Raw genomic sequence first — 72,089 nt, 5'->3', positions numbered from 1 at the left:
AAAAATCCTCAACAAAATACTAACAAATCAAATACAACAATACATTAAAAAGATCATACACCACCATCTAGTGGGATTTATTCCAGGGATGCAGGGATGGTTCAACATCCACCAATCAATCAACATGATACACCATATTAACAAAATGAAGAATAAAATTCACATGATCATTTCAATAGATGCAGAGAAAGCATTTGACAATATACAGCATCCATTTACTATAAAAACTTTGAATAAAACAGGTATAGAAAGAACGTACCTCAATATAATAAAGACCATATATGACAAACCCAAAGCTAAGATTATTCTCAATGAAGGAAAACTTAAAGCTATTCCTATTTTAAGAACAGGATCCAGACAAAGATGCCCACTTTCACCATTCTTATTTAACATAGTTTGCAAGGCCTAGCCAGAGCAATCAGGCAAGAAAAAGAAAGAAAAGGCAGCCAAATTGGAAAGGAAGACATGAAACTGTCACTATTTGCAGATGACATTTGCAATAATAAATGAATACGGCAAAGTTGGATACAAAATCAACAGACAAAAATCAGTTGTTTTTCTATGCACTAACAATGAAGTAGCAGAAAGAAAAATTATGAATACCATCCCATTTACAATTGCAACAAAAAGAATAAAATGTCTAGGAATAAACTTAAAGAAGTGAAAGATCTGTACGCTGAAAACTATAAAACATTGTTGAAAGAAATAAAAGAAGATACAAAGAAATGGAAAGATATTCCATGCTCTTGGATTGGAAGAATTAACTTGGTTAAAATGTCCATACTTCCGGGGCCGGCCCCGTTGCGGAGTGGTTAAGTTCACGCGCGCCGCTGCAGGTGGCCCAGTGTTTCGTTGGTTCAAATCCTGGGCGTGGACATGGCACTGCTCATCAGACCACGCTGAGGCAGCGTCCCACATGCCACAACTAGAAGGACCCACAACGAAAATATACAACTATGTACTAGGGGGCTTTGGGGAGAAAAAGGAAAAAAATAAAATCTTAAAATGTCCATACTTCCTAAAGCAATCTACAGATTCAATACAATCCCTATTAAAGTTCCCACAACATTTTCTACAGAAACAGAACAAAGAATCCTAAAATTTATATGGAACAACTAAAGAACCCGAATAGCCAAAGAAATCCTGAGAAAAAAGAACAAAGCTGGAGGTATCACACTCCCCGATTTCAAAATATATTACAAAGCTATAGTAACCAAAACAGCATCATACTGGCACAAACATGCAGATCAATGGAACAAAATCGAGAGCCCAGAAATAAACCCACACATCTGTGGACAGCTAATTTTTGACAAGGGAGCCAGGAACATACAACAGAGAAAGGAAAGTCTTCAATAAATGGTGTTGGGAAAACTGGACAGCCACATGCAAAAGAATGAAAGTAGAACATTATCTTACACCATGCACAAAAATTAACTCAAAATGGATTAAAGACTTGAATGTAAGGCCTGAAACCACGAAACATCTGGAAGAAGACATAGGCAGCATGGTCTTCAACATCAGTCTTAGCAGCATATTTTCAAGTACCATGTCTACACAGAAATCGAAATACGATGTACACCTGAAATTTATATGTTATAGACCAATGTTACCTCAATAAAATAAAGAGTAATAAAATAAAAGTGTTGCAAATCCAAATATAGGGACATTCTGCAAAACAATTTGCCTAGACTCTTCAAAATAGTTGATGTTAGAAAAGGCACAAAAAAAGGCTGTGGAACTTTACTAGATTAGAGACTAAGTGAAATGACAACTAAATGCAATTTGTGACATTCGAGTAGATTTTAGATAGAGTTTAAAACACCTCTAAAGGACATTATTACAATAATGGGAGAAATTTGAATATGGATTATAAAGTAGATAATAGCATTATAACAAACAGTGTTAAAATGTCTTTAGTGTGATCGTTGTACTGTGGTTATGTAGAAGAATGCCTTTGCCCTAGGAAATACACTCTTAAGTATTCAGGGATTAAGTGCAATTTACTCTCAAATGATTCAGAAAAAAATAATGTATATTTACACATAGAGAGATAAGGCAAATGTGGCAACATGCTAATAATTAATAAAGGGTGTATAAGTATTTAATGTACTATTCATGCTACTTAATATTTCAAATGTTTTGAAATAAAAAATTAGGGGGGAAAACCATGTTGCAAAGAACATTCTTGCACATATCTTCTTGGACAAATGAAACGCTGGGTTATATACTTAGAAGTAGAATTTCTGAGTCATAAAACAGGAGCATCTTTAGCTTTACTAGATATTGCTAAATTACTCTCCAAAGTGGTTGGACCAGTTTATACTTCCACTACATTTCACCACACCTTGACATAACACTGTTGATTCTTGTTTCTGTCAACCTGATGGGTGTAAGATAGTATCTCATTTTTGCTTTTTCCCCAATATTTTATTATGAAAAAAATTTAAACATATAGTAAAGTTTAAAAGACTATGCTATAAATTCAGGTGATGGCTACATGAGCATTTTGTCTGATTTGCTTTGTCATATATCTATCCATTCTTCCACCCGTAATTCCATTCATCATATTTTGCTATGTATTTCAAAGTAAGTTGAAAAGATCTTTATATTTCACCCTCAAACGCATCAGCATGAGTATCATTAACTAGAGTTTGACATTTGCTTACAGAATTTTAAGGTAAAATTTACACAGAGTGGAATGCCGAAACCATAAGTATATATGCACTGAGTTCTAACAAATGCATACACACCTGTGTAACCCAAACCTCCATCAAAATATAGAACAATACCATCATCACCACCAGAAAGTTCCCTAATTCTGCTCCAAGTCAATCCCTGGTCCCACAAGCTAACCACTCTTCTGGGGTTTTTGTCCATGATAGATTAGTTTTGTGGAAAATTCCTTTCACTCAGCATAATGTTTTTGAGACTCACTCGGGTGATTGCCTTTATCACTGATTTGCTCCTTTTTATTGCTTAGTAGAATTCTATTATATGACTATGGCATAGTTGGTTTATCCATTTTTCTGGCAATGGACACTTGGTCTCATTTCAGTTTGGGGCTATTATGACCAAAGCTGCTACGAACATTCTTGTCAAGTCTTTTTGTGGACATATGTTTTCATCTCTCTTGGGTTCTTATTATTTTAATCTGCATGTCTCTGATTACTAGTCAAATTGAACACATTTTCATATTAACCATATTTCATTTTATATATTATCCACTTGTATCTTTTGTTCATTTTCCTGTTGAACTGTTTGTCTTTAATCCTTTTTTAAGTAAGAAGAAGAAACTCTTTATTTGGACGCTAATCATGTATCTCTTACACATTGCAAATATCTTCTCTTTACATTTTGTATATGGTATCTATTCTTATGCAGAAGTTTTAAATCTTAATATAGTCAAATTTACTAATTTTTTCCTTTACAATTTGTACTTTATGCATCTTGTCTAGGACAGTGATCTTTGGTCTAGGGTACACATTCCCTAGGGGTATGTGAAGACTTTCTAACATGTTTAAGAGTACAGATGGTTTTGAAGGAGTTGATTTCCAGATCCTCAACTTCCATATATATTCTTTCCTAAAACTGAAATATTTCAGAATGCCTGTGTGGTGGCCTCATTCTGGGACTCCCTTTCAACATTTCCTTTCACAAATGTCTGTATCCCTTTTCCCCAACCTTCACCCTAGTATCGTTCATTGCCCCAAGTATAAAACCTCTGTTGAGCCAAAAGGGGAAAATCAAAATATTGGTGTTAAAAGTGTACATACTGTGTTTATATGAAATTATAGGACAGGGAAAATGAACGCACAGTGAAAACAATCAGAACAATCGTTGCTTCTAGTGGGAATGAAGACTGACTACCTCAAACAAAAAACACAAGAGCAGATAATATGCATGTTGCAGTATGAAGGAGTGAAGTGTACTAATTCTGAAACTTACTTTGAAATGCATATAAACATAACATGATGGATAGAGGGATGAGTAGATGGAAAGATGGGTAATAAAGTAAATATAGCAAAATGATAATTGTAGGATGTAGGTGCTGAGGATATGGACATTTGTGTACAATTCTATCAACTTCTCTATTTGTTTTTAATTTTCCATAATAACATGTTAGGGCAGAAAGGACAAAAACTACTGATGCTGAGGAAGCCTCCTATACTCAAACTCTTGCATCTTTCTCTGCTCCTGAGAGACAGCTCCATGAGAAGAAAGCAATGAGAGCTTTGGTAAGAAATATTGAAGATGGCAGTGCCTTATTTCATCCAGGCAACAAACTCATGGCAAGACTCTCTGCCTCAGCTATCTTAGAATTAGAATTCAGAGATGAGATAGTTGTTACATGAAATGCATTAACATGTTTTTGTTTGAATTGAAAAACAAAGTCAGACTTTTTAAAACAAAAGTCTCATTTGTCTTTTGTTTGTGTGTGTGTGAGGAAGATTGGCCCTGAACTAACATCTGTTGGCAATCTTCCTATTTTTGCTTGAGGACGATTGTTGCTGAGGTAACATCTGTGCCAGTCTTCCTCTATTTTGTATGTGGGATGCTGCCACAGCATGGCTTGATGAGCAGTGTGTAGGTCCATGCCGGGGATCTGAACCAGTGAACCCTGTGCTGCCCAAGTGGAGCGTGTGAACTTAACCACTACACCACTGGGCTGGCCCCTGACCTTATTTTGTTTTGTTTTTGTTTTTTGGTGAATAGGACTGACTCTGCCAATTAGATTATATGGTGGGTATTTTCCATAAACTGAATAAACTTAAATCAGCAGCTTCAAAAAGTTTTGATGAAAGTATAGTTAAAGCACAAGATAAACAGAAGCATTTTATCTTAAAATAGTATATTGGTGAACATTCATTCAAATTAACAATATTTTGTTATTTTTCCAACCCTTTATGAGTATATCAGGTTAAATAAGTTACCTCTAAGTGAAAAAGTAAACAGGCATAGTTACTAGTCATCTAAAAAGTCTTTTTGGTATAGTTCCTAGAAACTGAGAAAGTGAATGACTCTACGGATGAGTAACAAATCCTTTTGCAAGTCAGATGGTTTCCAATCCTTTGCTTTCGACAAATTTGAAGGAAAATCTAATTAGGTAGTCAGACAGTAGATCATAAAAAGACATTTCTGATAGGTCACTATGTAGTTTTTGGCAAACAACTCAGAAAGAGTTCAAATAATTAAATTACATTGCTATTGCAATACTATTTATATTCCCATATTCTTATACGTTTGAACAAGTTTCTCGGTATGTATATCTATAAAAATAAAAACAAATAAAATTGATACTGAACTCTCATTCTACCAATAAGTAGCATTCGTCTATTCATACATGGGAGGGGAAAAAATCCAACTCATTCAAGCATGCATTTCCAATAAAATTGGACTTTTTATGTTTTGCATTCATTTATCAAAATGTACAAAATATTTATGTTTTGAGCAATTTTATACCAATAATAATGGTTACAATAATTCACTCCAGAGAAATGTTTAATAGCAAAAAACTTACATTTACGAGACATTAGTTAAAAATTTATTGTATATTCACAATTTTGCTGCAAATAAATATGATAGGGTGATCAATAAAAGACTTTTAAGCATAAAAATATGTCACATTAAGATAAAATTCTGGGGCCAGCCCGGTGGTGTAGTCATTAAGTTTGCACGCTCCATTTTGGCAGTCTGGGGTTTGAGGATTTGGATCCTGGGTGCAGACCTAGCACTGCTCATCAAGCCACACTGTGGCGACAACCCACATAAAATAGAGGAAGACTGGCACAGATATTAGCTCAGTGACACTCTTCCTCAAACAAAAAAAAGAAAGGAAGATTGGCAACAGAAGTCAGCTCAGGGCCAATCTTCCTCACCAAAAAAACAGATACATTTATATGGAGGAAGTGGAATGGAAAAATGAGTTAAAGACAAAAATATATATAAATTTTCTGGCTGTTAAAAAAGAGCTTATTCGTTTAATTTTCAAATGGATGACAGTGGGTATCAAAATCACTATGTTTTTAGATTTCACGTAAAATAATGATGAGAAACACTGTCGATGCAAATAATCCATAACCAATCTAGAAATGAAAATTTGGGTGAGTTTATTCTGAGCCAAAATGTGAGGACCATAGCCCGGGGTCCAAGGACGGAAGGGCACCAAAGAAGTGGGGTGTACACCCTCAAACAGCATGTTTCACATAGGATTGAAATGTCCCATTTACAATAGTCACGAGACTGCTCTGTTGGCACAGTGATTGATGGACACAGCAGTAGTAGGTTTGCTGTCTCAGTGGACATAGCAGGGTGACAGGTCTGCTGTCTCGAGCTGGGTGGTCACAGGTGAGAGCTGGGTGGTCACAGGTGAGTGCAACAATCAGTTCCTAGCCTAGGGAAAGATGTTTATCCTTAAGGAAATGCCAATGTGGGGGAAGTTGCACCTTTATCTTAAGGCCCTTTGTTCTTGTCTCTGGGACAGAGCAAATGCTTAAAGCAGATCTACAATGCATGCTCAACAGCCAGTCAGGCCCTTATGGAAAAACAAAGTCAGGCCGAATTAGGTTTCTACCAAATGGCTTCCTCGTATACTCCAATATATCCTATTTCTTGCCATTTATTTGTTAACACTAACAATAAAAAAAAGATGGATTCGAGTTTTATACCAACATTTACAATAGATCGGAAATTACATTTTTTGTAATCATTTTAACTTATAATGAAAACATTATTATGTCATATTAAACATGTGAAAGAGGATCCATAATTTTTCAAAATTCTTTTAGGGATATGAGAGCAAAAAACATGAAAGCCACTAGTGTAAGAAATCTTTTTCTACTCTATGATGAAATTATATTCTCTTATATTTTCTTTAAAAATTTACAAGTTTTGCCTTTTACATTTCTATCTCTAATCAACCTGGAATTAATTTTTATAGAGTGTCAAGTAGAGAAATATATTTTTCCCCAAAACATGGCCCAGATAGACACAGCACCGTTTCTCAACCAGCCCATCCATTCTTTCCTCACTAACTTGTAATGCCATCCTGGTCATACATCAAGTTTCCATATGGAAACCTGTGGGTCTATTTCGGGCATTACTTTCTGTTTCATTGGCCTCTGCTTATGTGTGGCCCACATCACATTGTCTAAATCACTATGGCCTTTACATTTTCCCAAAACATAGCCCAGATTTACTGACTCTGAATCATGCAAAGGGGAGTGTTCAGGAATTAGTAGTTTCTAAAAGCTCTTCAGGTGATTTCGACTCACCGGTGACCAGATTCGGGAACCACTGACTTATGTGATGGAGGCCAAATTATTTAATGTGCTGTGCAAGGTGTTATGGACTGAACTGTGTTCCCCCAAAGTTCATATGTTGAAGTTCTAATGCCTGGTATCTCAGAACGTGAGTGTATTTGGAGATGGGGCCTTTGAAGAGCTAATTAAGTTAAAATGAGACTGCTGGGGTGTGCCGTAATCTAATGTGACTGATGTCTTCATAAAACGAAGACATTAGGATACAGGCACACTAAGAGGGACAAACACGTGAAGACATAGGAAGAAGACAGTCATCCACAAACCAAGAGGAGATACCTCAGAAGAAACTGAACCTGCCAACATCTTGATCTCAGACTTCTAGCCTCTAAAACTGTGAGAAATAATTTTCTGTTGTGTAAGCCACCCAGTCCATGGTATTTTGTTATGACAGTCCGAGCGGACTAATATATGAGGATTTTATCTGGGTCGTGACTACCTCTCTAGAACCTCAGCTCTCTCTCAGGCTCCATGCATCCCCCATCAGCGGCCACTCACACCTCCACCACTTACTAGCTTTGAGACCTTGGGCATCCTAACCTCTGTCTCCAGTTTTCTTATCTGTAAAACAGGGATAATAATATTACCTCCCTAGGGTCATGTCATGATTAAATGTGATCACCTATGTAATGCATTTAACACAGTGTGAACATAAAAAACATTCAATAAATGTTAGCAGCTACACTCCGGCCATAAGGCATTAACTGCTATCCCCCAAATCATGCTGTTTTGTTCCACTTCCACGAGTTAGCAGACGCTAACATGGCTGCCTAGCACGCCTTTCTCCCACTGCTTCACCTAGCTAGCTCTTGGTTGTCCTTCAAGACTGAAGTCCTCGTGGAACAAGCTCTGATCCACCCTTCTCCCAGTCTGGAGCCCTCCTCTGGCTCCCCCAGCACCCTGTGCTCGCCTGAACAAAGTCAGAAGTCATTGCAGGGTTTTAGGTGGAGGAGTGACCTGATCTGGCTACTATATGACAGGTGCCATTCTAGGTTATGAGTCAAGACAAGAATAAAAAGAACACTTAGCTCATAGGTTACTGAGAGGATTACGAGAGATAAAGTGTGTCAAGCACTTAAGATAGTGCCCGGCGTATGGTAAACACTCAGTAAATGCTAACTATTATTATCTATCTATATTCAGGACACTCCCTCACATCCATTGACGTCCGTGGCCTTTGGTTTATAGTCTTCCTCTCTAAACACAAATCTCACTACCATCCTGGGTGATGACCCTTCCAACATGCTAGCCTCTCTCCTGGACTTTGACTCCAGTAGCTTTCACCTCCACCCTACTCCAGACACACCATGACAACACCCTGACCTTGACATTGTTGTTGGATTATTGCATTTTTGCAGACTGAATAGGTTGTGTATAACCATAGGAAGAGATTAGTAGACAGAAAGTCCAGATGGGATTTTCCATTAGCTTGAGAGGAGAGTGTGCTCTTCTGTCCCTACTCTAAACAAGAACAACTCTCTTCTGTATGATTGGGTCCCTGGAAGATAAAGGCAGAGAAGGGAAGAGGGAGGGCTGGCCGAGCCCCTTGTGTTTTGTGGGCACAAGATAAGGGCAGGCATCTCATGACCGCTCAAAGAGGGGAAATTACAGTTGCAGTCTTTCTGGCCGCAAGGAGGGAGTGGGCGTTAGCGATCAAGACATCCGAGCAGAAGTCCAGAGACTGAGGGGCAGGCGCAGCCGATAGACTCTGTTCAATATGAGTGATCTTCACAAAGGCTATTCTCTGACAACGAATTAAGAGTAATCCTGTGCAGATGTGCACCCCTTCCTGCCAGAAGAAGGTACATAAAACTGAATGCTCGAAGGGCAAGGCCTGGAAGTCAGAGCTCACCCCACCTTCCTTCACTCAAAACAACTCTGCTCTTTTTTTTTTATTTGGTGGCAATAACATTGACTACTATTTATTGAGCAGTTATAAAGTATCAAGACTCTTTTAAGTACTTTACATGGTCCATTTAACTGAATCATCATAACCACATGAGTGTGGTGCCATCAGGATCCCCACTGTCCAGATGAAGATGCTGAGGTTCAGGGAGGCGATGAGATTCACGCAGCCTGGATTTTCACCTCTGACTCTAGAGTCCCAGCTCTTTTAGTTACAACAACTCCTTCAAAAAATTCTCAACCCTTTCCCTTTCCCAACTTCCCTCCTTCTCATCCAAAAGGGGGAGAGGCTAGGTCCCTAGTCCTAACCCACTCATTCCTGGGAGCCCAAGGGTTGTTGGGGGGAGCTTCGCTCCTCACCTCAGATACCCTCTCCAGCAACCACGGCCCTCTCAGAAGCCTCTGCCTCTTTTTAAGTTTTATTGAGAGGTATAATTGGCATACAATAAGCTGCACATATTTAAAGTGCACACTTTGATATAAAACAACTCTGCTCTGTATCTATTTTATTTATTTGGGCTTTCACTTTTAACTACTTTTGCAAAAAGTGTTCTAGTGCTAAACCTTTGCTGTTTCCCTCTGCAGATAACTACACATTTTACTTTTCATACAATCCAGCTGCCATTGAGGTGTGGTGACCACCCTCAAAATTCTTATTTATCTACATCTCATGCCCTGTAGCCTCTAAGGATGTGTCCTTTTTCCTGTTCTAGGCTAATGCCACTACTCTTGCTTGATCCCATCTCTTTCTCATTTACTCCGAGTCTTTGTGCCATCAATTTTCCTTCCTTCTATTAGGGTGAACCATATCAAATTGCTGTTTGGGATATTTGGCAATAGCGGAACACTGGCAATTTCACATGGTTCAAGCTAATATATCTTTGTTCTTTTTCTCTCTAAATGTTCCTTCTCCTCAATCAAAAACAATTACAATAAAATATCATTGTACAGGTAAGAGTAACCTCTCCATAGATTGTGATTTTCTAACTTCACATCTCTATGTGCCCCTGCATATAAAACCTAGACATCATACCCTAGATATATCTGCCTTTGCTATTCACATCTCCAACTTACAGTCCATCCAACAAGTATTTACCAAGGGTCTGACATGTTTATGAAATTTTTATTCACTCATTCAACAAATATCTTCTGAGTACCTACACTCTGCCCGACACTGTTCTATGCATTTGGAATAGATCAATGAACAAAACAAAGATTCCTGTCCTCTTGGAGCTTATATTCTAGCAGGGGTGGGAGGGAGGAGATAAAGAATAAGTAAACAAAATAAATAAGAGAACCATATAGTATGTTAGGAAGTAATAGAGACCATGCAAAAAGGAAAAAGGAGAGCAGGGAAGGAAGATTGGGAGTACTAGGAGGAAAAGTTGTAATTTTAAATGTGGTGGTCATAGTAGGCTTTATTAAGAAGGTGAAAATTAAGCAGGCTTTGAAGGAGGTGAAGGCCAAGCTATGGAGATATCTGGGGGAAGTGTGCCAGGGAGAGTGAACAGCAAGTGCAAAGGCCCTGAGGCAGCAAAGCTAAAGGAACAAGGCGAAAGGCTAGTAGGAGATGAGGACATAAAGATAAGAAGGATCCTTGGGCCAGCCCCATGGCAGAGTGGTTAAGTACATGTGCTCCTCTGCAGCAGCCCAAGGTTTTGCCAGTTTGGATCCCAGGCACGGACATGGCACCACTCATCAAGCCATGCTGAGGCGGCATCCCACATGCCACAACTAGAAGGACCCACAACTAAAAATATACAACTATGTACCAGGGGGCTTCAGGGAGAAAAAGGAAAAATAAAATCTTTAAAAATAAAAAAATATAAAAAAATAAGAAGGACCCTGATCATGTAGGACTTTTGTCTTAGTTATCTATTGCTGGGTAACAAATTGCCCTAGAATTTAGTTGTTCAAAACGACAATATACAGGAATTCCAGAGTGGCTTGGCTGGGTAGTTCTGGCTCTGGACCTTAAGAGGTTACAGTTATCTGAAATCTGGGCCTCAAGAGTCCTCTTTCAAGGAGGCTCACTCACATGGTTGACAAGTTGGTGTTGGTAGTGGGCGACGAAGGAGGAGATGTGGAGAAGGGGAGGACTCAGTTTTTCCCCGTGTGGGCCTCTCTACACGCTGTCTGAGTACCCTCATGACATGACAGCTGGCTTCCCCCAGAGCAACCAATCCAAGAGACAGCAAGGCTCACAATGCCTTTTATGACCTAGCCTTTTAAGTCACATGCCATAGCTTCCTCCATATTCTATTGGTTACACAGGTCAGCCCTGGCTCATTGTGGAGGAGAGCTACCCAAGGACATGAAGAGCAAGAAGTAAAGATCATTGGAGATCATCTTGCTGGCTACAACAGCTTTTGTAGGCCCTTATAAATCTGTTGCTTTTACTTTGAGTGAAATGGGGAGCCACTGAAGGGCTTTGAGCAGATAAATGACAATGATCTGACTTATTAGGATAACTCTGGCTGCTGTGTGAAGAGACTGGAGAGGGGCAAGGATGTAAGCTGTGAGACCAGTGAAAAAACTTTTATGTCCAAGAGAGAGATGGACCAGGGTCATAGCAGTGTTGATGAGAATTGGTGATATTCTGCATGTATTCTGAAAATTGAGATGACAGGATTTGCTGATGGATTGGATGTGGGAAAGGAGAGAGGGGAATTAAGGGTGACTCCAAGCGTTTTGGGGGAATTACAAAGATAAGTTAGACATAAGTCTTGCTATAAATGGACTTACAACATAGACAAGATAGGGCACGTACACAAGTAACTATAGTACATGGCAGAAAGCACTGTGCTCCATAACATAAGCACAGATTTAAGTGCCAAATAAGATGGCAAAGTTCTGGAGACGGATGGTGAATGTACATAATGCCACTGAACTGTACACTTAAAAATGGCTATAATACCAGATTTTATGTTATATACATTTAACCACAATTTTTAAAAGATGCTAACAAAACCAAAAACAAAAATTCAAGTGCCAAGAGAGTTCAGAGGAGGAAGAGATGACCTTTGGCTAAGGGAATCAGTGAAGGCTTTCAGTAGGGGCAGTCTCCTCACCTCACAGAGGGAGCAGATTGAGCAAATTAATGGAAGGCAGGAAAGCTGGGGATGGGGACGGGCAAGGGCACAGTGAGTAGTTCCATTTTGTTAGAAGATAGGTGAGTGAACATGAAGCCAAGCAGTGTGAATATTATTCTGGAGGCAGTGCTGAAGGGTTAGCTCAGATGGACTGGTCAAGGTTGGATTGCAGGGATAGAGAGGCGTTAGGAGACTGGGTGATGGTCAGCTCCACCTGTAACCAGACAGATCTAGGTTTGAATCGTGTTCCAGCTGCCACACATACAAGGGCTGTGACTTTGGGCAAGCCACCTAAACTCTCTAAACCTCCATGTCTTTCTCTGTAACATGGGGTCATGACAGTTACATATTTTACGATTGCTGTGAGAATTAAATGAGATAAATATTTGCTTGCAGTTATTATTATTGCAATGTCAGATGTGAGATTCTCAGAGCTGTAACAGTTGGAGAGGATCAAAGGGGAAAATATCTTAGCAAACGCCTAAGAACCAAAAAGAAGACTTTCCTCTCCTCCCTCCAAGTTCCCTTTTCATGAAGGACAGCATCATTTGAGGATGCAGGTGATACTTACGATCCTCCCCTTGAAATGAAACATTCTTGTTCAGAAACTCTCATCTCACACTAGCCTGTAAGGGAGCCCAAGCTTCTGAAACAAAATTCATCTCTGTCCGACAATCGTACAGCATATTTGAAATAAATCCAGGATATGATCAGCATTTTATGTACATGGATTTCCTTTCTTTCCTTCTGCTTTCTTTCTTCCTTATTCATTTTCCCTTCATCTCCCAAAAGCCTTTGCCCCCACTGAGCGTCCTCGTTTCATCCTTCCCTCCTTGGACATGGATCATACTGTAGTCTCAGTTCCCTCGTTTATCAGCTGAGAGTTACTGGGGCTTCAGTTTCCACCGTAAAATGGGTTTAATAAGAGAGAGCCTACCTTATAGGGCTGTCAAGATTACAACAAAGAACACGTTATATGCCTACCACAGTGCCTGGTCTATAGGAAGAATTCAATACTTTCGCCCTCTTTATCTTTTCATCCTTTTACCTCTAGTATTCCCCTATTCCTCAACGCTAGAGCCCAGCAGCTAAAAACCGTGGGAACGAAACACCTCGAGGCTGAAGGAGGAAACGCAGGAGCTGGAGGCGGAGACTCCCAAGCGCCCGCTGCGCATGCGCGTCCGCGCCAGCAGGTTCTGGTTTCCAGCGCGGGGAGGGGGCGGGGGAAGAAGAGGCGCCCGTCCGGCCCGCTGCCCCCTTCCGGCCCGGGAAGCGGCCGGACCTTGGCGGCGCCCGGGGCGGCCTGAGCACTAATCGAGGGACGTCCGGGCCCGGAGGGTAAGTTGGAAAATGGCGGAGGAGGAAGGAGGGGCTTTGCGGGGCGGGAGGCTGGCCTCCTGGCGGGGACACTGGGAATGAAACCGCGGGGGCCCAGTGGCGCGGCCGGGGCCGGACTGCGCCCAGTGTCGCTTCGAGGCCCTGCGTGAACGCACTTTGGGCCCCGAGCTGGGGCTCCTCCGGGGAATGGGCGGGCTGTTGGGTGCGAGTGAGGGGGACGAAGCGACTTCCGTTTCCTTCTAGGCGGGGGCCCGGCCGCCGAGCGGAGGTGGCATTTCCAGATTGGGGCTCGGGCCGCCCCTCCTCCAGGACCCTCCCCTCGGGACAGCGAAGGGCGCCGCGAGCGATCGGGACCGGCTCTCCTGGCGCAGTGGGTACGGCCCGGATGGGCTTCCTCCTGCCCTCCCCTTCCCTCCTCATTTCCCCCCGGTCCCCGCGTGGCGGGGGAGGGCGAGAAGGCCGCCCCTGCCCGGCGGGGGTGGCCCGAGCGGGGCACCTTGCCCAGGTTCCCCAGACTGCTGAAGGAAGGCGTGGGTGGGTGGCATCAGGCCGGCCGGGTTCCCCCCTAAACGCCGTGGCCCCTAAGATAAATCGAGTCAAAGAACTTTTTTTTTAATGATCAAAGAGACCGCCCCCCCACCCCCACCCCCATCTGATGCCTGTGGCACACACGGAGCTGGGTGGAGTGTGTCTGGCGAGGGCGTGTGAAGCAGAAAGAATAAGAGCCAAAGAGCTTCCGGAAGAGGAAATTAGCTAGTACATAATTCTTTCCAACCTTTGCTGCCCTAGTCACCTCCCCAGCATATTCTGTGAGTAAAACAAAATTCAATCTAACTTTCAGTTTCGTTATTTTAACTCTTTAATACACTTAATTGTTTTCTTCTCTGAGGAGGGGAAGTAGTTATTCCTGAAACTAAGCAACAGTCCTCTCCCCCTCCAAAGAAAGAAATACATCAATCAAAGCTTTGTAAAAACCTATCAGATTTTAATAATCTACTACTTTGCTTTCAAATATAATTGTGTCACTAGTTCTGTCACAACTATGCCTTAATAGTTAATGACGCATAGAAATTTACTTTTATAAGACGGGGGGGTTGCTATAGTCTATTCCTTCTATTTTTTTTTTTTGCTTAACATTTGTTACAGCCAGTTCAAGAGAGAACTATTACAGACGGCCATCTTAGAATTACACATTTTAGAGTTGGAAGGGATTTTAGTCCAACCCTGTTACTTTACAAAAGCAGAAACTAAGGCACAGGAAGATTCATGGCTTGCCCAAGGCTACTGACTATTTAGATTAGAACCCAGTTTGCCTGGCTCCTTGCTCACCACTCTTTCTGCGAAACTGCTCTACATAGCCTCCAAGCAAGAAAATTAAATGTATTCAATTTAGCGCACATTTCTGAAGCATATACCGCTTTGTGCCATACAACTGCGCTACTTACTTTCAGTGTATTTAACATGCTTATGAAGCCAGTGCCTGAGAGATTTTTCCCCATCATTCAAGAAGTGGCAGCAGGTCACGGTAAAAAGATTTATCCGCAGGCACACATGTATACAGTCCTTGTATCTGCGCAGATAATTTGAAGGATACACAAGACAATTGTTAACAGTGGTTGCTTGTAGGGGCTGGAGAGATCCAGGAGGCTTTTGACTTTGCCCTTCACATGTGGCCTGATGTACTGTTTGAATTTCTTACCGTAAACGAGTATTGGTTTTATAAGTAAAAATAAGTTTTAAAGTTTACACACATGTATGTATATCAATATAAATAAGGATATATCAATGGTATGTATATATTTTTTATGTATGTATATATGTATTTATGTCCTAGTGGTTTGTTTTGTGAAATTTAGTGTGGTTCATGTCAGCCCAACTGGCAAAGCAGGCCGATTATTGGCTGCTCACGTTTCTTCTTTGGTTTTCTCCTATTAGTCCTAATGTAAGATGGTAAAAATAATATACATTACTAGTCTTTATATATTTTTAGAAATTGTGCTAAGCTTTTGATTATCTAATAATGTAGCAATCTGTAACATTCAGCCTCTCAAATTGACACAGTGGAAAAATGTGAATGTAGATGCTTTGTGGATAAGAATAATTTTAAAAAATTAAGACTGGAAAGGTCCCTGGTGATTAGTAGTTCAGCTCTTTTGTTTTTATTAATGGGTTAATTAGGACTCAAGAAAAAATGAATTGCCCAAGATTAGATGTGTGATTATTAACAGAGCTTGGACTAGTGCCTGGATCCTAGCCCAGCGCCCCTTGTGCTCTAACTTGCCCCTTGTACAGCTGTAATTTTATTGCTTTCTAGTGCATTTGATGACTCCCAACTAGGTGGACAAAGTGATGTTGACTAAAGGTTAGTCAGGCCCATTTCAGAAAACAAGAATTATTGTAATTAATATACCAGTTAATTTGTATAGCGCTTGAAATACTTTAGTAATGTAAATGTTCCCCTTACATTTGGTGTAAATGTTAATTTGTTTAGTAAATCCTTTGTTTATATTATAAATGCTTAGAGACCCCAAATGTGAAATAATGATATTTCACTGTTTTTGTTTGGTCTCATATTTAAGTCTGGTAGCTGGTGCTAACAGGAAAAAAAAGCTATTGTTGACTATTTAAAAAACATTTATTGAGCACCTACTGTGTGCCAGACATTCTACTATGTGGTAAAGTTCCAAAGACGAGTATGGCAAAATAGATGCCCTTGTTCATTTAAGGCTGGGAGATTATCTTGAGCTGTCCGCCCTGAGCTTTATCTCTGTGGTCTAATCTGGTAATAGTATTATAAAATGTAGTGGGAACCTCTGAGGGCATTGTGTGAGTAGATTTGAGGAGACGAAAACGGTAGTGGTAAATAAGTTGATATTGAATTGAACAAATATTATTTTTGTATCTTAGAGCTCATGGGGTACAGTGGAAAGACCCTGGATTGGATACCTGGGTTCTCGTCTTGGCTTTTTTTCCGTTTAACTGTGGGATTGTGAGCAAGTCAATAAACCTCTTGGTGTGTCCATATTTCTTTTTTCTTTTTCATAACATTTTTTTTTCTTTTTCATAACATTTTTGATATATTTATTCCATCTAATTTAAAACACAAGACTATTTGGAATATTATATATATAAAAGAAATATCTTTATTATAGGAAGTTTATGAAATGCAGAGTAATATAAAGACAATAAGTGTAACCCATATTCCTTTATATTTACTTTTTTTCACAAGATCATATTGTATATAGATTGTTTTAATCTTTTTTCTCTCATTCAACATTCTGTATTAAACATTTCCTATCTCATGAAAAGTCTTTCAAAATATAGTTTTTGTTTATCCGGCATATTATTCTGTGCCCAGTTTCTTCATCTGTAGAGTAACAGGTTTGAGCTAATTGATTACAAAGATTCAAAACCCATTATAATATTTTTTTAAACTGATTATCTCAGATTTTATCAAGGAAAATACTCACGGAAAATCCCAAATCTGTTTGGAATAAATATCTCAAATAGAGGGACAAGAAATCGAGACAAGGTGGAGATACAAACCTTAGTAATTTATGGTTTATACTTTATTTATTTTAAAATTTCATGTAACACCTTGAATTTTAATTTGTTGGAGGTTCAAGTGATACATGTATCATTAGTGTTAAGAGCTGGCCTATTTAGTTTTATTTTGTCAGGTGGGTATAGAATAGGTTGGAAAGGGAGAGACTGGGCTTCTGAGTTTGATATTCTGAGATTATCATAGCACGGAGGAGAGAAAATTTGTGGAAGCTCACAAGGGTTTAATAACATCCCCAAGGTCCAAATAACTATTAAGTTGCATAGTTAGGATTTGAATCTGGATTTCTCTGATTCCAGTACTCATGTCTGTCTTCCCTTGCGTGCTGTATCTCAAAAGATGAAGATCTCGTAAACATTTCTTGATGTTATTGCTTTGATCAAAATTGACCACCTTGGTATCTTTGAATAAATTGAGGACCTAAGGTGAGAAATGTTGAGATAGTACTTAGGAATGGTTTTCCGGCTGAGATAACCCAACTAACACAGCTTGAGCAGCTTCTACTTTGAGCTGAGCTCTAACATCAATATATTGACAGTGGCTGGCACGTAGTAAGTAGGTGCCTGGTCAAAAATTGTTGACCAAGTGCCTCTGCTTGTACAAAGGAATGTATCAGATGAAAAAGGAAAAATTAAAACTTCCAAAGTCTTCTATCTAGATAATCCAGCAGAAAGGCTTTCTTGTGTTCTGAGTAATTAAGCAAAGCAGTTGTTCATTAGCTATTCTATCTACCATAAGAGTTGTATGTTTTATCTGCCCTGTGTATACTTAACAGTAGGTTGTCTTTTGTGTGATAAAAGCATATTCATGTTTATTTTGTAGGACTCGGCATGGAATTGTACTATTTTTAATTATGGTATAGTTGTAGCTCTGCTGTTTGATATATTTTGGCATTTGATTTTGGCATGATTGGTACCCAATCTTTGTTAAGGATATGTGTGATTCACTTATGATACGCTTTTATAATGTATTTTCAAGGATATTGGTCGTGGTGAAAAGTGAGGTTTTTGTATAGACTAGGAGTAGCTTGAACTCAGATGGTTGGACAGAGGTTGAACTAACTAACAAGGCTGATTTCCTAAACTGGGCAAAACTGGTGCCACTGTGCGTTCCCTGGTATATCTAAATATTTATATATGGTTTGAACTTTTACACTTATTCCTCTAATAATTTTCTTGACCTCAGAACACAGGCCTCTCAGCATGTGCTGCTGTGTGATTTACCTTTCTATGGCTCCAGCTAATTTTTCAAGCCTTGAAAGGGCAAGGAGCCTAACAGTTTCTGCTGTCTCACTGGACTACGCTTCCTGGCAATAATAATAATCCTTACAGTAATTTCCTTGGAACTATATTGGTCATAGTCACTGGGTTTGATTTTTGACTGTCATTTACTGGCCACATGATGTTTGATGAGTAACAAGCAGTCAGAAAACCAGTTTCCCCATATTTCAAATAGAGGCTATGATATGTTGTATAGGTTAAGTTAGTACATGTGAAAACATTCTAAATTATAACGCCCATTACATATTTTAGTTATTATCGGAGGTGGCATGGTGAAAAAAAAGAGGATGGGCTGTGCAATCATACAAGCTCATGCTTACGTTTTGATCTTGTGTTGAAACAAATAGGATTTGAAATTTTTGGTTTCAATTTAGGATATTTTAGTAGATTAGAGAAAATATTTAAATGTAGCTAAAATGATAGGATGGAGGGAAAGGAAAATAAGTTTGTAGATAGAGTTTAGAACATGTGGGCACACGTTAAATGTGATGTATTGTTTTAATTGGGCTTGTGGTCACTTCTTGTGGCACAGTGTCTTTGTGTTGTTGTTTTATTCAAACCCAGACGGAAGACAAACCTACTAAACGTTTGCATGTAGGCAGCATAGTAGCTTTCGGATAGAAGTAAATATTTTTACTGAGGAGAAAGAAAAGATGTTGGCTTTTATCAAGAACTTGTTTCAGCACTTGCTTGAGATCCCAACATGATCCTGGAAGAGAATACTTAATTCTGAGAAATATCTAGGATAGGTATTACCTATTCATTCATTACCAGGTCATCCATTAAAGTAACCCCAGCATGGCACTTGGGGAACCATTTGATGTGGTTTTTTTTTTTTTGAGGAAGATTAGCCCTGAGCTAACATCTGCCACCAATCCTCTTTTTTTGCTTAGGAAGACTGGCCCTGAGCTAACATCCATACCCATCTTCCTCTATTTTATGTGGGGTGCCTGCCACCACATAATTTGACAAGTGGTGCATAGGTGCATACCTGGGATCTGAACCAGCAAACCTCAGGCCACCGAAGCAGAGCACACAAACTTAACCACTGTGCCACCAGGCCAGTCCCACCGTCTGATTTTTTTTTTTTTTGCTTTCTATTAAGATTATGATAGTTTACAACCTTGTGAAATTTCAGTTGTACATTATTGTCAGTCATATTGTAGGTGCATCACTTCACCTTTTGTACCCATCCCCACCCCCCCTTTCCCCTGGTAACCACCAATCAGTTCTCTTTGTCTACATGTTTAACTTTCACCTATGAGTGGAGTCATACAGAGTTTGTGAAATAAGTAGCTTATTTCACTTAACATAATACCCTGAAGGTCCATCCATGTTGTTGTGAATGGGGCAATTTTATCCTTTTTATGGCTGAGTAATATTCCATTGTGTGTGTGTGTGTGTGTGTGTGTGTGTGTGTATATATACATACCATATGTTCTTTATCCAGTCATCGGTTGATGGGCACTTAGGTTGCTTCCACGTCTTAGCTATTGTAAATAACACTGCGATGAACATAGCAGTGCATGGGTCTTTTTGAATTGCTGATTTCAAGTTCTTTGGATAGGTACCCAGTAGTAGGATGGCTGGGTCATAGGGTATTTCTATTTTTAATTTTTCAAGAAGTCTCCATACTGTTTTCTATAGTGGCCGCACCAGTTTGCAGTCCCACCAACAGTGTATGAGGGTTCCTTTTTCTCCACAGCCTCTCCAACATTTGTCACTCTTGGTTTTGGAAATTTTTGCCATTCTAACAGGTGTAAGGTGATATCTTAGTGTAGTTTTGATTTACATGTCCCTGATGATCAGTGATCCCACCATCTGATTTTTAATTACTGCATCCTAATCACTCTGTCAAGATACGTTATGTGGGCATGTATCAAATAGAATAAGTTCCAGTTCTCTGCCACTAATCAGCTCTATGGCCTTAGTCAAATCATTTAAATTCCTAATGCTTTAGTTTCCTTATCTTTAAAGTGAAAGAGTGATTTCTATTATCCTGTTCAGCACAAACATAGTCAGTTATGGTGAACAAGTTTTGTTTGTGGGTGTCTACAAAATACAGCGATTTTACTGTTCAGTTTACTTGATTCTGAGCTGCCCTCTTGTAAAAAATATTTTAGGGAAATTTTTGGCTAAGGATCGGGGAGACTCTTTTCTTCTTCCCAGGCCCTGAATTAATTGATTATTTTTATGAGGCAGTGAGTGAACAGTTCAGAAGTCCAGTGATAGACATCACGCAGAAACATTTTTCAACGAAGTCCTTTTGCTTTCAACTCGAGTTAACAATAAATAGCAATCAGCTATTACATGTGTTTTCAGCCCTCTGTGCTGGTGATTTACAGCCACCCGAGCAGTGGACCAAAAGACATTTGTTCATGGCCAACCACCATGGACGTGACCTGATTACTGCTTTTCTCTCTTTAAGTTGACCTGTATCCCCCCCCTTTTTTTTTTCTTAAATCTGATGATTGACAGTGTTGACATCAGTTTATAATTTGTCCTTATCGGGGTCACTCAGAGGCAGTTTATCTAATAGTAATATTACAAAGGAGCAAGCTGGCAGAAATTCTCAGGATAGGCAAAAAGATAAGGACCAAGAACATATCCTTCCCTCGCCTTGTTGTGAGTCATAAAAATTATCTTCTATGAATGAAAAGCCAAAGCCTTGTAGGACCTGGCCTTGTTATTGATAGTTTACTAGGCCAGTGTATTCACAGATCAAGGAAGCCTTGTCACATGACAGCCAAATAACACCCCCAGTCTGCTGGGCAGGATTGTATAAGGGGCCTGACTAATCAAGAGCCCAACTGCTTTTTTTCTTTGGATTAGAGTCTAATATGTTTGCTGGATAAATTTAGAAAATTAAGAAAAGAACAAAGAAGAAAATAGAAATCAGTAATCCCACTGCCTAGAGATAACCACAGTAGAATTTTGATGCTTGATTTAGCCTGTCTTTATGTATCTGTAGCTTTTATAATTGGGATTATACTGTACAGTATTATTTTGTAACCAGCTTTTTTCACTTTATACAACATCAGGAGCATATGTCCATGTCCTTTAGTACTCGTCTACAACCTGAGTTTTTAATGGTTGCCTAGTATCCACATTACCAAAGTGTTGGCCCCTTTTGTTGGACATTGAGGTTTTTTTTTTTTTTTTATAAATAACACTGTATTGAACATCATTATATATACATTTTTTTAAAAAACATCCTTGCTCATTTACTTAGAGTTAATGCTTAGAATTAGAATGGCTTGTTCAGGGTCCGGCCCCGTGGCCGAGTGGTTAGGTTCACATGCTCCACTTCCCAGCCCAGGGTTTCACTGATTCGGGTCCTGGGTGCAGACCTAGTACTGCTCGTTAAGCCATGCTGAGGCAGCGTCCCACATAGCACAACCAGAAGGAGCTACAACTAAAATATAAAGCTATGCACTGAGGGGCTTTGGGGAGAAGAAGGAAAAGAAAAAAAAGATTGATGACAGATGTTAGCTCACGGCCAGTCTTTCCAAAAAAAAAAAAAAAGAATGACTGTTTCAAAAAGTAATCACATATTTGAGACTTTCAGAATATATTGCCAGATTACCCTTCAGAAAAGGTGTACCAGTTTTCAGTTCCACCAGTAAGAGTGCCTGTTGTCCATACCTTCTCCACTGCTGAATTTTCACTGTTGGTAGTGGTGGTGATCTCTGCCAAACAGAACAGAAATAGTATCTTTTAAAATGTTTATTTCTTTTATTACTAGTGAGATCAACATTTTTGTGTATATTTGTTGGCCGTTAGTACTTGCCATTTGTAAATTTGCCTATTTTCTGTTGAGGTGTTGATCTTCTTACAGGTTTGTAAGTGCTTTCAAGCTTTTTCTTAAGACTTTTCCTAGTCAAAAACAATATAGATTAAAAGGAGGTGGTGCTAGGACACACTCCTGTTTGAGACCATTTAATGTTGATGTAAAAGCAAATAATGACATAAACAGGTTTAGATAGAAGGACATTCACTCTAACGCTTGTTATAATAGTAAAAATTGTTAGTTTTCTAAAAGTCCAGCAATGAAGGTCCATAACTGTACGTAGGATATGTTAACATCTGTGTTTTTAGAGATGCTGTATACGTACACACTTATGTATTCATAGATTGTCTCTGGAGAAATACACAAGAAACTGGTACGAGTAATTGCTTCCAGGAAGGGAACAGGAGGTTTAAGGTACAGAGGTGGAATGAGTGAATGTACCTCTTGAATTGTTTGATCATGTGTGTATTGTCTCTTTTTAAAAATAGACGTCTAAGGACCAGCCCCGTGTCCTAGTGGTTAAGTTTAGAGCGCTCCACTTGGGCAGCCCAGGTTCCGTTCCCAGGCGCAGACCTACACCACTCGCTGGTGGCCATGATGTGGTGGCAACCCGCATACAAAATAAAGATTGTCACAGATGTTAGCTCAGGGCGAATCTTCCTCAGCCAAACAAAAAAAAGACATCTAAAATTAATTTGGTGAGGTAATGATATATTCATACAGTTAGGTACTAGTCATCCGTTTAAAATAATGTTCTAATCCAGATGAAAATTAATGTGGAAAGATGCTTATGAAAAAGCAAGTTATAAAACACCATGTACAATAAATCTCCTTTAGAAATGTTTATAATGTGCATCTACACATGCAAACAGAAAAGGTTCTTAAAGGATAAATATACTAGAGTGTTCATAGCCTGGGTAGGAGGATTCTTTTTTTCCTCCCTCTCTTTTAAAATGGAAATCAGTTGTTTGTATTAAAGATTGGGTTAGGATCCATGTTGAGATTTTTTTCCTGCCTGCTCTGATTTTAGCAAAGATTTTGATTTGGGCTCCGAATAAGCACGAATAGTATTAATCTATGTCATGGATCTACAGGGTGGACTGTAGAATCAGACTACTGATTAATGAGCACGGTAAATTGTCTTAAGTTCTGAACAGTTTGCGGTGAAATGGAAGAGGGAATAATAGTGATCTTGAGCCTTTTTATGATCGTGACTGAATTCTTGATCCCAAAACCTGTGTGTTATTCATGCGAAACATTCTTTTGGGGAACATAGGCAGATGATTTGTTGAAGAAAAAATGAAGGAATGTCTTACTGTGTGTTCATTCTGAGGAAACTATACCTGTGGAGTTAATTATTATAAATAATTTGGCAAAGATTGGAGGTCTGTGCTCAAATTTAAGTATTTATTACTATGACTTTCTAAATTAAGTGTAGAACGTGTAATTGATATTCCCTTTGTGGATTCTCAGTATGCCCTTTCAGGTGTTTACAGAAGTAGACTTCATGATGAAGCGTATATTGTATACACCAGTATTAAGAAGTTTATGTTATTGACTGAGCTTATGGGCTAAGTGCTCATTAATGCCATTCACTTATTCGAATGGCTCCAGTGCTTAATTTTAGGGAAAGAACTTTTGATTTGATTGAATGTAATTAACCTCAAAAATGTTTTATTGACCACTTAACTTAAAATTAAAAGAAAATGTGCTTCACAGTTTGAAGAACCTCAGTAGTGTAAGTGAAAAATTTGACTAAAAGTTGAATTTTTATGTAAATATATCATAGTGTAAGAGCTGAATTTTAAAAATGATATGCCTTTTTTGTTCAGGGCATATCATTTAAAAAATTCAGCTTTTTTGTGCTATGATACATTTACATAGAGAACATTTTCTAGATACTACAACTTTGTAAATCAAAATGCTGTTTCTAGGGGCTGGCCCAGTGGCCAAGTGGTTAAGTTTGCACGCTCCGCTGCAGGCGGCCCAGTGTTTCATTGGTTCGAATCCTGGGCGCGGACATGGCACTGCTCATCAAACCACGCTGAGGCAGCATCCCACATGCCACAACTAGAAGGACCCACAACGAAGAATGTGCAACTATGTACCAGGGGGCTTTGGGGTGAAAAAGGAAAAAATAAAATCTTTGAAAAACAAATGCTGTTTCTAAACAGGGAACACGCTGGCTAATACTTTAAGGTAATTAAAAGAGGGATTGACCTCCATTGGGTCAGGGAGAATGTTGCTTATTTGACAAGATCTCTATGCTGGATCCTCTATAAGAGAAAAAAGTGACTGATGAGAAAAACTTGTAATATTTCTGCATGTAATGAGCAAAGAGAGAATCTTAAGATAATTTTAAATTATGATGGTGTTTTTTGGTTAGCACATATACAATTTTTATTGCATTACTATGAAAAATTTCATGAAACCTGTTATATTTTTAAAATGTGATTTTAATATAGGTTTTTTATCACTAAAGAATTATACTCTTTGCATGGTATGCGTGTATTTCCTATTTTGGTCACATTTACTAGGCACAATGGCATATGAACAATTTTTAGTACTCACAGTGATCTCAAGAGTCCAGAGGAGGTGGTGGATGGGATGTTGGATAACAGCAGTGCCTAATAGAAGTGGTTCAGCATTCATTGTTTTGCCCAACATTTGTTAAACACTACTGTGTATTGTGCATTACTTTAGGCATTTGGAATACAAATGTGATAAGACACAGCCCTTAGTATAAAGGACCTTCGTTCTAACAACATACCTGTATATATACACACATAGAAACAAAAACACATGCCGAAATTATTAAATCTTGTTTTAGTACAACGTGGACCATCAGCAGATTATGTAGAGGATATAGGAGGGACACAGAGTAGTTAGTCATTCTACTGGGGTTTTGAGTCGAAGAGTCAGCTAAGATGTCTAGATGAGATTCTAAAAATATATGTTTTCCGAGTTTTAAACAGATGGCTTTGTTTAATTACCTAATGTGCTTTAGACGGCATGATAGTACTCCAGTGGGAGCTCATGGCTTATGTTGTTTGCATAATTCTTGTCATTTTTAACATCATTCTATTAGTTTCTTAGGGCTGCCATAACAAAGTACCACAAAATAAGTGGCTTCAAACAACAGAAATGTATTATTTCACAGTTCTGGAGGCCAGAAGTCCAAAACCAAGGTGTTGGCAGGGCCATGCTCTTTGAAGGCTCTGGGGTGAACCTGTTCTGCGCCTTGCTCTTAGCTTCTGGTGTTGCCATTCATCCTTGGTGCTCCTTCGGTTGTAGATGCGTCATCACTGCGGTCTCTAACTCCATCTTCACACGGCCATCTCCCCTGTGTCTTTCTTCTTATAAGGATTTCAGTCATATCAGATGAGTGTCCTTGGGGCCTGCCCGGTGGCACAGCAGTTGAGTTCGCACATTCCATTTTGGCGGCCTGGGGTTCACTGGTTCGGATCACGGATGTGGACGTGGCACCGTTTGGCAAGCCATGCTGTGGTAGGTGTCCCATATAGAAAGTAGAGGAAGATGGGCACGGATGTTAGCTCAGGGCCAGTCTTCCTCAGAAAAAGAGGAGGGTTGGCAGCAGTTAGCCCAGGGCTGATCTTCCTCAAAAAAAAAAGAGATGAGTGTCCACCCTAGTGACCTCATCTTACTTGATTACATCTGCAAAGACCCTAGTATTTCCAAATAAGGTCGCGTTTCTAACTGGTGCTTAGGACTTCAACTTATTTTTTTTAGCAGGGGCACAATTCAATCTGTAACAATCGTTTAATTACATTTGTACTGTGCCATGTCAATATAGTTATTTAAATGCTTTTTTATGATGTGAGGTTAACAAAGCCCTGGTTGCATTAATAATGTTAAGTATTTGTAGTTCATTAAGTGAGCCTTTGGAGTTTGGGTGAATTTCTTCCAGAGACCAGAAGGGTGAAGCACAGATTGTGGAGCTCTAGGAGCTCAACAGAAAAAAAGGCTAAAAGTTTTGCTACTTGTTTGTTAAGAACAGTGATTTGTTATTCAGGTGCTGTTTTGACTTAAAACTTTTTAGTGAATATTTGTAATAGTTAATTTTCAGTCATTAGAGATAGTTTACTAGTTAGCCATCTTAAATAATTAAATTTGCATTCATCTTCAAAGTCAAAATTACCTTCTTCACTGCTCTGGTACACGTCTGAAACTTCCTGTTTTTTCCTAAGATGTAATGACTGTGACTCACGACATTAGGGAATAGATTATGTTTTCAAATTGCTTCAGCCAGTAATGATTGACTACCAATAGCTTTTTAAAAAAATTACTGTTAAACTTCGTTTCAAGTATGGCAGATTTTTATTAGAAAGCTTAATACTTAAATACATTTCTGAGTAGTGTTCTGATATTAAATCTCACAAAAAATATTTCTCCACTTGGAATTTTTTTCTATTGCTTTAACATTAGAGGTTTTTTTTTCAGTTATTCAAGACTATTTCTTCACATATTTTTTGCAGTGTAGAGAAGATACCCTTCAAAATGGAGTCATTTGATTCTTTATTGTTTTAATAGCACATAGCTGCTGTAAAGGCATCCATACTAGCCATACCATAAAATTAATGCATAAATAGCTTTGGGGGCAATTATCCATAAACCATAGAGAACTTATATACTTCATAATAGTCATAATTTCTATATACACACATACCATAGACCATAGTGCTTGCACACATTGTACAATGGCAAATACCAAAGAGATCAGGCAAAGAATGAAAGTTGGCAGCCTTACTCTTACACTTGTTCTAAGTGGATGTAGGGGAAATAAGTAGTTTAATGAAAATAATATGGATAAACTCTACCTGTCAATAGTAAATGCCACATCTTTCTCTTAAGGTGTAGGTGGTGCCCCTAGAATAATCCTAGTGAAGAAAATACAAAATCTTTGTATAAAAAAGTGCACGTTTGTCCTATGTCTACAAACCTTTTCCTCCAGATGCATTTTGTATCCAAAACAATTCACACTACTTGAATACATTGAAAGAGTTCAAAAGCACGCCAACATACACATAGACACACACCTAAAACCAGAGGAATGCTTTCCGATGAGATTGAGAATGAGGGTAAGAAGTAAAGGAGAGAGTCTCCTATGTTACTGGAGTCAATGAGATGAACTGCATTTTAAAACATAAATTATATCTATTTTGAATTAGTTTATAAATATATATGCTATAGGATGGACAAACACCAATGTGAAAAACTGTCACAGAATTTCATAATTCAGGAACATAGCTTAAGTGCTTCATAATATGGAAAAAACTCCTAAAAACAGCCAATTGGTTTGATTTCTTAGAAGTTAGAAAAAATGCATTTCAGAAGGTGACTTTTAACAATTAGCAACAGAAGAGGACATTAAGAAATAAAATACATGGGAACACAAGAACTGAAGTCCTTAGAAATACCAAAAGAGATGGAATCGGACTTCGCAGTAGAATTTAAAGAATGTGGTTAAAGGAAAAATTAACTGGAATCTTTGCCACAGGTTAAATATTTAACCACTTCAAACAGAAATGATTTAGTCCTCTCACGTATTTCTGAAATGTACTGTAACATGTAGTTTTCCATGTCAGGCACGTAATTTCATTAGCAAAAGTCCCTTTGTTTTAGCCTTAAAATCACCTCTGATCCACCAAAGTTTATGCTAACAATTACCAGACTACTATTTTAATAGCATTTAAATAGCGTTATGGAGGTTTAATTCATGTGCCATGAAGTTCATTTGAAAGTGCACAGTTGAGTGGTTTTTACTATGTTCACAGAGTTATGTAACCGTCACCACAGTCTAATTGAGACTATTTTCATTACTCCAAAAAGAAATTCAGTAACCATTTGCAGTTCCTGGGGGCAACCACCAATCTACTTCTGTTTATATTTATGTTCATAACATTTTAAACTTGGAACATTATTGTTCTCGCGCCTATTCCAGGTCATTGGCTCAGAGGTTTAAAAGCTTTTAAACAAGCCAAATTTACAAGTCCTGTGGCATCCTCACTCAGAAAACGTTCAAATGATCCTTTCACGATGTTATGATTGTTCCATCTTCTAAGAGTTTTTGATCTGGAACATGTGTTTCAAATTCTGTGTCTGTGCCACTTGCTAACGGTTCTAAACTCAATTAGAAGGAATAAAAACATTTTGTCTGGACTCAAAACTGAGTTTGTTCTATTTGTGTTAACCATTCTAGGCTTTCCGTAGTAGAAATAGCTTTAGGAATTTCCTGCAGCATACCGTTGTCTTCAATAATAATGTCATCTTCATCCTTTGGCTCAGTGTTTGGTTCAGTCTGCCGTAGATAGCCAAGAAGGCTGTTATCGGTAAATTGGCTGGAGCTTCCGTAAGTCCTCCTGTTCCTAACAGTCTCCTGATTTATTTGTCTCACTGTTATGATGAGGTTGCAGCTGTTTGCAATCATCATGTCTGTTACTTGATCAAAACTCTTCCTGAAACTTCTATATCATTAACTCTAAAACCTCATCATTAACAGCCAATAGTCCTGTGCTGTGAGCCAGACCTCCTGGAACAAGCCAGGCTATAAAGATGCCTGGGACCTTCTCTAAGCCATGTGGTGTATCCCCTTAGGCTGAAACCATCCCAGCTATAAAGTTGTAGGCAATGTTCAGTCTTGTGTTTGTAAAGATGAACTAACCCTACCACGTATTTCTGGGAGAATGTCCACGTCTGTAATGGAAGACACAGGTCTAAAGTCTTGGGGCAACCAGTGACTGGATGTGGCTTTTTTCTGTGGTTGACAGAACACAATGCATTGATTAAAATGTTTTCCTTCTTCATTAGTGTGTCTTTATCAAAGGTACTATTGTCTGCTTCTTCCTTCTTTTGTATAAAAAGCCTAAGCAGTGGGTTGCCTGTTGAAACAGCTTTGTGATAATTATCGTGATTTTTTTTGTAAGATTGGCACCTGAGCTAACATCTGTTGCCAATCTTCTTTTTTCTTCTTCTTCTTCTTCTCCCCAAAGCCCTCCAGTACATAGTTGTAAATTCTAGCTGTAGGTCCTTCTGGCTCTGCTATGTGGGTCACCACCTCACTGTGGCCTGATGAGCGGTGCTAGGTCTGCGCCCAGGATCTGAACCAGCAAAACCCTGGGCCATCTAAGTGGAGTGTGCAAACTTGGCCCCTATCATGATTATTTATAGGGAGTCAGTCTCCCTGGATATCTGCATAGCCAAATAAAATGTCAACATTAAGTGTCTTATGAAAATGTTGCAGTCATCCATAAAACTCCTCAAAATGTGAACTTTTGCTCTTTCTAGCAAAAACCGACGAAACTCAGTGCCAAACCAACTCTTCACCCTTGGGATGCCCTGGCAGCCATGGTCATGCTGAGTGCGGGGCTGCCCCTCTGGAGTGCCAGAGGTGGTTTGGGTCTCAATGCTGAGCTCCACTGAGCTCCATAGGGCGGCTGGGGCGGCCTGGTGGTTGCCTGGCAGTGTGGCAGATGGAGACACAACTCCCTCCCATCCTCTGCTTTGGTGGCTGCAGGGCTCCTGTGGAGGATGAGAGGGCAACTAGCCCATCCACCTCCGTGCTCTCGGCTGCCTCCTCCACAACCGGGCTCCTGACTCAGGCCAGCAGCACCAACCTAAGAGACTTTAAGTGAAAATATTAAAGACATTTTGGAGAAAAAGATCACCTGTAATTCTGCCATCTTAACATAATTTTACCCATTTGTTAAAAATTACCTTCCAGGTCTTGTCCATGACTATATGTTTTCATGCAGTGGCAATCTAATTTGCATGCTATTCTATATCCTTTTCTCCATTAAAATGACCTTTATTCTATATATCTGACAACTTTTAATAATAAAAAACCTGGAGGAAATAGAAACTTTTGTTTTGTGTGCAGATACCAGGTAGGTGGGTTTTCTGTATTTTTCTCTCCCCTCCAATCCCCTACATTCCAACATTATCGCTAGATTAGAGGTCAATCCCCTCTCCTTGGCACCTGCCCATGGCTATCTTTACCTACTTGACTAGGCTATATATATAATATATATGTATATATTTATATGCTGTGTGTGGATGTGTGTATTCGTGTATATGTATATTTTAAACACAACATCTCACCATCTTGAAATCTTCCATACCCCTCATACAAACATGTACCACTGCTTGCTAATTCTTTCTGTGCCAGTGTTGGCTACCATGGTGCCATTTTTCCCAACCACTGTTCCTCCTCAAGATCCCTGACTGCCTACCCTGTTTATGTCAGAGCTTTCTTTGACATCTTTCTCTCTGGGCCTTCTTACCTTTCTCCTTACCCAGTACAAAGCCTGAATGTGCTTTCACAAAGAAACCTTAAATTATCTCAGCATACTTTATTGCACTCAGACCTTTTTACATCCAAAGACTTTTTACCACTCTTCTCCAGTATTAATACCCCATTTTCTTCTGTATTCACAATTCCTGTGCTCCATATATACTTATTTTCTAAATATCGTCTTCCCCACTTTGATTTCACTTAAATTCTTTTTTTAAAAAATCCTCTCCCATCGTTTTCTTTTGGTGCCTTCCTTCAATCCCAAAGTTTCTGTTTTTTGTCAGTCATCTTTCTCCCTTTTACTCTTAACCTCCCTGGTAATTGTTTTCTCACCCTTCTCCAAAAGCTCACACTCGGATATGTATATTGTGTTCGCTTGAATGCTTCGGAATAAATATCTGCCTTTCAAAACAGTGCAATCTAAACTATTAGCATGGAAATAACCCCTGGGAAGATGAGGTCTCCACTTGAAAGCTTCAAATAGAGATGCTCCTGCTAGTGTTGAATGATGGAGTTTTATCTAATATTATCTGGGTGAAATGGGGTGACTACTTGAACCACTCAAAATGTCCACTATTGTGAAATGAGAATAAATTGTCAATTTTACACTTCTATCTAGTCCATGCTGAAGTTCTTTCCAGGGATGGGAGGAACTCATAATCTACAAAGCAACCCAGTCCGTTTTGTACCACTGTTGATTGTTATAACCGTTCATCCTTGTATTGGGTTAAAATCTACTGGCTATACTTATATTCATTGGCTCTAATTCTGCTCTCATGCTACACAGAATTTGGATCCTTTCTCTACATGACAGCCTTTTAGATATCTAAAGGTAGTTATTCTATCCTCTACACCTCTTTCTGCACAATTTTTTTTTCCCTTTGAGATAAACACTCTCAACTCTTCCACTATTCCTCATAGGACACCATTTTCATCATCCCGATTACTCTCTGTGGACATTACACATTGTTAATGTCTCTTCTAAAATGTGATCAGAACTGAAAATAATATTCACTATGTAGCTGCATTGGATCTGGATGTGGCACATCTGGACATTAGTGCAGACTGAAGTTGCTTTAAGTTTTTTAGCATCCATATAATGTTGACGCATGATGAATTTGTAATTAAAATCCCCAGATTTTAGGAGGTTTGCCTTCACATGACTTCTTTCTAAACCCAGATTGCATCTTTCTTTAGTTGTGCAAGAGATTTTTCAAGTCAGAATCTAAGACTTTACACATATCCCTATTAAATTTTATCTCATAACCTATCAGCCAGCCGTGGGTTCTTTGAATCTTAATTTTTGTCATCCAGCTTATGTTGATTCAACAAGAGGTTTTGAAGCTAGTGTTAGAATGTTTTCAGACATCTGGGAAACAACCAAAAGTCATGGAGACTGTCTTCCAAAAATTGTTGTATGCAGATATAACTCAGCTCTTAAGGTATATATAAATTAATATTATTGTAAGTTGCCAAGGCCAGGAAAGGCTGAAGTCCATTGCCAGCCTGCAATTGTGTTGAACATTACTCCAAGAGAGATAATGTTCCAAAACATATTGGGCCAACATAATGCCAAAAGAGCTGCTAATTCTTCTCGAGAAATCAATCAATACACATATGAAGTAGAGACAGAGTCATGGTGACCATTCTTTTATTTTACGTTTGACAAGCATATATTGAGCACAGTGGCAGGAAACAGTGGGAAATTGTGGAGAACCAGGTTTGCCTGGGGCAACCCTGATTTCTGCCTCTTGTCTTAGTGTAATTATTAGTTGTGTCATTTTTCTCTTTCACTTGTGTTCAGGTTCGGAGGATGAATTAGCTGGCCACCCTTCTCGTACCCACTTCCTTTGAGCATTTTCATCTGGGCTAGGTACTGCACGGCTATAATTTGGCAGCTCTAATGAGGCTGCAGTAGTGCTTCTGTTCTGTTTGAGCAGATGCTTCCTTGACCATGGGAAGTTGATAGCAAAAGTAACTGCAATTAAGGTCTACACGTAGTTAGTATTTTTTCTGCGCCACCCTCTAGAGGGCAGTATTACACACATCTAAAATGATCCAGTTCCAACAAAAAATGGACTCTGTTTATGCATGAAAATCAGAAACATTTGATGCTCTTAAAGAACACATTGAAACCAATATTGCAAATAAAACTTATCTTTTGCTAAGCAAACAAGTAAAGAAATATTAAGAATTCGTTAACATTCTGACCATTCAGTTTTTTTTAATTGTAAAAACTGGACTTTGATGCCTTGAATATACAATGATCCATTATAGCAATTGTACGTGGACGTTAAGAATCTGCGTATTTTTATGCTTCTTTCATTTTTTTCCTAATTAATGATTTTGTATGGTTAATAATTTTAATATATTCTCCATTGCATAGTTTCCATATTTATGTAAAATAAGCACTTAAAAATGAATAGGTGTGTCCATCCGGCTTAAATATTACTTGCTTCCAAAAGAGAAAACAAAAATGTTAGTTTTTACTTTATGACTTGAATCATGTAGTAATATAGAACTGTAGTATTTAGAATTAGAATGTTTCTTAGAGATTATGTAATTAATGTCATCAGTGGATAATTTGTTAGCTCCTAATATCAAAAGTATATTGCCTGTGTTTCACGTTTTGGATTTCCTAATGTAATGTTCTCTTTTTAGAAAAGGTGGACAAGTCCTATTTTCAAGAGAAGATGACTTTTAACAGTTTTGAAGGATCTAAAACTTGTGTACCTGCAGACATCGATAAGGATGAAGAATTTGTAGAAGAGTTTAATAGATTAAAAACTTTTGCTAATTTTCCAAGTAGTAGTCCTGTTTCAGCCTCAACACTAGCACGAGCTGGTTTTCTCTATACTGGTGAAGGGGACACTGTGCAGTGCTTTAGTTGTCACGCAGCAGTAGATAGATGGCAATATGGAGACTCAGCAGTTGGAAGACACAGGAAAGTATCCCCAAATTGCAGATTTATCAATGGCTTTTATTTTGAAAATAATGCTGCACAACCTACAAATCCTGGTGTCCAGAATGGTCAGTACAAAGTTGAAAACTATCTGGGAAACAGAAATCATTTTGTTTTAGGCAGGCCATCTGAGACTCATGCAGAATACCTTTTGAGAACTGGACAGGTTGTAGACATATCAGATACCATATACCCGAGGAACCCTGCCATGTGTAGTGAAGAAGCTAGATTAAAGTCATTTCAAAATTGGCCAGACTATGCCCACTTAACCCCAGGAGAGTTAGCTAGTGCTGGACTCTACTACACAGGTATTGATGATCAAGTGCAGTGCTTTTGTTGTGGTGGAAAACTGAAAAACTGGGAACCTTGTGATCGTGCGTGGTCAGAACACAGGCGACACTTTCCTAATTGCTTCTTTGTTTTGGGCCGGAATGTTAATATTCGAAGTGAATCTGATGTCGTGAGTTCTGATAGGAATTTCTCAAATTCAACAAATCTTCCAAGAAATCCAGCCATGGCAGATTATGAAGCACGGATCATTACTTTTGGGACGTGGATATACTCAGTTAACAAGGAGCAGCTTGCAAGAGCTGGATTTTATGCTTTAGGTAAACTTTATTATAAAAGCAGGCTAATAAATAACTTTTCAGCTGTCCCAGGGCTCCTAAAAAGTAAATAGATTCCTTGAACCCCCTTGAACTGGTAAATATTTAGATGTAGGCTGGCATGATTATGTCAGTATTAGTCTGTGAACCCTTATGTTGAATATGTAATATAACCACTGAATTTAATGTGAAAAAGACTACCATATTAGGAATCATGTTTATATTCATGTAATTGCTTTTTGGAGAAGGATGACATGCAAAAGATGATAGCTATCTCTGATAAAAGGATGGGTCTGATGGTAATACTAACTATAATTTATTGAGCACCTACTATTTGTGCTCAATACATACATTGCATGCATTGTCTGTATGCCTCATAAGAAGAGTTAACATTAGAGAGTTTAGTTTGGCTGATATTAAAATTGATTAATTGCCTTTTGTCCATAGACTATATATTTGAAAGCTGCCCTGTACAATGCCTTATTGCTTCAAATGAGCGCTTTTCAAATGGACTCTTATAGACATGCGGGAAGGACCATTAGTGCGATGGCTTCCAGGGATATTCAGAAATATCTCATTCTATATCTGACCTATATTCTTTAAGATTGAATCGTGCCAAAATACAAAACATCAGTTATTTCAATATTTTATTTACATAGTATCATATGGCAATCTTGGGGATTTGTTTAGTGTCATGTATCTATAACATTAGAGAAACTTATCTTGTAACTTCGTTTTGCTGAACTATATTGTTAAAGTTTCACAGTTTGAAAAAATGTAGTATTGATGGCCCCAAATGACATACGTTAAAAAGAACATAACAGTCGTAATTTTTCACATAAAAATTGGGCAATTTTATTTTTGTCTTCTGTAAAATACCTCAAATTAAATCAGTGAATTTAGTATGTATTTCCTTTTCAAGTGACTGTATCTATTACTTGGGTGTGAATATGAATGCCTATGAGATTTTCATGTAATTTAGAAATGCTTAATCTCATGGTGTTTAAACAGGGTATTTTTGTGTAAGCTTCTCATTACACATATACACCTGTTTGTACTTGTGTGTTTTCTTAGGTGAAGGTGATAAAGTGCAGTGCTTTCACTGTGGAGGAGGGCTAACTGATTGGAAGCCCAGTGAAGATCCTTGGGAACAACATGCTAAGTGGTATCCAGGGTAAGGGAAATGTTCGTTCAGTTACAGGCAGGTTGGATGGTATGCAGTGGGAAGACTTAAGAACTTTTTGCCTCAACTATTTTTTGCCTTCACCATGGCTTGAAATTCACACCAGGTTTATAAAAATGGGGTCACCTACTTTATAGGAAATAAAAAAAAAGCACCTAAGCCTTCGCTAGTAATCAAAACATTCATTGCCTGTGTATCATATCTATGACATTCAGATGATTCCATTTCTAAACACCAAATTAGGAATGTATACTTTTGTTGTTCTTGGAAGTAGGCTCTTTCACAATGGGCACAAGAGAGCCCGTGTTGCCAAGGAGACTCCTTAAGAGCCCGTCAGACCCCCAGAAATATTACTGTGTCTCACCGATTCTGAGATACACAGTTGTTCACATGTTCCAGATCTCTGAAATCAGGACACATCTGGTGGTGGGTCATAATTTAATTGGCAGCGGTGGTACACAAAATAATCATGCTTCTTAACAATCAGTGGCATCTTAGAATGATGATGACATACTCTAAGTGTCTTTTTGCCATCTTGCCTCTTTAAAGCACACAGATATATAAGTGATGTGAATTTTTGGCCTACAAAATAGTACAACTTACAACTTCAGAATAATCATTTGAAAATAAACCTTCACCTTAAACAATTGGAAAGATTGAAAGCCTAAAGAATTTCTTTAAAATGTACAGTTTGTTAATCCTCTGAATAAAATTTAAGATTAATTATTTAAAAATTTTTTTTAAAAAGTCAAAGTGCTAATTTAATAACTTGCTTAAAAGTTGAAAATTCTTAAGTTGATATTTTTCGCTCTGCTAATATTAGCATAAGTAGCATAACAAAGGGAACATATTTTTTTAACCTTAAAATGACAGTTGAATAGGGAATTAACATTTTATTTTGCGGCTCCTTAGAAATAGTGAAAAGCAAGTTAATGGAATTAAGGTGATGGAGATTCTATCTTTACTTATGGTTCACTAATTTATCAGCTACTAATGTTTAACCTTCTTTTAATTATTAGGTGTAAATATCTGTTAGAAGAGAAGGGGCAGGAGTATATAAGCAATATTCATTTAACCTGTTCACTGGAGGAGTCTCTGGTAAGTCACATTGTAGAGTATATATTTTCAAATGTTATGTAATTTGTTTTGCAATGATTTCTTGGTGTAAAATTCACAGTATCGTATTTTAAATTAATAATGTATGGTGAGCTTTAAAGGGGAGATCTTGAGGAGTGCTTGTTATTCTTGAAGCAAGTTTGTGAAAAGGGGATCAGGATGTATCGAAATTGGTAGCGTGGCCTGGGGTGGCTAAGGCATCAGTACCGTGTGCAGAGAGCCCTGGACGAGAGTGGGAGACCAGAGTTGCCATTATGGCTCTGCTGTGAACTTTATTGCCTCAGTCAAGTTGTTTAATCTCCTTGAGCCTCACCTTCTTGTCTGGGAAGTGAATGGATGAAGTTAGAGGATCTTTTAACTTCCTTCTAGTTTTTGTCAAGCTATGCCTCTTATGAATAGTCATATGTTGAATTGGAACAAAGCCAATGTATAAATTCACGATTAATTTAACTTTTCAAATTGAGGTAATTGCCTTCTACCAAAAAGAATTCTAACTTATAATTTATATTTCTATTTTAGGTAAGAACTGCTGAAAAAACAACTGAAAGAATTGGTAAATACACTTATTAAAATAAATATACTTTTAATTTCACTGCCAATTTATTATGGTTGTTATTTATAAGGTGGAAGGTAAAGTTATTCTTTCAAGGTCATCAAGGTATATTTATTTGAGATGAGATTGTTATAAATTTAAGAATTAATGAAGTGCTTATAAATTTAAGTCAGATATTTATATATAAAGATCATTCATACAGATGTTGGACAGTTTTTCCAACTTCAGGAGAGCAACTATAGGCTGTCCATCACCATTTCTGTTAAAATCACAGAAGAAAGGGTTAAGGGTATTTTTGTCCTGGGGCTTCTTTAGTAAGCCAGGATCATGAATCCAGTGCTCTAATGTGCTGTCACCATGGTCAGCCCTCACCCACCTGCTTCCTTATCGCATGCCCTCTTTGTGCCTTCTCCAGCTTCTTCACAGAGGGGTATGGTTTGGTTTGTTTACCTCCTGTTACCTCAGAGAGAGGTAGAAGTTTTTTATCACAAAGATTATTTACTCACCGTAGACAGCTTTAAAAACCAGAAAGTGGGCAAAGATATTATGTTAAGCCAAGAAGATAGTGTTATCCCCAATTTTCAGATGAAGAAACAGAGACAAAGAGGTTGAGTGACCTGCCCACAGTTGTGTTACAAAACATCAGTGGAACCAGTACTGTAAACAAGGTCTTCTGAATCATGTGTCGCACTGCACATCTCAGGCTCAACTTAGGCGTCATATTTCAAAAAGAGTAGAAAGTTTAATTTACAGTATGTCTGGTGATTCCCCACTCCTTATACTCATAGCATCATCTATTGAGTGTCTTAAGGACTGCAAGGCAAAAGAATATTATATATGTTCCTAAAGATGCTTGAGAAGGAGAGCCACTTTGATATTGTTTGATATGGGGTTTGTAATGGACATAAATAATACAATTTAAGAAATCATTTATTCCAGCCTATATTTTTGAAATTATCCAGAAATATTCTATAACATTTCTGGATAATGATCATCCTTACAGTGCATACTGTTCTTTTCATGATTAGTGAGATTCTTGTTCTAGTTTAGGGTTAATGTTTTTAAATTCAGATATAATTCATGTAGCAACAATTTCACCCTTATAAAGTGTACACTTTAGTTGTTTTTGCTATATCCACAGGGTTGTGCAACCATCACTACTATTTAATTGCAGAACATTATCATAACCCCAAAAAGAAACCCCATACCCCATTGCCTCTCCCCTCCCCCCACCCCCCGGCACAAATAACCACTAATCTCCTTCTGTCTCTGTGGATTTGCCCATTCTGGACATTTCTTATAAATGAAATCATAATATGTGGCCTCAAGGTTCATCCATGTTCTAGTACTCATATATGAGTACTTCATTCTTTTTTATGGTGGAAAAATATTCCTTTGTATGGCTAGTACCACATTTTCTTTATCCATTCATCAGTTGGTGGTCATTTGGCTTGTTTCCACTTTTTGGCTATTGTGAATGATGCTGATGCTGCTATGAACATTCATGTACAAGTTTTTGTGTGGACATATATTTTTAATTCTCTTGGGTATATATTTAGGGATGGAACTGCTGGATCATCTGGTAACTCTACGTTTAAACCTTTTGATAAACTGGCAGACAGTTTTGCAAAGTGGCTGTGCCATTTTGTAGTCCCACCAGCAATGTATGAGGGTTCCAGTTTGTCTCTACATCCTTCTTAACAACAAGTGTCTGTTATTGTCTCTCGTTTTATTACAGCCATCTTAGTGGGTGTGAAGTGGTATTTCATTGTGGTTTTGATTTGCATATCCCTGATGGCAAATGATGTTGAGCATCTTTTCATGTGGTTATTAGCCATTTGTATATCTTTGGAGAAATGTCTCTTCATCTCCTTTGCCCATTTTTTAGCTGGGTTGTCTTTTTATTATTGAGTTGTAAGAGTTCTTATATAGTCTAGTTCTTCATATATATATATATATATATATCCCTTTCAAATATATGTTTTATAAATATTTTCTCCTCTAGGTTTTCTTGTTGGTGTCCTTTGAAGCATATAAGTTTTTAATTTTGATGAAGTCTAATTTATATATTTTTTGTCATCTATGCTTTTGGTGTCATATCTAAGCAACCATTGCATAATCCAAGGTCATCTCTGTTTTCCTGTAACAGTTTTATGGTTTTAGCTCTTACGTTCACTTCTTTGGTGCATTTTGAGGATCATATACATAATACATTGATTTTTGTACATGGTCTTGAGGTAGGAGTCCATTTAATTCTTTTTCATGTGGGTATCCTGTTGTCCCTCCTTTTGGTTTTTACCAAGTTAAGCTTAAGATAACCTGCAGGATATCCAGGTAGGTGGATATTAAAACCTGGAACTCCTCATATAAGTGAGGGTAAAATTGTGGAAGCAGGGAAAGTTTCCAGAGAGATCGTTAAAAAAATAGCATCAATGAGGGCGTGGAAGAGAACGACCACCAATGTCTATTTAGGTGGGCAGACGGAGCCAGCAAAACAAACTGAAAAACACAAGTCAGAGATAGTAGAACCACAAAAGAGTGATTGATGTCCAGCTGCCCTCTGGACATCTCCACCTAGAAATCTCAAAAGCAGCTCAAAGTCAGCATCTCTAAAAACCACTCGGGGGCCAGCCTGGTGGTGCAGTGGTTAATTTTGCATGTTCTGCTTCAGCGTTTGCCACTTCGGATCCTGGGTGTGGACCTGTGCGCTACTTGTCAAATCAGGCTGTGGCAGGCGTCTCACATACAAAGTAGAGGAATATGGGCATGGTTCTTAGCTCAGGGCCAGTCTTCCTCAGCAAAAAGAACAGGATTGGCGGCAGATGTTAGCTCAGAGCTAATCTTCCTCAAAAAAAAATAAAAATAAATACCACTCAGACTGAATCCAGTCCTGCTTTTTACTTCCCATGTTGATTAACAGTACCACAATTTCACAAAGTTGCCTGGTAATTTGAGTCATTCTAAGCTCTTTGCTCTCCTTTATCTGTCTACATTTAATTAATTACCACGTTTGATGGCTTCCACTTCTTTAATATTGTCTAAAATACACTGATCCTGCCCTTATTTCTCAGCCAGACTATTGTAGTAGTCTCCTACCTGATCTTTTGTCTGCATTATAACCTTCTGACAGTTTCTTTATGAAACAGAAATCTTGTTACTTTCCTACTTAGAAAATATCTTTTGTTACTTGCCGTGTAATGTTCCTTATAATCAGGTCTCTCTGTCTCCCTTTCCAGCCTCCTCTTAAAAAACGTTTATTAAGGTTTAATGTACATACAATAAAGTGCCTAAAGTGCACTAATCTTAGGTATTTAACTTGATGATTTTAACATATACATATATAAAACATTGTGTATACATCTGTGTAACCATCACCCAGATCAAGATATAAAACATTTCGACCACCCCAGAAAGCTCCTGCAGGTGCCTTCCTAATCACCACCCACCCCTAAGCTGTATTGACATTCTATTACCGTAGATTAGACTTGAACATCTTACAAATGTAATCATATAGTATGTACTCTTTTGTCTCTGCTTCATCCCTATGCTGACATTTTGCTCATCATATCTAAGATTCATTCATGTTGTCTGTAGCCGTAGTTTGTTCGTTTTTCTTCCTGTGTACTGTTTGAATGTACCATCATTTACTTATCCATTCACCTGATGATGGACATTTGAGTTGTTTCCAGTTTGGGGCTGTTATGAAGAATGTTGCTATGAATATTCTTGTGTGTGTCGTTGGTAGACCTGTGCACCCGTTTTTAATACCCAAGAGTAGAACTGATGAGCCAGAGGGTATAAGTCTCTTTTAGCACTTCCCTACACAACCTGTAATCCTACTTTGAGTGTCGTTAAAGTGAGCTTCTATTTGCTTTCTTGCCTGATCTAGTCCAACCCTCTGGGCTGCAGAAATTAAGTCTGAGAGAGAAGAAACTGATACATTCAAGGTCACAGACTAGGACTTCCCCCTATTTCCCATGATTTTTTCAAAAAAATTGCTAATGACCCAGTAAATGTATCCACCCTGTAAGTACCTTAGGTTAGTTGTTAATGAATACAACTGATTTGAAAAAGTTCAGATTTTTGAAGGACTTAACCCTTTTCTTACCTGTTTTACCTTGTCTTGCACTATTTCATCATAGTCTTTAAAGCACCTAATCTCCATTCACAGTGCTACAAAATAAATATTCACTGCATTTTCAATTGTAAAATTCTGAAAGTGATCCTTCAGTGCCTAAGTATTTCAAAATCTTTCCAAAGCATCTTCGGTTTGCTGGTTTATTTATTTATTTATTTTTGCTTGCTGCTTGAGTTTTTTTTTTCTAACTGTACTTTGCTCTTGAGTTGTGTTGATGAAGATAATTGTTTAAACTCTTATTTTTCCTTACCAATTTTCATTTCAGATGATACCATCTTCCACAATCCCATGGTACAAGAAGCTATACGAATGGGATTCAGTTTCAGGGACATTAAGAAAATAATGGAGGAAAAAATTCACACATCTGGGAGCAACTATAGATCACTCGAAATTTTGGTTGCAGATCTAGTGAATGCTCAGAAAGACAATACACAAGATGAATCAAGTCAGACTTCATTGCAGCAAGGTATGCTTGGCTGTTTTTAAAAAGCAAGAAACACCTAACAGCACTTCATTATGGATAGTATCTTGTATGACTTTGTGGCCTATTAATTCCTCTCACATCCCCCTTAGGATAAACTTTTTTTTAACTTTTTATTAGGAAAAATTTCAAGCATACTCAAAAATGGAGAGTATAGTATGAACCCTCATGTACTCATCAACCAGCTTCAATAATTATCAACACTTTTCCAATCTTGTTTCATTTCTTCCTCCAACTGTTTATTGCTGTAGCATTGCAAAGTAAATGCCAGACATCCTATATATCATTTACATATAAATACTTCAATAGATATCTAACAGATAAGGACTTTTTTTAAAAACATAACCATAATACTGTGTGTGAGTCTGCTCAGACTGCTATAAAAGAATACCATAGACTGAGTGGCTTAAACAATAGACATTTATTTCTCACAGTTCTGGGGGCTGGAAGTTCAAGATCAAGGTGCTGGCAGATTTCATGGCTGCCTTCCCTCTGTGTCCTCATGTGGCTAAGAGAGAACACTCTAGTGTCTCTTCCTCTTCTTATAAAGACTCTGATCCTATCATGGTGGGTCCCACCCTCATGACCTTATCTAAACCTCATTGTCTCCCAAAGGCCCCATCTCCAAGTACCATCACATTGGGGGTTAGGACTTTAACATGTGAACTGGGGGGAGACGTAGACATTTAGTCCGTAACATACTGTTATCACATTTAACAAAATTAACAGTAATTCCATAATGTTATCTGAAACTAAATTGGTTTTAATTTTCCCCATTGTCTTAAAATGTTTTCACAGTTGATTTGTTCTAATCAGGATCCAAGTAAGATTCAGTGATCCATTAATTTTAAAAGTGTGTGTTTATGCTCTGTTTTAGATAAAGAACAACAAAGGCTAACTTTTATCATTGTGTATAGAAGCTATAAGTTTTGTAATTGAAACTGTTTGGATTTAGAGTGTTCTGCAACTTTTCATATGATGTAAATATATAAAGGGTCATATTACTAAATAGTGCTTGAATGGATGGCACCCTGTTACTGTAAATCATATATACAAAGAGTATTAAATAATGTAGAAGAGAAGCATATAAACTCCTTTTAGGAAAAAAGATCAAAAATCCAAGTTTCTCCTTTAAGGATGATAGCTATTATAGTGCTTGCCAGCATCATTGAAAGTTAAAGAAAAGGTTTCAAACTGAATACATTTTGGGGTACTTTATTATAGTCATTGTTCTCTCAGCTCTCTCCCAAAAGATGAGAATTTTCCTAGTGCTAATGAACCTAAAAGTTTACTTGCTTTTTTTGTGCGTGTGTGTGTTTGAGGAGGATTCGCCCTGAGCTAACATCCACTGGCAATCTTCCTCTTTGTTTTTTTTTTTTTTTTGGCTTGAGGAAGACTAGCCCTGAGCTAACGTCTCTGCCATTCTTCCTCTACTTTGTATGTGCGATGCCTCCACCGCAGGCTGACAAGCAGAGTAGGTCCACGCGCAGGATCCGAACTCATGAACCTGGGCCCCCAAAGTGGACTCGGAACTTTAACCACTGGGCCACAGGGCTGGCCCCTACGTACTTTTTTTTGACATTAAAGATCCTTTTGATCTTTAAGTTATTTCAGAAGCTTTTGAAACATTATTCACATAATTACATAAGTCATAAAACACTACAATAGTAATGATTTTTGAAATTATATCAGTTGATGTAAAAGATTCAGCAGAGGGGCTGGCCCCGTGGCCGAGTGGTTAAGTTCGCGCGCTCCGCTGCAGGCGGCCCAGTGTTTCGTTGGTTCGAATCCTGGGCGCGGACATGGCACTGCTCATCAGACCACGCTGAGGCAGCGTCCCACATACCACAACTAGAAGGACCCACAACGAAGAATATACAACTATGTACCGGGGCTTAGGGGAGAAAGAGGAAAAAATAAAATCTTTAAAAAAAAAAAAAAAAAAAAAGATTCAGCAGAAAGCTTACTACTCTTTTCCTAAAGATGCATTTATTCAAAGCCTACAATAGCTCCACTTGTCTTGGTGATGGTAAAATAAACCACCATTGACTTGGTCATCTTTTTACTGCAAAAGAAATACATACACGTCATTGTGTTGTTCTTTTCTGCGTCTTAACCACAACTCAAGCTTAATTAAGTTTAACAGTAAGGTGTTAGTTTTTATACCTGAAAGTGTTGTCTGCAACAGAAGGATTTAGTGGGTTGCAGTAGAAGAGAACGAGGGACAGAGTGCATGGTGGCGCGGGGGCAGGAGGGGATGGTCTGTTCTTTATGCAGCAGGAGTCAGTGGGGGTTAGTACCACTGAAACTACAAGCTAGGATGGTGTGGGAAGGGGAGCCTAAGCAAATAGCAGCTCTCAGGGGCTGGGATTGGAATTCATCAGTTGACCTCTCCTTAGTCTCAGTAAATTGAGAGGAGGTTAATTGATATAGGCTATCTTCTCATGCTGGGGCTGCTGCCTGTTTCTCTTCCCAAAGGCTGAGGAGGAAAGACTGGCACTAAGAATCTTTTAATTCTATACAAAATAGAGGGTGGACCCAACTAAAGTAAAGCAGGTGAGAGTTATTAGGAAAAGCACGTTATTGTTGCTTACTGAGAAATCCTAGATTCAATACTAGCTTTCATCCCAATGGCTGTGTGACAAAGAATGCCCCAGTAAACAGTCTTCTAAACATAGTACCAAATCATTATCTTTTTTCTTTCTTTTTAAAAGTTACATAGTATGATATAAAGCCCTTTACTTCATGTATGTACTAAAGCACTTATTTTAATCCATTTGTGTATATAACTGTACATAATATAAAAATCAAATAATCCATACACATTTCTTATCAGTCTGTCTTTCCACATGGATCTGCTCTGATAGTAAAATGAATAACATCAATTTATTCTCAAAGTGGTTTAAAATAATTTAGTAAAAATATTAGCAAATAACATGAAAAGTTATTTAGCTGTTGCCTTTATTGCTCATGTGCCAGGAATCTCCTGACCTGGAAAAGGGCTTTGCAGGAAGAAAAAGGGGAGAGGTGCCAGAGGGAAGGAATAGAAGCCAATAGTTACTTTTTAAAAAAATTATTTTACTGAGGCCATAGTGGTTTATAACATTATGTAAATTTCAGGTGTACATCATTATGTTTCAGCTTCTGTATAGACTGCATCGGGTTCCCCACCAAAAGTCTAGTTTTCATCCGTCACCATACACATGTGCCCTTTACCCCTTTTGCCCTCCCCCCACCCCCTGCCCTTCAGGTAACTACCAGTCTGTTCTCCCTATCCATATGTGTATGTTTGTTTATCTTCCACATATGAGTGAAGTCATACGGTATTTGTCTTTCTCTATATGACTTGTTTTGCTTAGCATAATACCCGCAGGGTCCATCCATGTTGTCACAAATGGTACGATTTTGTCTTTTTATGGCTGAGTAGTATTCCATTGTGTATATATACTTTATCTTCTTTGTCCATTCATCCATTGTTGGGCACTTAGGTTGCTTCCAAGTCTTGGCTATTGTGAATAATGCTGCAATGAACATAGGGGTGCATGTATCTTTTCAAATTAGTGTTTTCATGTTCTTTGGATAAATACCCAGGAGTGGAATAGCTAGATCATATGGTGTTTCTATTTTTAATTTTTTGAGAAATCTCCATACTGTTTTGCATAGTGCAATAGTTACTTTTTTTTAAGATTTTTTTTTTCCTTTTTCTCCCCAAAGCCCCCCAGTACATAGTTGTATATTCTTCGTTGTGGGTCCTTCTAGTTGTGGCATGTGGGATGCCGCCTCAGCGTGGCCTGATGAGTGGTGCCATGTCCGTGCCCAGGATTCAAACCAACGAAACACTGGGCCGCCTGCAGCAGGGCGCGCGAACTTAACCACTCGGCCACTGGGCCAGCCCCGCAATAGTTACTTTTAAGGCTAGAGTGAAGTAATTGCCAGAGGTCAACTCATGGTCTGGAAAACAAAATCCGTGCCCAGAGCATCACCATCTCAAGTAAGTGTCTGTATGCAAGGCTGAAATAAGTAAGGTAGGAAAAGTAGAGTTGATATCAACGTTTGGTAGGCATGGAGTTTCATTCCATTGTGAGCTGTAAAATGGAATCACAAACAATCAGAACCAAGAGCAACCTTAAAGCTCATATAACAACTTTCATGGTTCAGTGAGAAAACTGCAGTACAGATGTGCTATGGCCCAAGATCACTCAGGTAGTTGGGAGCAAAATTCAAGTTTCTTGACTTCTGGTCCGGTGTTCCTTTTTTTTTTTTAATTGAAAAAAAATGTGGTAAAATCCGCATAACATAAAATTTACTATCTTAAGCATTTTTAAGTGTACCTTTCAGTAGTGTTAAGTACATTCACATTGTTGTGCAACCGATCTCCAGAGCTCTTTTCATCTATAAAACGGAAACTGCCCAGTAAACAATTCCCTGTCTCCCTTCCCCCCAGCCCCTGGCAGCCACCATTCTGCTTTTTGTCTCTATAAATTTGACTACTCTGGGTCTCTGGCCCAGTGTTCTTTTTCACTCATTGCAGCATCACATCCAAAAGTAATGTGTAAATTACTTAATTGTTTCTTCCTGTTGATTTTTTCCTTTTTGAGTTGTAAATCTACTTTTAATACTTTGAGGTGACAGCAAGGGAGACAATACAAAAAATGAACAAATGGGACTACATCAAAATAAAAATCTTCTGCACAGCAAAGGAAACCATCAACAAAACGAAAAGACAGCCTAACAATTGGGAGAAGATATGTGCAAACCATATATCCGATAAAGGGTTAATATCCAAAATATATAAAGAATTCATTCATCTCGGGGCTGGCCCAGTGGCGCAGTAGTTAAGTGCACACGTTCCGCTTTGGCGGCCTAGGGTTCGCTGGTTCGGATCCTGAGTGCGGACATGGCACTGCTTGGCAAGCCATGCTGTGGTATGGATCTCACATATAACAGTAGAGGAAGATGGGCACGGATGTTAGCTCAGGGCCAGGCTTTCTCTGCAAAAAGAAGAGGATTGGCAGATGTTAGCTCAGGGCTAGTCTTCCTCAAACAAAAAAAAGGGAATTCATTCATCTCAACAAGAAAAAAATCTAACAACCCAATTAAAAAATGGGCAGAAGATCTGAACAGACATTTTTCCAGAGAAGATATACAGATGGCCAACAGGCACATGAAAAGAGTTCAGCAAATGCAAATCAAAACTACAATGAGATACCACCTCACTCCTGTCAGAATGGCTATAATTAACAAGACAGGAAACATCTAGTGTTGGAGAGGATGTGGAGAGAAGGGAACCCTCATACACTGCTGCTGGGAGTGCAAACTGGTGCAGCCACTATGGAAAACAGTATGGAGATTTCTTGAAAAATTAAGAATAGAACTACCATATGATCCTGCTATTCCACTGCTGGGTATTTATCCAAAGAACCTGAAAACACCAATCTATAAATATACATGCACCCCTATGTTCACTGCAGCATTAGACACAATAGCCAAGACTTGGAAGCAACCTAGGTGCTGTGGCCATCAAGGGACGAATGGATAAAGAAGATGTGGTATATATACACAATGGAATACTACTCAGCCTTAAGAAAATGAAATCTGGCCATTTGTGACAGCATGGATGGACCTTGAGGCTATTAGGCTAAGTGAAATAAGTCAGAGGGAGAAAGTCAAATACCACATGATCTCACTCATAAATAGAAGATAAAAACAACGACAAACAGACACATAGAGACAGAGATTGGATTGGTGGTTACCAGAGGGGAATGGGGAGGAAGGGGGTGAAAGGGGTGGTAAGGCACAGATGTACAGTGACATATGGTAATTAGTCTTTGGGTGATGAACATGACGTAATCTGCACAGAATTCAAAATAGAATGATCTACACTTGAAATTTATATAATGTTATAAACCAATGTTACCTCAATAAAAAATAATAAAATAAAAAAATATTTGGGGGTGAGCCCCACAGGAATAAAAAACACTGGGAAAGGGTAAACCCCTCACTCCCAGGAGTGGTCCGGGGGAGAGGGGCTCCCTGAGGGGAAGGAAGCACAAAAGGGACCCACCGCAGACTCGGGGCAAAGGGAATGCCATCGGTGTTGGGAGCTGTGAGCCCTACGGGAGGAAATTCGAGCCTGGTGGGACTGGCTCCAGGCACAGGGGCAAAGCGCAAGAGGGTTGAACACAAAGCTACTTGGGTTCCTCCTCCTCGTTTGCCTTTTTCTGCTTCTGTATGATCTCCGAGTCCCTCTGCTTGCAGGCTGCTGCAGAAAGCCCATCATCTCAGTGCTGTCCCTTAACCAGGTCACTCTCCTTTTTCATATTCTTCTGACGGGTGAGCTCACACCAGTTACTGTGGGTTACGGCAGCGGCATGAGCATACACTTCATTCTGACGTTTTTGGTCAGATGCTTTCATATAACAGATCAGTTTATAATGCTATCCCTTTAGTTACTGTTGTTTCTCCTGCCCCAAATGCCTTTTCCCTGTCTGTATACCTAGTCTTATTCCCCACTCCACCCCCAATTCCCTAAATCCATCTTGTGAACTCATCCTTCAAGGCTCAGCTCAGAGATCACTTCTTTGAAGTTTTACCCAATACTCATAGCAGAGTTCGGAGCTCCCTCTTCTCTCTCCTGACTGTTAGAGCATTTGTAGCATTATTTTGGAACTGTTTTCTGTCTTGCCCATTAGACAAGCTTCTTAAAGGCGGGTGCTGTATTTTTTTTTTAATTTCTGATATGTTCCATGTTTGAGCGTAGAGCTTTGATTATGCCCAGGAAGTTGCCTTTTAAGAAAAAGATTAAATAATCCTTTCCCCCACCCCTAGCCAGGGAAACCTTTCTGAAGCACAAATCTGACCATCTCCAGGTTAAATCCCTTCATTGGCTCCCAGGGCCCTTGGGATCGAGTCCAGACTCCTTTCCATGGGTTGCCAAGTCTTTCACCATCGGGCTCCTGCTAACTTTCTATAGCCTCATCGCATGCTATTTCCCCCTCAGATTCTATATCCAAGCCGTAACCTGTGCACTTGCAGGTCTAGTTCTGTTTCTCCTCATGGAGTCTGCTCATGCCATTTTCTCTGCCCAGAGCCCTCTTCTCCCACTGTCCCTGTTCCCCAAGACCTTCTCCTTCTCCTAGTTAACTCCTACTCATCCTTTGGGATCCAGTTTAGGTATAATTTCCTCCAGGAGGCCTTCCCTTTATGTGTGTGTGTACACATATACTTGCACAGACTTACTCCCTTCCTGTGTTCTTCATAACACATTGTAATTACCTTTATCCTCACGCTGTATTATAATTTCCTGTCTACTTGTGTTCCTTGTCTATGAACACTTGAGGGCCTGGGGTCTATATATTTGTTAATTGTTCTATCTCTAGTGCCTAGAACCTAATTAAGTGTTCAGTAAGTACTTGTTGAATAAAATTAAAGCACTATTTCCCAACCTTGTTTTCAGAATAGTGTTCCCTGGGATGTTAAAAGGGGTGCCACGAGAAAGGAGTTCTGTAGTTAAATAGGGAAATGCATTGTGAATTTCTAAGAGAGGTTGTACACCATATTATACTGCCCTGAACTTGATAGCAGGGGTTCCCAAATGCCCGTGTGCTCAACCCCAGAAATTTCAGATTCATTGAATGGGGCCCAGAAATCTATTGTTTAAAAAAAAAATGCCTCGAGTGATTCTCAGGTTAGGCCAGATTTGGAAAGCACTGGTATACAGTGATTGCAAAGATGGTGAAAACGTGATGTGTTTGGAACGGTGCCTAGCACACAGCAGTAAGTGCTGTGTTACTGGGAACTGCTGCTGCTGCTGTTACGGTTCTGTATGACCACAAAACACATTTTTGTGGCATATTTGTTAACATTTCACAAAACCTAGTTTGGGAAAGGCTAAATTAAGCAAGTACTTCAGTGCCACCTATATACCGATGACACTCAAATGTCTATTTCTAGCCCTGACTTCCCCTGACCTCAAGACTTGACTCTCCAGTTGCCTACTGGACATTTTTATGTGGATGCCCTACAGACACTTCAAAAGCATCTTGAAAATCCCAAACCTGTACCTCCTTTTGTATTTCTTACTGGCATCACCATCCCCTTGTCAGCCATGCTAGAAATCTTGAAATCAACTTTATTTTCTCTTTCTTCCTCACCCCTCACATCCAGTCAGTCACCAAGTCCTACCTGTCCCACTTGAGAAGTGTCCCTCAAATCCATTCCTGAAATAGGCCATGCCCTTTCCATATGCTGTTTTTTTTTACCTAACCCTTGCTTCTCTGCCTGGCAAATCGCTGGCCATGTTTAAATGTCACTCCTCCACTTTCCCCCCGCCCCCTCCAGCAGCCGCCAAACTGTGAAGCCCTCCCCAACTAGTCTGAACAGAAGAACTTGTTCTTTCGTCTTGTCCCAGAGCGCTTTGTACGTAACTTTATGATAGCACTTAGCGCTTTGTACTTTGTGCTTACCTCCATAGCCTCAGCTCACATCCTTCTCTCCCACTAGTGTGCAAGCTACTTAAAAGCAGATGCCACGTGTGAGTGAGTCATCCTCTGCCAACACTTGATTAATGCCCGACACACAGTAGGGTTCAAATTATGTCAGTGAATTTCGACAGGTAAGAAAGTCTAAAATTAACACATTTCTTTTCTCTTTGTGCAGAGATTAGTGCTGAAGAGCAGCTAAGGCTCCTGCAAGAGGAGAAGCTTTGCAAAATCTGCATGGATAGAAATATTGCTGTAGTTTTTATTCCTTGTGGACATCTGGTCACTTGTAAACAATGTGCTGAAGCAGTTGACAAATGTCCCATGTGCAACACAGTCATTACTTTCAAGCAAAAAATTTTTATGTCTTAATCTAACTCTACAGTAGGCGTGTTATGTTCTTATGACCCTGATTGAATGTGTGATGTGAACTGACTTTAAGTAATCAGCATTGAATTCCATTAGCATTTGCTACCAAGTAGAAAAAAGTATAAACTGCAGTGTTATAGATGGCAATCTAAAATTTGAATTTCTGGATTTTTCAGGATATTAGCTGTGTTATCTATCCTTTTTTTTTTTTTACTGTTATTTAATTGAAACTCTAGACTAAGGAGCATCCTGTTATAACTGATCACAATGTGTATTTGTCGTAGACTCACTTAGTTTCTACGTGTCAATGGATTAATGAACTGAATTTTTCATTCTTTTCAGATAGGCTTAACAAATGGAGCATTCTGTTTAAATGTGGAGATTAGAGTTAATCTCCCCAATCATATAATTTGTTTTGTGTGAAAAAGGAATGAACTGTTCCACACTGGTGAAAAGATAGAGATTATTTTTAGATGTTTGTCTTTGTGTTTTAGGATTCTGTCCATTTTCTTTTAAAATTATACACATGTACTGGGTAGATGATTTTTTAAAAAATGATTTTGCCATTGCTAAAAGGATGTTTAATGATAGAATACCATCTAGCCTACATGTACTGATACAGAAAGATTTCAAAGATATGTTAAGTATAAAATGCAAGTGGCAAAACACTATGTATAGAATGAGCCAAATGAAGGCATGTGTGTTTTGTGTGTGTATGTATAGGACAAAAGATTTGGAAAGATATGCTCCAAACTGTTAAATGTGGTTTCTTTTGGGGGGGGGGGATGGGTCCCAGTGGGGGTTTACAGGGGCCTTTCACTTTCTGGTTTTTTTTTTTTCATTTTATTCTGTTTGAATTTTTTGTAAGTATGTATTACTTTTGTAATCAGAATTTTTAGAAAGTGTTGTACTGATTTAAAGGCTTAGGCATGTTCAAACGCCTGCAAAACTACTTATTGCTCAGCTTTAGTTTTTCTAATCCAAGAAGGCAGGGCAGTTAACCTTTTTGGTGCCAATGTGAAATTTAAATGTTTATATGTTTTTCCTGCTTTGTGGATGAAAAATATTTCTGAGTGGTAGTTTTCTGACAGGTAGACCATGTCTTCTTCTCTTGTTTCAAAATAAATATTCCTGATTTTGTAAAATGAAATATAAAATATGTCTCAGATCTTCCAATTAATTAGTAAGGATTCATCTTTAATCCTTGCTAGTTTAAGCCTGCCTAAGTCACTTTACTAAAAGATCTTTGTTAACCCAGTATTTTAAACATCTGTCCGCTTACGTAGGTGAAAGTAGACGCGTGTTTGTACACTGCTCGTAGTTCTAGTGACGGCTTTCCATGTTGAGATTCTCATATCGTCTCATGTCTTAAAGTTTCGTGTGAGTTTTTACCGTTAGGATGATTAAGATGTATATAGGACAAAATACTGAGTCTTTCCTCCACCTAAATGTTTTTGTTTTCTTGACTAGTATTAGTAAGAGAGAACTTCTGAAATAAATGTTCTCTCAAGATCCTTACAAACCTCTTGGAAATTATAAAATATTGCCAAGAAAAGAAGAATAGTTGTTTGAATATTAAAGAGAAAATAAAACTTAAGAATCAATATAGATAAAAAATGGAAGTTGAAAAATGCTTCATAGAACACCCAAGCTTTACGGTACAAGATTCTCACACGACCTGTTGTAGCAGTGAGTGAGACACTTTACTGCAGAGAAAAGTTTGAGAGTAAAACTGTAAAAATTATATTTTCGCTGTATTTTCTAAGAGAAAGAGTATTGTCATGTTCTCCTAATCTCTGTTGATTACTACTTTAAGTGATATTCATTTAAAGCCTTGCAAATTTAAATGAGAGGTTTTTAAATTAAATAATGGCTGCCCTGTTGTTGTTTTACTGTGTAAATCCTCAGTTCTTTACCTTTGCACTGTGTTCCACTTAGATTTAGTCATAGATTCATTGTTACATTTTACATGTTTAGTCTAAGCTTTAAATTTAAATTACAAGGGGAGAAAAGTGTTAAAGTTTTTAAAATGTGTTTTCCAGGACACGCCAGCTCCAAGTGAGGGAGGCAGTTCGATCTAGTTGTTGGCCGAGGACTGAATTGTTTTAACATAAGGCTTTTCCTGTTCTGGGAGCCTCAGTTCATTAAAACTTTTGAAGAACTTGCATGTTTAGAGTTAAGCAAGACTTTTTTTCTCCCCATGAGTTGTGAAATTTAGTGCATGAGGCTGATGTGGCTAACAAGTTTATTTTAAGAATTGTTTAGAAATGCTCTTGCTTCAGGTCCTTAAATCACTCAGCACTCCAACTTCTAATCAAATTTTTTAAGACTTAGCAATGTTTGTCTGTGTTCGCACTATAAAAAGCACTGGATCCTTCCCACGTAATTGTGCAAAAAGTAATCACTTGCAAGGTCAGACAGAAGTAGAACCAGATCCAAATCTCTGCCTCTCCCCTTCCCAAAATAGTTGCAGTATCTACATATAGACATTCCTTTTCTGTGTAAAGTGCACTCTAAGATTTCAAAGTCACCACCTATTTTACTACATTTTAGTCACGTGAAGGGTCAAATTGTTTTGTAATAGTTATCTTTATTCGGAAGAATTTGGTGTCCTTGTGTTAATTTTTGAGAAATGGGTTTAATGTTTATAAGATAAATTCCAGTTTATTAGTGAAGGGCTGTATATTGCCTTTCTTGATAGATTTTTCCCCCTTCAGTTAGGGGCAAAGATGGGGCAGGGTGGATGTGGTGAGTGTATATAATGTGATTTGGCCCTGTGTATTATGATCTTTTGTTGTTATTTAAATTTTGGTAGGTTTTTTCCTCTTTTCGTTTTAGTGGATAAAATTTGTAGTTTGAATTCTGAATGGAGACTACCACCACGGCATTACTTGCGTGTATTGTACCATTTTAGACACAAATCAGTGTTTTCTGATTAGCCAGGTATTGAATGGAGAAGAGGGATGGAGTGGTGGGAGAAATGGGATGTGTCGTGTATCATTTCCATTAGAAGTTATGAGAGTTCAAGGAGACCATGTATGTAAAATACTTGCTATAAATGTTAATTCCCTAACACTCTTTTACCCTCCATGGGTCTACCTTGATTTTGGAAATTTGGGCTAAGACTTAGGGGATAACTCTTTCAGTGACTCTTACTCATCCTTTTTGGTGTTTCTCATAGTTAAGATGTAAACTGCAATAAATGGATAGGTCAAGCCCTTAAATGTGTTTAAATTCCTTTTTTAAAAACTTGAAAAAATTATTCTTATCAAGTTTAGTTGAGCTTTCCTAATAGAAACAATTGACTTATTCCTACGTTTATAATTGCTTTCAATTTGACTCTTAGACACTTATTAGCACAGTGTGAATTTTATTTGCGGCATAATGGAATCATAGGGTCTCAGAGCTAGAAGTGACCTTAGAGAGTATCTAATTCATCCCCCTCCTTTTTCAGATGAGGCAACTGAGGCTCCGAGGTGAAGTGATTTGTTCAAAGCTGTGTAGCTAGTTAGTGGCACCCCATATTGGGACATGGTTTGAAGGTGAAAAACTTGAGCTCTCTCCTGGGAGGTCTCAAATGTTTATTTTTTTCAACTATTCTTTCCCCTATGCCATGGATTTCACTACATATTAAATGACACTTTATAAGTAATACAGTAGGACAATCTTAAATCCATATATCTTCAAATTGTACAATACTACATTAATGTTTGGGTGGTAAGATTCTATTTTGAAGTCTAAAGTTTGCAGGTATGCATATAGATTTTTTGGCATTTACTAGATCCTTATTGTATATCATTAATGTAACATTTAAAATTACTATATAAGTATATTTTGTCATTTTGTCTATACTTAGTAACAAATATGCATTTTTGATTTGATGTAACAAAGGCTTTAATGTAATTTCTGTTAGAAAATTTTGCATTTTTCATATTACTGTTATACTTTATCTAACCTGACAGAATGGCTGATTTTTATGTCATTGTAGTAGTGTTGTGAATAATTGTGTGAAATGTTTTCAGATAGACTACTATATTTGTGAATATAATTTTACGGCTTTTTTCATTTAGTAGAAATCTTTCCATCAGTATGGAAAACTAAGAAAACTGCTTTCTACTGTATAATCTGGCAGTCATCATAGATTAAAGCTTATTTTTCTGTGAATAAAACTTATTCAATAAAGTACTATTCTTTAAAATGATATCTTATTACTTTGTATTTGTTTCACTTTCCCAGAAAAAATAAAATAGCCCTCTTGAAATACTAAAACGTAACCTCCTACATATATCTTACGCCGTGGAGCCAGGCATAAAGTACACATCAAGTCATTTAAAAAAAAAAAAGACATCTGTCTTCACATTAACTTATAGAATTCTGTAAGTGTGTGAAAAGTCAAGTTTTAAAATGTATAAAAATATGAACCATAGTAACACCCTCCTTCCCACAAAGATCGGCCTGGTTGTCCCAAGAGATACTATAGTCACCATAACAAAGCTTGAACAAGCAAGGGAGGGACCTAAAAGCCACTGCCCCTTTGAGGCAGACAGCAGAGAAGGATTTTTGTGAGTCGAGAGGCAGCTGCCCAGAGAGTATCCAAAGCTGCAAGCAATCTGGTGGGATAAAGACTGAGGAAATAAAGGATCCTTAAAGGAAGAGCGAAATTAGAAGTAGGTATTTCAAGTGACCATTTTCCCTACCCCTTCCTGCCTACTTCCCAAATGGAGAGCTGTGTTTCAGGCCTAGTCTGCATAGTTACTGCTGATTGACTCCTTCACTATGTTATCACTGTTACCCGAGTTATACCGTAAGAACCTTGTTTTAAATGCAGCCCACATTTTCTCCTGCATTCTCAAGTATACTTTCAATGAATATTGATGAAGATGTGGATTTTCAAAGCTGTTACAGAAATTTTCAGATTTACACAGAAGTAGAAGGAAAGTATAATGAACCCCATGGTTCATCATTCAGCTTCAACAGGTTATCAACATTTTGCCAATCTTGTTTCCTCCAGGACTCCCCCTCCCTTTTTTTTGCTGGCATATTCTAGAGCAAATCTAGACCTGTCGTTTCTCCTGTGATTACCTCATTATGTACCTACACAAGATAAGGACTTTTTTTTACATAAATGTGTGAATTTTTAAGTTACCACTATTATTGCTGAATTGTAATGAACATCTAAAGAATTAAAATCAACTTTATTCCCTCTTTTCCCATATTTGAGAATTAAGGTAAACACCCTCAAAACTGATATTATCATTTTTTTTTGAGCAAGATTAGCCCTGAGTTGAAATCTGCAAATCCTCCCATTTTTCCTGAGGAAGCCTGGCCCTGAGCTCACATCCATGCCCATCTTCCTCCACTTTATATGTGGGACGCCTACCACAGCATGGCTTGCCAAGTGGTGCCATGTCTGCACCCGGGATCTGAACCGGTGAACCCTCGGCTGCTGAAGCGGAACGTGTGCACTTAACCCTGCACCACCGGGCTGGCCCTAATATTACCATTTTTAAAATACTTTTAGACCACATTCTCACTATTTCAGTTGTAGTTTGCTTATCGATTGTAGAAGAAATGTGGTACTTATTAAAAGTTAAGCTAACTGCGTGGTGTATGAATACCTAATTGTTCTTTTTTTTTCTTTTAATTTTGTGTGTGTGTGTGTGTGTGCGAGGAAGATTGGCCCTGAGCTAACATCTGTTGCGAATCTTCCCCTTTTTGCTTGAAGAAGATTGTCCCTGAGCTAACGTCTCTGCCAATCCTCTCTATTTTGTATGTGGGACACCACCAGAGCATGGCTTGATGAGTGGTGTGTAGGTCCACGCCTGGGATCCAAACCCACAAACCCCAGGCCACTGAAGCGGAGCACCAGTGTGTGAACTTAACCACTGATAGCATGGGGCTGGCCGGCCCCACCTAGTGGTTCTCAGAGTGTGGTCTCCAGACCAATAGCATCTGCACCACCTGGGAACTTGTTAGAAATGCAAATTATTGGGCCGCACCTCAAACCTACTGAATCAGAAACTCGGGTATGACCCAGCAATCTGTGTTTTAACAAGCCCTCTAGGTGGTTCTGATGGAGCTAAGGTTTGAAAACCACTAACATGGAACAGGATCTGCACCCAGAAAAAACGAAATGGCTGAAACCTGTAAAGCAAATTGTAGCTCTCTGTAAATAACTGTCCTCCTCACCTTTCTTTTCCTCATAACTCATTGCTGATCCAGTCCTGTATTTTCTTCTGTTACCAAAATGCGAAGGCATAAAATGCAACATCTTGAAAGTCCCTTCTGATTCTACTTTCCAACAAAACTTTCTTGTATACAGTACTCTGAATTTTGTAATGAGACTCAATCTTCAGCCCTTCCACTGCTAAGTTCAGAGTAGCCCCACAGCTCAGTGCCGTTAAACTATCCTCCAATCAAGCAATGAAAGAGTTAAGTTATTTGAAGACTCACTCACTAGTGCCAGTGCGGCAGCTATCAGTTGAAATTGTACAGAACAGACCTGCACTTCTAGAAAGAGCCAAAGCTTCAGTGAAATGTGGGCGGTTAATCTACGATGACAGAATTTAAGAGTTGGAAGGGGTCAGTCTGTAATTCATAATAACTAGCAGTTCTGGATTATTTTTCAGGTCTGAAATTTTTAAAGTAACTGTGGCACAAAAGAACCAAGAAAGCTCGCTTAGGTCTCTAAAGGCCTTCAGAGTTGCATAAATCCACCCTCATAGGTCAATATTGGTCTCTAACTAACCAAACTAAAAATCTTAAGGTAGGTAAGGCTAGATGAAAATTAGTAGACTTAGTTTTCTTTTCTTTTCCCCCAAACCACTAATTTGCTTATAACAAATACTTCCATAACCTAGCCATTTGGCTTTGTATAGATTTGGTCTGCTTATCGTTTTTTTTTTAAAGATTTTTTTTTTCCTTTTTCTCCCCAAAGCCCCCCAGTGCGTAGTTGTATATTCTTAGTTGTGGGTCCTTCTAGTTGTGGCATGTGGGATGCTGCCTCAGCGTGGTTTGATGAGTGGTACCATGTCTGCACCCAGGATTTGAACCAACGAAACGCTGGGCCGCCTGCAGCGGAGCGCGAGAACTTAACCACTCGGCCACGGGGCCAGCCCCAGGTCTGCTTATAGTTTTGTTCCCAATCTTAATCTGTTTAATTGGAGATTTCAAGGCCCTATATGCACTATAATTAATGATGACAGCATAAGAAATCTTTTGTATGGGCCTGTACTTGTTAACTTTAGGCTTATGAATAAATATTAGAAGAATACTAGTTCAAAACATGTAAAGAATAAGAACCCAAAAGGAACCAAACTTCATTTCCCCGTTTTACTTTCCCAGAATTTAAATTTGCAAAATAAACAAGACTAGATTATAATTAATTGAGGTAATAGTATTTAAACAATGATCTTGCTTCAAAATCTAATTCTCGTTTCAATAAACTTCACTGTTTCAAAAATATATTTTACATACAAAATTATGTCCATTCGTTACATAAACTTTTGAGAGTTAAGTCTGTGCATTGTGTTTCTTTAGCTTTATTCGGTTACTAGGTACTAGGGATTTCTTTTTAATTCCATTGGCTTATATAAGGGGCTTTGCATCTTTGGCTAAAGCATCAAAAATGTATTTTCTCATTAAATATTGGAATTTTGTTTGGCAGAGATTAGGCTCTACTTCTGCCAGATGACTGACAATTGTACTAGGGAAAAAGAACACACAAGTATGTTCATGAACACTTGCCGATATTTCCAAGGAACTCGTGTTAGAAACAAAAGACGCTAAATCTCCTCCCATAAAATTAATCTGGAGAAAAACTTGCTAAACATCATTTTATTTTTCATGAAACAAACATTGCTCATGGATTTCCTAGTAAAAATTTAACAAAGGCCTGGGTTAATCATTAAGAGACTAGCCTAACTCATCTGGAAAATCTTGTTTTTCTTGCAACTAGATTTTTTTATTTGTTTGTTATTTGATTACTAAAAAGAATGTACTCTGCTGTACTTATGCTTTTCTGGGTTTTCTACTGTAAACTTCGGATACATTATATTTTCATGTGATCTATAAGAATTAAGCAAAAAGACATTTTACATACGAGTTGTAAATCAATATTTGGTCAGTTATACAAAATGAAATGTAACAAAAATATTAACACATTGGGATAATAATCCCTACTCCGCCTGCCTCAGAGGACTGTTGCAAGGATCACATGAATAAATGTACATGAAAGAGCTTCAGAAACTATAAACCTGTATGAGCCCAAGGAATCATTCCTCTAATTAGAGTGTACTGGGCTAATTATGGGTTAGTTTCACACGAAACGAAATAGTCATGGACCAGTGTCTGATTAATCAGGGATATATAGTGATAAAATTCTTTTATGCAGTTTCTTAGCCACTTCCATGACTCAAAAACCTTTACATACATGATCTCTTTGTCTTCCAGTCTCTACACGGTTACTCCTTGTGTTTAAATCAGAAGCACATGGGTAATGGCACAGAGGTAATTGGAGAAATTGTTGCTGTGTACAGTTGTGGAAATTGTGTTCATGAACCCTGCCTTTCAAGTGGCCCTCCAATAGATTTACTTGGGCAGTCAGGTCAGCTCTGTTTTCTAACATGTGAAAATAAGAATATATAAAACAGATGAATTTAGGAACGATAAAATAATTGGTCTGGTACCCCTGCACTATGCCATTGTGTCTCTCATTCATTATATTCCTAGCATCTCTGTAATTTACAGCTGAGGAACCCCAGACATAGAGGTTATGTGATTCACCTAAATCATATGGTGAGTCACCAGTCAAGCTGTTCTTATAGGCAGTGAAAATGTTTCTAGCTAATTTTTGGCATGAATTAGCTAAATTGGCTGCCTCACCGTCTGAACTTAGAATATGTATGTCCAAATCCAGGCTCTTTTTTGGACGACAAGACCTGGCTGGCCATACGATACCAAACCACAAAACCAAATAGAAGTAATAAATAGGTATATGTGGTCCTTAGCATGTCTATTCAACTAGAATTGAAAAATTAAAGTCATTCTGAAAAACCAAAATTTATAACTATGTTCCTGATCTCAGGAATTTGGAAACGGGAAAGGGAACTTTTCACTACATCACCGAGGCAAACCTTGGAGGTCAGGAACCGTGTCTCCCTAAGCACTGTTTCCAATGACTAGCAAGCTGCTTAGTCCATTAATAAGCACTCAGTTAATTTTTTCAGTACACAGATGTATGAGTGATGGAATGAATGAACACATTAGTAAATGAACGGAATGGGAAAACCTCATCTAAAAGGTAGGCATTGACAAATACTGATTTTCTACAAATTTCATTCTTTTTTATAAGCAAACGTTAAACACCTATGTGCCAGGCTCTATGCTAGATGCTAGGGAGTCCGTTCTGTCATAGAGCACTGAAGGGCAATAGAAATGGGATCTAATTCAAAGTGTTGGGGAGAGGGTCTCAGAAAGTTTTCAGGAAGAGGAAGCCTTTGGAGTAGTCAAGAAAGTGGAGGAAAGGAGTTCTGCCTAGGAGAGAATCAGGTACAGAGCTCAGAATCAAGCAAATCTGGTACATCTGCAGAACTGAAAATGGAGGTTCTGGAAGAGAGGTCCAAAGGCATTGACTGAGAATCCTCCAGGGCTCTTTATGTGCACTAGGCCCCCTTGGGTACACATTTAGGATAAATTTGGTCTCTCTTTCCCCCTACAGATTAGAGAAATTCAAGCTTGTAGGATGGGTTTTGAATTTCTGAGCAGGAAACTAGTAAGTTATTTTCTAAAGCAGGTTTTGTGAGGTATGGTGCGAGATAAGGGAAAGGATGTTCATTTACCAGGTAACCATCACCTGTTCTAAGCCTTTGCTGGGGCTGAATGGAATATACGAGTCTCACATAGGTTCCTTTTTATTTGAAATCTATATTCAAATTAAGCCACCTTGTTCTCTTTTTTTTTTTTTGAGGAAGATTAGCCCTGAGCTAACATCCACTGCCAATCCTCCTCTTTTCGCTGAGGAAGACTGGCCCTGAGCTAACATCCATGCCCATCTTCCTCTACTTTATATGTGGGATGCCTACCACAGCATGGCGTGCCAAGTGGTGCCATGTCTGAACCCGGGATTCGAACTGGTGAACCCCGGGCTGCTGAATTGGAACGTGTGCACTTAACAGCTGCACCACCTGGCCGGCCCCCTAAGCCACCTTGTTTAATCAATTTAATGAAACCTTGTTTCACTTCATTATTGGCCTCAACCAACGTCTCTTAATCCTATTAAGTCATACCAACAGTGTGTATTAAGTGCTTGCAGTGTACTCAGAAATTCTGGGAGGTGGTGAGAGAAGAAAATAAGACCCAGGCTGGGCCCTCCTGGAGTTTACAGTCTCGTTAGCAGAAAGAGATTTACGCTCATCATTCACAAGTATTCTTCCCCTATTCCAAACAGTGCAAGGGCCGCTGGTAAGCACTGTGTTGTTTAACTCAAAAAATCAAAGGAACAAAAGAGTATAAATACAGTGTGATACAGTGCTAGACTGTGTAGTATAGATTCATTATTACAGGAACACAGAAGGAAAAATGAGGGTGTGGCCTGATAATTGGAGTAGATTTCGTGAAAGTGGTGCAACCAAAGCTAAAGGATCTGAGATTGTTGAAGGCTGTTCCAGCTACTAAAACTTTATAATTGTATATGACATTGTTGTTGTTGTTTTGTTTTGTTTCCTATGCAGGGTTAATGATGGAGGACAAAAGGACCCATTTGGACTGTTATGCTATAGGCTGATATGCGTGTTCTGGAATGTGTCTTGAATAATATTTTAATATATTTCCTACACATTCCATTAAATAATAACTCTTTGAACAGCATCCCATCTTAAAAGAAATTCAGCCTCCCTGGCTTCCAAACAAAAAAATAGAAGCCAAAATTCACTCAAAGCACTGCTCAAGCATTCCTTCTTCATTTGGAAATGGTCGATTAATTCAAATGACAAATCAGGAATAGGAACCACTCAGCAGGTGATTCACGGTTTGATTGAAGGGACCTGGTAAGCTTTCTGTCCCAATTTCTTCATCTTTCTGGAGAAAATAATGGTCTCACAGAGGTGTTATGAAAAATAATTAAAGTTGGTAATATGCTTTGAGATCCACGGATGACCGGTGCTTTCAAAGTGCGTAATTACACACTGCAGTGAGTTCCTCAGACCGGCTTCCTCCACTCACTCTTTAATAGGTATTCAAAATGACACAGCTCAGGTAGGTTTTCCTTGGTCTCAAGTTACTACTACATTCTTTAGCCGCTGATACCAGTTGCCTTTAAAATAGAATGCAGCCCACAGTAGTAGTAAGAACCACTAATCCTTTGGCTTTAGGGTGCTTAAAGTCTTTCCTTTTGGGGAGTTTAGTTTTCCAGATCACTCTTTACCTTCATTTCTCAATTCTTCCACTTCAGTTGGCTCACTCATCCACTCTCTGATGACAATTCTAAAAGATTTGTAAAAGATCAGCTCAGTAGCTTCACCGAAACCTAACAGGAGGCCCTTCCGTAGCTTTGCTTAATACTTGGTAATTTCTCCTTTGTTGTTCTTATTCCTCTTCTTTCCCTCCTCCCCTCGCCCCCATTTTAATTGGCCTGTTGGAAACACACAGCAGGTGAAATTCTTTAGATGACTCCACAGCAAGAGAAGGAAAGAGATGCTGAAATCCAAATGTTGAGTTGTTCAGTGGGGGGAGGAAAAGGGCTGGGATTGGCCAAACAGAAAACAAGAGGGGAGATGCGAGCAAGATGTTATGACAACATCCAGTCTATCTGGGTAGTAAGGGGAAACCTAGAATAACAAAGCCAATTGAGAACACAGGAGAAAAAAATGACTGACCCCCAACTTGAGCAGCCTTCCCACAAACTCCTTTTGCCATTTTGCCACTCGAGAGAAGGAAGCGAGAGAATGTGGTATCCGGCCCCACCACAGCAAAAACAACTTCCAGATCCTAAGGACTTTGGATCTATAGTGACATCTTTATGTTCAAAGGAAAGCACACATTTTCTGAACATCTGCTCCCAGGATGGAATATGAAATGGAATATTAGACTGAGTATAAATCTAACTTTTTTCTTAAACCTAAGGATTCTTTCCACAAAGGAAATCTCCAAAGGAACTCATTTATTTATTTATTTTTCTGCTTTATCTCCCAAAACCTCCCTGTACACAGTTGTATATCTTAGTTGCATGTCCTTCTAGTTGTGGGATGTGGGATGCCGTCTCAACGTGGCCTGACGAGCGGTGCCATGTCGGCGCCCAGGATCCGAACCCTAGGCCGCCGCAGCAGAGCGCGCGAACTTAACCACTCGGCCACGGAGCCGGCCCCAACTTTTTTCTTAAGCTACACTTGAATTGTCATTTATCAATATGTGTGACAATTTTGACGTATGAGGCAAAAGCTTTCTTTCATTTCCCCCAACCCCAAAGTCCTGTCTGCATTGCCTGGGGAGCAGAGTTTCCTTTCCTAGAAACCGCTACTTGAAGCAGTATCCATTGCTGAGGGGCTTCAGTTACCATCACTAAACTAGAACTTTACCAGAGTAAAATAGCCAGAGAGTAGGTCAACCTTACTCTTTTACTTTGCTGGTAGGAAATATTTTCCTCCAAATAGAGTCAAAAAACACAAGAGGGCTTTTACCCTTCTTGAAATACTGCAGCACTGCATATGTTTCTCACTTGAAGTGCAGAAAACTTTTGAAAAGCATCTATTTATATAACATTTTTGAAATGACAAAATTTAAGAAATGGAGGACAGATTAGTAGTTGCCAAGGATTGGGGACAGGAGGGCAGAGAGAGGTGGGTACCGTTATAAAAGGGCAACTCAAGGAATGCTTATGGTGTGGGGACCGTTCTGGATCTTGACTGTGGTAGTAAATACATGAATCCACATGAATGATAAAATGGTATATAAGTTAATAAACGCACACACGCACAAATTAGTATAATTAAAACTGGGGAAATCTGATTAAGACCAGTGGATTGTATCAATGTCAATATTTTCGTTGTGATATAATACTACAGTTTCATGAGATGTTACCACTGGGAAACCTGGGCAAAGTATTCAAGGGATCTCTCCGTATTATTTCTTACAACTGTATGCAAATCTACAATTATCTCAATAACAATTTCAACTTAAAAAATATTAACCAGGACTTTTCTAGGCCCCACTAGAATAGCATGGGCAAAGAGACAGACCACCCATGGGTGAGACAAAGAGAAGAAAGATGGACCCTGAGAGATGACTTGGCCTCTGAGGATTGAGTGACCCAGCACCAAAGTTTGATAAATTGGAAAATAAAAAAGTTTATTTTTTAACATCTGTGCCAATCTTCCTCTATTTTGTGTGTAGGTTGCCACCACAGTGTGGCCACCAATGAGTGGTGTAGGTCCACGCCTGGGAACTGAACCCAGGCCGCCAAAGAGGAGCGCACTGAAGTTAACCACTAAGCCATAGGGCCGGCCCCCCCAAAAAAGGTTTTTGATTACAACCTAACATTCCATGTAAAGGATTTAGATTACAAATCAGTAAAAAAGATGCTGAATTGTACAATATTTGTTTGTTTTTTTAAGGTTGGTCTAAGATATGAACTTTAAGAATAAATATCTACTTACTAATGCCTATTTAATTATTTCATTATAGAATTGTACTTTTATGAAAAAGGATGGGGAAATCATGCTGATATTTGGGCAGAAATTTGCCTTAACCCAGGTGCCATCACTGCTAAATGACTGGTTCAGATTTGTTTTGAGAAATTAATAAATCTTATAAAGGTTAAACTTCACACTAAGAGTATCAAGTGACAGCAAATGTTGTACATGCAGATTTTTTCTGGAAATGAAGAAATATTATGTCTAGGTTTTGAATATATATTTGAACCAAAAAGGTAGCAGTAGATAGGACCGAGGTGAGATGAGAAAGACTTTAGTTGTAGCCACTGATATTCTGTTAGATAATTATTATCCTGAGGGAATAAAAGAGGAAAAACCGGCTTAGCCCATCTGTTGAAGTATTAAAACCTTCTCCAATTAAATTATTCTGCGTGAGTCAATAATGAGGTAATTCAGATAGAATCAAACTAACAAACACTTTAATACAGACCTGAAAAAGAATTCCGGGTCAAAGTCAAATCTCTGCCCAGTATCCTATTGGTATCATAGGGAAGACTAGGTGTGGTTGAACAGTAATGAATAACACATATGCGAAAGTCCAGCTACTGTACAGATATTCCTGGCAAATAACAGCATTCTTTCAAACAACATCCTGAAGGCCCAACAGGATGATATTTTCCATCCCCACACAGACTTGAAGGATATCATCCAAGCAAGAAGGAAAATAATTTTCTGGAGGCTGAGTTAGGGATCTCAGCGCCAATGTGGACTAGGAGAGAGCTCATAATCCAGCAGACGCAGGATCAAGATTAGCACATTGGGGAAAACATGGGAGAAAGGGAAAGGCTGCTCTCCTAGAGGTTTCCAAAGACACGTGGGTAAAAGGGACCTGTCAGCTAGGTGCACTCTGAAAGAATTAAAGGGCTGTACAGTAATTTCTAATGAGCCAGAGGAAAGTCTGGGTGAAGGGAATTGAAAACAGGTTTATTGAAGGCAAAAAGAAGCAATGAAGATGCTCCAGATCCAGAGACTGCAAGTATTAGCACAGAACTGATCCCAAGACCTCCAAATGGCTGAGAAATTATATATGAATGAAAGATGTATAAAACAGAGAACTGGTCCTAGGCTGTAAGAAGAAAATGAAAGGAAAACAATTAATAAGAAGTTTAAAAATGAAGATTTCGGAAAAGCATTGCACAGGAACTGAAGAGAGTCTGGCCACATGTACTTTGGCTTTTTTGGAGCAAAGTGTACATTGACATTCAAGTATTCCAGAGGGTCTCTAACCAAAGCTGGTGGCATCAAGCCAATCACAGTCTCATGGCCACTTAAAAACCTAGACTCTATTATTTTGGAAACAAATAAACGATCTTCACGGCAATTCTATCTATAAATACAATATTGTCTTAGATAATAATAATTATATGAAAACCTCTCCTTCCTTTCTGGGGCTAAGCATGCTGTATTGTAATTTTCTACTGCCTGTCAATTTCACCAGATAGACTGTAAACTTTTGGAATGTAAGGTCTGTGGCTTACTTTTTCTGAATCCTAAGTGCCTGGCATATGCTAGGAACCCAATAAATGTTTGCTTCTTTAATAAGTGAAGAGCAAAGCAAACATAGCAAAAGTGAAAGGCAACGTTATCTACTTATGGGCAGGCAGATAATTCTGAAAGTGCTTCGTAGTAATCTCTACACAATGGCGTTGAAGGAAACTAGGTAATACCCTAATAATTTCATCGAGGGGGTTTGGGAGAAAACAGTTCACAAAGGAAAGGAACAATTTAAGAGAAGCACAATTCCTGTATGATGTTCGAAGACGCGATATAGTCAAAGCTCAGCATTAAATTACAACTGGTAACAACATCCTTCCCTTCCAGACTTAGACCCAGCTTACCCTTTCATCAGGTACTCCCTGCTGTGCACCTTCTGTTTTTCCTTTAACCGCACAATACTACTCGCCCTTCCTGAGACAGGCTGTGGACTTTTCACTCCTCTGCACCTTTGCTCGTAATAGTCACTCTATCTGGAAAGCTCTTTCCTCCATCATCATCCTGGAGAATTCCTATTCCCCTTTCCGTTGCAGGACTCGTCTCACCTAATGCCACATAACAAACTCCCCCAAAACTTAGTGGCTTAAACCAAATCATTTATTATTTCCCAAGATTCTGTGGGTTGCCTTGGCAGCTCTGCTGGTTTCGCCCGGGCTCACTCATGTAGCTGCGGTCAGCTGGTGGGTCATCTGGGAGCTGGGCTAAGCTGGGACACTGTCACACCTGGTCCTCTCTCTCCATGTGGTCTCTCATCCTCCAGGGCCTCTCTCTCCACATAGCCTCTTTCCATGGCTAGCCTGGACTTTTTTTCCATGGCAACTGGGTTCCAAGAGCAAAAGCAGAAACTGCTAGTTCTCTTAAGGCCTGCCTGGCTCGGAAATCCGAGAATGTCACCTCTCCTGCATTTTATTGGTCAAAGCAAGTTACATGGTCAGCCCTAATTGGGGGGCGGGGTCGGGGAGGGATAGACTCCACCTCTTGATAGGAGGAGCTGCAGAATCACATTGCAAAGGGACATGAACACAGGGAGGCATAATTCATTGGGAGCCATTTTTAACAATCATACAGCTGAAATGTCACCTTCTCATTCATCATATGTGATATGTACATATATGTATACATATGGAGGCCATCACATTCTCTCATTATCTCATCATTTGTGTCTATGTCTGTTTCCCCTGCTGTTCTCTGGCATGCTCCTGCCAACTTGAAGGAGGCAGGGATTTAGGAAAATAGGGACAGAGTATGAAAAGACAGCTTTCAGTAATCTGACTGGGGAAAGCTATACTGCTGAGACGCAGTTGGAAATATAGTTTGGGGCCAGATCATGAGGGATCTTAAATGCTGTGCTAAAGAATTTAGATTTTATTTTGTAAGCACTCAGCAGAAATGAAGTCAAGAACATCTTCTCTCCTCAAACTGCCACTCTTATATTTCCTATCTGGGTGAATGGCAGAAATAGGGACTTGCATCTTCCACCTGCCTCATCCAAATGGCCTCCAAGTGATACTTATCATAATTCCTAAACATCCCCTGACTCTGTCCCATCTTCCCATCCACAGTGCCATAGCTTTAGTCCAGGGCCTCACATTTCTCCTCTGACCTATTGTCACAGCCTGTTAACTGGTTTCCCTGATACTAGTCTTGCCCCCTTTGTCGACCCTTCATAGTTCCACCAAAATCATCTGCTGATGATGGTCTCCTCATTATAAGCCTCCATGGATTTCTATTGCTCTCAAGATAAAGTTCAAAGTCTTTAGCACTGATTACAAGGGCCCTCCATGATTTGACCCCTGCCTAATCTCCCTTTACTGCCCCTGCCTTGTCCTTTATGCTTCAGCAAAACCAAACTTGTTGTAGCTCCTAAATTCATGCCATGCCCCCTTATATCTTGGTGCCTTTGCCTATTCTAGACTCTGTGTCAAAAACCATTGTTGGGGCCCGCCCGGTGGCGCAGTGGTTAAGTTCGCATGTTCCGATTCGGCGGCCTGGGGTTTGCCGGTTCGGATCCCGGGTGCAGACATGGCACCGCTTGGCACACCATGCTGTGGTAGGCGTCCCACATAGAAAGTAGAGGAAGATGGGCATGGATGTTCGCTCAGGGCCAGTCTTCCTCAGCAAAAAGAGGATTGGTGGCAGTTAGCTCAGGGCTAATCTTCTCAAACCCCCCCCCCCAAAACCATTGTCCCCTTCTCTGGTTGGGTAACCTCCAGTTTTCTTTCAAGACTCAATCTCTAGGAATACTTCCCTGACCCATAACCCCCTTTCAATCTGAGTTAGGTGCCCCTCGTCTGTGTTGCAATAGCACCTGGTGCTTATTGCTATCATCATCATAATACTTATTGATGACTTATGTGAATAACTCAATTCTCATACCAAGTGCATGAAGTAGATTCTTATAGTGGCAGTAAATGACAGAGCTGGGATTTGAACCCAGGTGCCTGGCCCAAGGGCCTACTGTTGAAACCACTATACTACTTTCCCGCTTAGGCCCAGCGCTCACCACACTGTATTGTAATTCCAATTTACCTGTAGGTCTGCCCCACCTATTGCGAGTTTCTCGAGAATAGAAATTATATCACGTGCATCTTTTTATCCTCAGAACATAACATACTGCCTGTCACATAATAGGCACTCTAGATATGTGTGTTGAATGGATGGATGGACAAATGAATGAACAAATGACTCCTGAAATTCATGGACTGGTCTCCTGCTCTGTTGTTTTAGCTATTTTTTAAAGATAAAAATGCCTACAGAACTAGACACGTGCTTTCATAAAGACCCAAATTATATTAAGGAAAAGAACAGAGGACTGCTCATAGATGATAAATTTTCTGTTTACCGATGTTCTGTCAGGAGTTTAAAAAATGCAAGCTAAATCATTTTATTAAGAGAAAATATACAACAGTGCAATGAAGAAGGCATTAGATGACAGCAAGTGTTTAATTCTTCCTTCAACTCCTCCCATTAAGGTAAGAAACGAAATGAAACCTACTCTTAAGGGAAACTACAGAGGGACACCAAGGCTGTCTAAAAAAGATATAAACTTGACCAGAATGAAGATACTAATAATACATAGAAATATAATAAAATAATACACCAAAAGGTGGTTTGGTTGTAGTGGAAAGCACATATATTTTGCATCCTAATAGACCTGAGTGTGAATCCTGGTCCTGACACTGCTTGTGCGAATCACTTAAACTCTCTGGGGGCCGGCCCGGTGGCTCAGTGGTTAAGTGTGCACTGTCCGCTGCTCAGCGGCCCTGGGTTCGCCGGTTCGGATCCCAGGTGCAGACATGGATACCGCTTGGCAAGCCATGCTGTGGGAGGCGTCCCACATATAAAGTAGAGGACAATGGGCATGGATGTTAGCTCAGGGCCAGTCTTCCTCAGCAAAAAGAGGAGGATTGGCAGCAGTTAGCTCAAGGCTAATCTTCCTCAAAAAGAAAAAAAAAAACCTCTCTGAACCTCAGTTTTCTCGTCTGTAATATGGGATGATAATATCTACCTTAGAGGGATATTATGAGGTTTACAGATAAGGTACCATGCCCAGCCCTGTGTTTGACATAGAATAGGTGCTCAATAAATGGTAGTTTTACTTATTATTTATTTGCCTTTATTTGCCTCAAAGTACTTTCATACATATTGTCACAAAGTGAGTTAGAGATAGAGAAAGAAAACACGTCACGAAAGGCTGCAGTATACTGTGGGAAAAGCACTAAACTTGAAATCAAACGCACCTGGGACTGAATCCTGGCTCAACCATTTCAGAGCTTTGTGACCTGGGGTAAATCCCCTTAACCTCTCTGAGCCTCAGTTTCCATATCTGTAAAATAAGGATAACACTAGGGACCTACTTACAAGATGAGGGATTTTGATCACTTATACCCAAGCCTAAAAACCAATAAAATAAATTAGTATCTCAGTTTGTGAGCTCTGAAAAATCAAAGTGCATACTTATGAATAACAATCAAATTTAAGAGTCATGGGCACCGAAACGCTCAAATAATCTGGTGTGGTCCCCACGACTTTGAGAAAAAAAAATTTGTAAAAAGAATATGGGGGTTGGCCCTGTGGCCAAGTGGAATGACTTACAACTAGGATATCCAACTATGTATTGGGGCTTTGGGAAGAAAAAAAAGAGGAAGATTGGCAACAGATGTTAGCTCAGGGCCAATCTTCCTCACAAAAAAATAATAAAATAAAAGAATATGAAGTACTCTGGAAAATATAAAATAAGAAGAATTTACCTTTTTATATCTGAGGTGGCTTCAGGAGTACCTGGATACTGGAAACAGGATGTCTCCATGGATGCGCTGACAAAAATTAGTTCCTAGATTTGCAGAAGTGAGTTCTGGGTCCTGAATTGTGTTGATTCCCTCCAAAGTACAGCCAGTCTGCAAAGCCCTGTTTGGACCCACAGCTGGCCCCATCCAGTATCTCTAGCAAAAAGCCACAATTCACAAGATTACACACAAACCAAAAAGACTAGCTTAAAACTTTACAACCAGTTTTCATTAAACTAGTTCTCTCCCATCGAAAGAATTACATACATTGCACTTCTAGGTAGAGAAACACACCCATAGGTGCACAAAGATGTTTACTGTAGAACTGTTAACAGTGACAAATAAGAAACCACCTCAATGTCCACCAATAGAGAATGACTACAGGTAGCTTATTCATTCAATGGAACACTATACAGTAATCGAAAGTCATGAACTAGTATATGTATCAAAAGGGATAAATCTCAAAAACATAATGTTGAATGAAAACCACAAGCCGCAAAAGGATAGATATGGTATGATACCATTTATGTCAAATACTACAATACAATACTATGTATTTTTCTGTACCTAATTAGCTAAAAGTATTGACTACAAGATTTATGTGGAAGAATTTATTTGGAACAATCTCCAAAATGGTTATCTATGGGAAGAAGGGAGGGGAGCGTGTTGGGGAGGTGATCAAGGCGACTGTGACGGTTAATCTTCTGTGTCAACTTGACTAGGCCATGGGGTTCTCAGCTGTTTGGTCAACCATTACTCTGGGTGTGTCTGTGTTTTGGTGAGATTAACATTTGAATCGTAGACTCAAGGAGATTGCCCTCCCCAGTGTGAGTGGCCTTCATCCAATCAGTCGAAGGAAGGCCTGAATAGAACAAGAGGGCTGACTCTCCCTCCTGCCTGACTGTTGAGGGGCTCAAACTGAAACATCAGCTCTTCTTGGGTCTGGAGCCTGCTCTCAGACTGGAACTAGACTGTTGGCTCTCCTGAGTCTCCAGCTTGCCGACTTCAGATTTTGGGACTTCTCAGCCTCCATTATTGTGTTGAGCCAATTCGTTATAATCAATCTCTCTCTCTCTCTCTGTTTAATGTTTAATTCCTATAAATCAATTACTCTCTCTCTCTATAATAGTTTAACTCTACATACATATATACACACACATATATGGATGTAGATACAGATATATATCCTGTAGGTTCTGTTTCTCTGGAGACCATAACCAGTACAGGGATTTTAGCTTTATCTTTTTAATGTTCCGATTTTTTAGAAGGAGAAAGAATGCATGTATCATATTTATTATTAACTTTATCTTCAAAGAGCCAAACTGTGAAGCCTGTATCATTATTCCCAGTTAACAGATAATGAAACTGAAAGGTTAACTGATTGCCACAGCCCCTCCCCTCAGCTCCCACATACACATTTTGCAGGGAAGTTGCAAAGACAAATGCAGCAGTATAAAATAAAAATATTTGGAGCTCCCTGTTAGGACATCGAAATGAAAGATAGTCTCATTTCTCGATTTTTCCTTCTCACCTTCTTTTCTCAGATCTTCCACACCAAAGGGGTGAGCTCACACTCGTAGAAGAAGAGAGAGGAGGCAACAAATGTCTCATAAACAAGGTAATTAACTCCATGTTACTTTCAAGATTTGAGGACGTGCCAAAAGTTGTCTGACCCCCAGAGCGTGGAGTGAATACTGCTTTGGAAATCATTGAGAATCAATGCTTCAGAAACATAATTAATGGGCACAGTAGCTAGACAGTGACATTTGCAGTGGAAAATTCCTCTTACTCCCAGGTTAACGGATGGGGATAATTCTTCTGGACAGGAAAAATGTGCTTTGAGATATGTAAATAAGAGGAAGGCAGAAAAAATTAAAAGGGGGAAAAACTATGTGAATATTTATAAAACTCTGAGCTTTCTTGACAGTATTTCTAAGGGAAGATATGTTGACATGAAATCTATTTGGGGGATTTTCTGTTTTACTTAAAAGGGGAAAATAGGAATATAGGTGTTTCCTTCTGTTGTCAACAGAAACAGAAACCCCTTTCCACCAAATTAAGAAAAAACTACTGCATCCTAGATCTTGGGAGGTGGTGTGTAACTGCTCGAATGTCTGTAAAC

At 38.9% G+C, this 72,089-nt stretch overlaps 1 protein-coding gene and 1 pseudogene across 5 annotated transcripts; one reads left to right on the top strand and one right to left on the bottom strand.

The window, feature by feature from the left end:
* Positions 1-13,515: 13,515 nt before the first annotated feature.
* On the top strand, positions 13,516-54,682 carry XIAP (X-linked inhibitor of apoptosis). 5 transcript variants are annotated; one of them, XM_046672931.1, is made up of 8 exons: positions 13,516-13,651; positions 13,895-14,025; positions 33,256-34,164; positions 35,236-35,335; positions 36,364-36,442; positions 36,980-37,013; positions 41,417-41,617; positions 50,291-54,682. In XM_046672931.1, exons 3-8 carry the CDS (start codon positions 33,288-33,290, stop codon positions 50,482-50,484), a joined length of 1,485 nt encoding a protein of 494 aa, XP_046528887.1. In that variant the 5' UTR covers positions 13,516-13,651; positions 13,895-14,025; positions 33,256-33,287; the 3' UTR covers positions 50,485-54,682. The 5 variants fall into 5 exon arrangements, with proteins under 5 accessions (XP_046528887.1, XP_046528888.1, XP_046528885.1 ...); XM_046672932.1 differs by having other exon boundaries at positions 13,636-13,651; positions 13,895-14,021; XM_046672928.1 differs by lacking the exon at positions 13,516-13,651 and adding an exon at positions 14,277-14,460 and having other exon boundaries at positions 13,953-14,025.
* On the bottom strand, positions 25,925-30,035 carry LOC124245935 (partitioning defective 6 homolog beta-like; annotated as a pseudogene).
* Positions 54,683-72,089: the final 17,407 nt, after the last annotated feature.

Source organism: Equus quagga, chromosome 10 (genome assembly GCF_021613505.1).
Source record: "Equus quagga isolate Etosha38 chromosome 10, UCLA_HA_Equagga_1.0, whole genome shotgun sequence".
Classification (NCBI taxonomy): Eukaryota; Metazoa; Chordata; class Mammalia; order Perissodactyla; family Equidae; genus Equus; species Equus quagga.
This window is presented reverse-complemented; position numbering and strand designations above follow the sequence as displayed.

Bases quoted from the DNA above. Each gene is read 5' to 3' on its own strand.
- XIAP (XM_046672931.1), top strand. From the start codon at position 33,288: ATGACTTTTAACAGTTTTGAAGGATCTAAAACTTGTGTACCTGCAGAC. The intron at 35,336-36,363 runs GTAAGGGAAATG...TTTAATTATTAG, and splicing joins CATGCTAAGTGGTATCCAGG to GTGTAAATATCTGTTAGAAG. The intron at 36,443-36,979 runs GTAAGTCACATT...TTTCTATTTTAG, and splicing joins GTTCACTGGAGGAGTCTCTG to GTAAGAACTGCTGAAAAAAC.